The 72089-nt window shown below is 43.1% G+C and overlaps 1 protein-coding gene across 1 annotated transcript; it reads left to right on the forward strand.

The window, feature by feature from the left end:
- The first annotated feature begins 29446 nt into the window (after positions 1 to 29446).
- On the forward strand, positions 29447 to 59357 carry LOC146347086 (uncharacterized). Its single transcript, XM_084851465.1, has 5 exons — positions 29447 to 30442; positions 34737 to 34873; positions 38249 to 38406; positions 46744 to 46856; positions 58797 to 59357. Exons 1-5 carry the CDS (start codon positions 29447 to 29449, stop codon positions 59355 to 59357), a joined length of 1965 nt encoding a protein of 654 aa, XP_084707591.1.
- Positions 59358 to 72089: the final 12732 nt, after the last annotated feature.

Genomic DNA, 72089 nt, shown 5'->3' on the forward strand with positions numbered 1-72089 from the left:
GCAGCAGGCACCACCCCCTGACAGAGTGAAGCTTTTACCACCCCCTAGGGCCAGAAACAAGGGCAGCCCTTATATAAAGCAAAATAATGTTGGAGATAAAGTGCTATGCTAGTACCTCTAGAATAAAAGGATTAATTATAAATAAGTATAATAAATAGATGTATGACATTTCTGGAATACCAGCTGATAAGGTCTTTTGCCAAGACCTTATTACAAATTTGAAAAAAGCCTAGATTGTACTTAGGCTCTGATCAACCAAATAAATGATGTGCACTCCAGTTTTCAACCATAAGTGGTGGTATTGCAGGATCAATAGAGCTACTCAACAACCGAATCTTTCTCAACATTTTATTCCCTTATTCTAACAATTACAATGTTAAAGGATGTGGAAAGTAGTCAGAGAAAATGAAGACTTCACTACGAGAAGTCTAATTCAGATTATGCCTCTATAAAACCTACCACAGCAAATAAAATGTGTATTTCAGTTAAAGGATTCTACAGATCTAAGAATGTATTTGTTTACTTATGTGATTTGTACCCTGCCTTTCTATTTTAAAAAATGCACTCAAGAATTGATGGCTTATACCATTAGGCTAGATGGGTCCAAGGAATAGTTAATGTGTGTTTATGAGATGGAGTGGTTCTTGCCACCTGCAAGGAGGTGGTGGTGTGTCCACTCCTGAAGTGGTTTTCCCTGGAGCTAGAGGTTTATGAAAACTATTGCACCATCACTAATGCCTCTTTGAGGGCAAGGTGCTTGAGAGGGTGGTAGAGGTTCAGCTGCAGACACTCTTGGAGGAAACAGATAAAGTTGACCCATTTCAATCTGGGTTCAGGCCCAGGTTTGGGACTGAATCAGCTTCAGTTGCCCTGATGAATGACCTTCTTAGGGAGAGGACAGGGGGATGTGACCTTGTTGCTCTTGCTTGATCTCTCAGAAGCTTTTGATACTGTTGAGCACATGGTATCCTCCTAGACCATCCCTGTGAGTTGGGTGGACCGCATTACAATAGTTCCACTCTTACTTACAGGGCCAGTTCCAGAAAGTGACTATATCTTGGCACCCTGGCAGTTATGCTATGGAATGCAACAGATACCATCTTGTTGCCAATGCTATTTACATCTATATGAAGCTGTTGGTAACAGTCATTGGGAGATCTGGGGCAAGGTGTCAGCAGTAAGCTGATGACATCCAGCTCTATTTCTTTTACACTTTAATCAGGAGAGGCTGTACATGGCCTAAACCAGTGCCTGGATGCAGTAATGAGTTGGATAGGGCCAATACACTGAGATTCAATCTTGGTAAGGCAGAGATTCTATGGGTAGGTGGTTCCCGGATCCAAGATTTGTTTTTGTTTTCCTTTAAAAGAAAAGACTTTACTTAGAACATGGGATCAAAGCCAGAAAGGTAACTGAGAAAAAGGTATTTTAATGTACAACATCTCAGCAAAGACAAAAATTAAAGGTGATTTCATTGCATCCATTCTGCATGATCTACCATGCTCTCTATGAAGTTAAATAGAGCAGGCCCTATTACCTTATGAAGTTTGTTGTGTTCTTTAGACCATCTCCATAGATTGAGTTTTGGGGTGTGTAGGGAACCTTTGGTCAAGATCAGAAGAGCAATCCTAACACCCACTGAAGGCCAGTTGAGGGGGATTAGTATGGGGTGGAGGGAACCCTCTGTTGGCAGAGAGGAGCTGAAAGGCCTCCCTCATGAAGGTTCCTCTTGCCTCAGTTGCTATCACCAGCAGCTATTACAGCTGGCTGAGCTGAGAGAGATGAGAGGGAGAGCAGGACCATTTCACCAGCCCTGCTGAAGGTTTCCCTCATGAAGGCTCCTCCTCCCTCAGCTGCCATCACCAGCAGCCATTCCAGCAAGCTGTATTTGTGAGAGATGACAGGGGGAAGCAGGGCCATTTCACCAGCCCTGCTGAAGGAATTAATCCCACCTCCTTCCCTCCCCGTTCCTTTTTCCTTGTGGGTCATGTCTTTTTAGATCAGTGGTTCTCAACCTGTGGGTCGCGACCCCTTTGGGGGTTGAACGACCCTTTCACAGGGGTCACCTAAGACCATCGGAAAACACATATTTCCGATGGTCTTAGGAACCGAGACACCGCTCCTCTATCCATCTCCAGGCGGGTCCGCCCACATGCAGATACGCCCACATACGAGTACCTGGTGTGATGACATCATCGCGCCAACCCCATCACATACACCCCGTACAAATACAGGTGTATGTGACAGGGTTGGCGCCATAATGTACTTATGCGGACCAGTCACACATGTGTAGAGAGCAGCTACTGTATAGAGAGCAGCTACTGTGTAGAAAGCAGCTGCTGTGTAGAAAGCAGCTACTCTGTTAAAAGCAGCTACTGAGTTGAAAGCAGCAGTATTGGAGGTAAAACGACACTTCATGAATTATAATTACTGGGTAAATGTAAAATCATGTACTGTAAAATCATCAACTACTGCAAAAAAAAAAAATCTGTACCACGGGAACTTAATCTGGGTGCTGATCGGTCTTTTTATATTCAGCTGTGGTTGATGTGAATACTGCTCCCTTGTGATAGTAACAGGTATGTAAAAACAACAACACAGAATGGTAAATCATAGAAAACTTTAATGAACTGTATACAGAAGTAGACTTGTTGTGGAAGATGATGTTCGTTGTGCTCTTGCAAAGACTGCCCCGAGAATTTCTGATCTGGTGAGAAAGAAGCAATCTCAACCTTCGCACTGACGTTGGCTTTTTATGCATACTGTCGCAAAATGTAGCAATGTAGATTACTGTTGTTATATTAAGACTGTTACCCATGCTACACCATGCTTCAAGACAAAATTTCATTTATTTGTAATTAGAAATAAATATTTCACAATATATAATTACATATTGTTTTTGTGATTAATCACTGTGCTTTAATTATGTTCAATTTGTAACAATGAAAATACATCCTGCATATCAGATATTTACATTACGATTCATAACAGTAGCAAAATTACACTTATGAAGTAGCAACGAAAATAATTTTATGGTTGGGGGTCACCACAATATGAGGAACTGTATTAAAGGGTTGCAGCATTAGGAAGGTTGAGAACCACTGTTTTAGATTGTAAACCTACAGGCAAAGTCTGTCTTGTTTTAATTGATTATATGTAAGCTGCTCTGAGAGCCTTTTTGGTTGAAGAGTGGCATAAAAAGAATTCAAATAAATAAATAATGATGCAGTCTGATAGGCCCCAGATGATAATGCATTCCAATGGCACAGGGCCATGGCAGAAAAGGCCCTCTTTGGGAACCTCTACACCAGCCTAAAATCCTGCATTTAAAACAGGGCTTTCTGCTTCTGCTTTAAATGCAGGATCACACAACTCCCTCTTTCACTGGCTTCCTTTCCACCCTCCCCTTCCCTCCCCCCCCCCCGCCTTCTCCCCTTATCTGAATCTTCTGTTATCTTTCATTTATCTCACTCCTCTTCTTGCGCTTTTCCTCTTTTCATGGAGAAAACAGAAGCGGAACACAACAGGGTAATTTGATAGCTCATTATCTGTGTTCTATTTAAAAATGGAACAAAGGGCATTTAGTGCAGGATTTGCCTTGGATGATCATGGCATCATGTAAAGAGCCTGCAAACTTCTGTGAAGAGCAATCTCAGTCGCAGGATAAAAGCTCCGTGTGAAGAAAGCCTTTGTATTGGAACTCACAGTACTCCAAACACGTCATTCCTTCAGCACAATTTGACTGATCTCTCTGTGAGAGGCCAAAGCCTTAAAATTAAACAGTAGCATCTGGTGCATTTGGTACTTATAGCCCATTCTGCCATGGGACCAAATATATACATATAAATGTAAAAAAGACAGAAAGGTTACTCACTATTTTCTCCATTATGTCTGAGGGTGCTTGCAGACGGACAACTTCTAGTGCTACCTATCAAAAGGCAGGGTGCAGCTGTTTTCTCCTTTCTCTATTTTTTCCTCCTTTACAGATTTTCTGTGCAGGGGAAAAAAAGATGGAAAAAATGGTGGGAAAACATGGGAGGGTTACAAATGGAAGACAACAACATCTGGACCAATTCCATGAATGACGTAGGGCAATTGCACAATAAAAGCCTCGTCTGGAAGCACCCAGATTTTCAGGCATGCCTAGAAATATTTCAAAAGACTACAGGAAGAAAAAAAAATATTGTCTGGAAGGCAATTAACTTGAAAAGTTTAATCTTTTTCATTCTTTTTCATTCCTGCACAAGGGGAGGGGGAGAGAAAGGAAAGGGGGGGGGAGATAAAGAACGCAATGCTTGCTTACAAGCGTAGGTGCCTGATCTATAATTTGCAATGAAATATCATGAACTCTGTCATGCTACATAAGCGTTTAATTAGGGTAATTTAACACATTGTAACTTACCAATGGATTTGCATTCAGTGTGCTTCAAACAGCTGAGTTTTGAAATAATGCAGTGATTTCCTCACCACTGAAACTTCAATGGGCTTCTGCAGCTGTGGAATCTCATGAATCTGACTTGCGCACAGGCAGACAAACAATTTTCCAGGAACTTGAGAGCCACAAAAATAACAACTGCAAAACTATTCAGTCCCCGCCATACCCGCTCCCCACCAAAAATGGATTAACCATTTGGGCTCCTGCTTTACCCTGAGATGGTTTTACCAAGAACAGAGAGAGAGAGAGAGAGAGAGAGGCAAAGTGCTCCCCACACCACTTGTTTGGAAGCAAAATTGCAGCTTTTGCTCCCCCCTCCCCTGAATTTCACTGGTATGGGGGCAGGAGGTGGGAGCTCAGCCTGGGGGAGGGGAATGTGGCTCTGTAGGTTGCCCTCCCCTGTTGTAAACCCATAGAAATCTTTATGATCAGGTGAGACAGAAACGAGTTTTAAACATTCTATAAAACGAGGATAAACAGTGAGCAAGTTTATTATTATTTTTTACATGTGCAACTTTTTTCACCTCTGCATGGCAATCAACACCTGCCAACATTTTTCCTTCAATGCAGTTATTAAAAAGCTACAGGGCATGAGCTTGACCCCCCTTTGCATCTAGTTGCCTTAAAACATGAGACAATTTGTCTCCTGTGATTTATGTATGTCCAGATTCCCACTTACTCTGGTTTCAGGGGCTCAAAAGCCTCTGCTGACTTCCTGAAACTTGTCAAAAATTGATCCCTATTTAAGTCTCTTGGAGCCTGCCTGCCTGACCAACTGAGTAGAGTCTAAGGGTACAATCCTATGGCTGCTAGTTAGCGGCTAGACGTCCATAGGACTGGTTGGTTCTTGGAGAACTGACCTGCACCCCCTCCTGCGCTGCCTTATAGGCAGTGCAGATCAGCCCTGCACTCCATGCTCAGAAGAGCAGCACAGAGCAGGGGAAACAGGGCGTTCCTGGGGGCGGGGCAGGGCAGTCAGAAGTGCCGGCATGACACTTCCTATGTTTCATTCGGCCTCCCTACCCCGCGCTCTGAGGTCCTGTGGTTAGGCAGATGAAATCGGCTATCTAGCCATGAAAGCAGGGCTGTGGTTATGTGGAGGAGATGTGCTCCTCACCACTCCTCCCACCCTGCAGTGGATAGGTGGTCACCCCCAGGTTCAGAGGTGACCGTTGATCCCCATAGGATTGCTCTCTAAGAGCCTTTCTACCCGAGGCTTTTATTGTGCACTTGTGATTGCTCACTCACAGTCATTTGTGAGTCCTTTATACAGAGGTCATCATCTTCCAGGGCCTCTCCCACTCTTTGCAACCATTATGCGGGGGGGGGGGGGAGGTGTTCTATCAGGGATAGTTTATTTAGAAAACATGTTATAAAGCCCTGCGTAATTGCACAATTCTGCTGTACCACAGTTCCATCACAGTGGTTGTATAATGAAACATATAGAAAAGCAGAGAAAGAAAACCCCTGGAAAAAGCACATGTAAAGGAGCCGACCTTAAGTCCGTACAGAATCTGGAAGCAGAAGCCCTGGTAAAGGTGTAACATAAAAGCCTCACATAGAGATGCCCTAAGAGAGCCTGATGAGATATTGCAATTCTACCATTTTAAAAGAAAAGGATGTTTCACAACTCTGTATTGCCTGGTAGCACTCTCCCTGTACTATTTTTTGTTGGTAAAAGCTGCTGGACATGCTCATTAATTCTGAGGAGACCATGGGATGTGAAAGTGCAACCCTCTCCAACCTGATGCCCTCCAAATGTGTTGGAGTACAACATGCAGCCTACCCTAATCCAGACTAGTGCAATGTTCCACAAGCACAAAACGAGAACTAGAAATATGTGCAGAGACACTAACTAAAATACATGATCTCATCAACTATACATCGATTAACAAAACATATAATGTGCATGCATGTAGCATACTGCAAGGAATTAAACATTTGTAAAATGCGTATTTTTTTCTAGCCTGTCACAGGATCGGAAAAAAATACCCATTTGACAGATGGGGTACACTACTAAGACTAAGATTAGATCGAAGGACAGTAGGTAGAAACAGTACTGCCTAATCACAGTTGCAGTAAAATCCTGGATTTCTGTATTCTTTTCTATGGAGCACCAACCGTTTCACCACCAGGGAAGACCAAATAAAAAGGGCTTTAAAATGAACCATGAAGTTTGTTTTCCAGACAGTGGGTGTGTCAACCACTGCCTATATAACTCCATTCATGAGCCAAAAGCACTGAAAGGCGGCAACAGGCTCCTTTCTCACAAAATGATTGGGCAGAATACAGCCTACAATTTTGCATTGCATCTTGAGTTCTGCAAGAGCTAGAGACCTGAAAATCTGGGGATAATGGCTCCCCTGAAGACACACATAGGAAGATGTCATGAAATATAATCTTAAAAGTTGGCTCAGTCATGGTAATATTGTCAATGTCCTACAAAAATTACTGCTAAACTTATGTGCAATGATTCTTGCCAACAGGCTGGGTGATTGTGATCACCCTATGGAGTAACACAAAGATGGACACCTCTTATTCCATCAGTACATTGCAGGGATACACACTCTGATAGCTATCTTCTATCTTTAGAAGATGCAGTTTGTCATGTAGGGGTGAGAAAAGCCGCAGTTGCTGTCATTCTTCTACTCAAGTTACAGGATCTCTGTCCCGCTTTTGCATCAGTGGTCATCCAGTTAAAGTATGTGGTCACATGGTCAGAATATTCCTGAATATCAGTGATTCAGATGTTGTATGGTAATTAAGAACCTTGAGTTAGGCATCCCTGGTTTTAATTTCAGTTTAGCCATATACTCAGGGGTAGATTTAGAAATGCCCTCAGCTCTCCAGCTCTTCCTCACCCCTCTCCAACCACTTTAATATGGGCATAGCATACATAGTAGTAAGAACTCTTGTAAGAATTACAGAGATAAATTACTGAAATAAAGCATATTTTGCTTTTGTGTATTTTGAACACATTAGAGTGATACATAAATGTTATTATTACTGTGGGGATATGGATGATGCAGATCCAGATTCCTGCTCAGTCATAACCTGATCATGTCATGGGTTTGCCTTAGGCTGCAATCTTATACATGCGTATCTGGGAGTAAGTCCCATGGAACTCAACAGCACATATTTCTGAGTAGACGTGCACAGGATTGCATTGGAAGTCCAGTCCCTACTGCTGCACCTTGTGTGTTTCTAAATTCTGGTTGCCTAGATGGCTGCTTTGTTTATTATGAAGATAAAATGAAGACAGCATTCTTCATGATGAACAATTAAGTGTGTGTGTGTGTGTGTGTGTTTGCGTAACCTAGCCTGGATATCTGGGATAAAAGAGATCTAAATCAATAAGGAAGTAAGTCTAAACCAACTTATTTGGAGGTAAACTATATTTAAATCAGTGAGGCTGACAGTGCAATCGTATGCAGCTTTACTCAGATGTAAGTCCCATTGTGTTCAGTGGGGCTTACTTATGGGTAAGTATGTATAAGACTGCAATTTTACTTGCAAATAATGGTGGCTAGATGTGACCCATTGTCACCAGCTGCAGTTGCTCCTCATCCTCTTCCTCATCATTGCTCCCACTTGCTTGCTCAACAGGCAGAAAGCCAGGGAGCAAGTAGGCAGGGGCATCTACTGCTCCTCCTTCTCACCACCTCCGTTGTCTGGGAGGCAGGTGAACGAGGAGGTTGCAGTAGTGAAGAGAAGGAAAAACTCCAGGGGGCTCGTGTCAGTGGGCCTCTGCTGAGGTGTGGGACCTTGGCAGATGCCCAACTATACCTTACATTTGACGCTGGCCCAGTAATTTCTATGTAATGTTGGATGGAAAAGTGCTGATGAGGAACACTGCATCTTTCTCTGGCATTGCCCACTATTATAGGCAAGCATATTAGTGACTAAGAGTTGGATCTAGACTTAGTCATACTTAGAGTAGACCAACTGATGTCATTATGAACTTAAGTCCCATTGATTTCAATGGGTCTGCTTTAAGTATAACTAAGCCTGGATCTAACCCAATAAATACAGACAATTAATCCATCAGGAAAGTCACAGTAATTAAGTATTTTGTATTTTACAGACTAACTACATAGCAGTGATCAATAATATCACTAATTGAGACACACCCATTCTGTAAAACATTATAGGAAAACCTCAGAACAGACACATTTTCCTCTTCATTTTGCTGCAGTGTATTTCCCCCCCACGTCTCAGTTTGACTTCACATCCCAAACCTGATAAGACAAACTGAATAGGGCCAATCTCCTCCCATCCCACTAGCATTAGGACTAACTTTTGTTGGAAGATTAAAAAAAAGAAAGCAGATTTTTTAAAATCCCCAGCCCAAATGATTAGCTGACCACATTCATAGCTGTTAAAAAGCTACCGCAAAATATGAAAGATTTTGCATTGTTGGAAACATTATATGTGAACAAATGCAGGTTGTGCTTACAAAAACATTGAACTGGGCTAAAATAGATGAGATGTAATTCCATGATTGGATCTCCAAGCCCTTTAAAGTTTTGGGGAAAGCATGGAGAGTGGGGAATAATGAACACTGGGAACATGGCACTTTGGGAAGAAGAATATCAAACATTTCCCTTACACTATTTTTTTACAATGATGTAAGGGAAATATCCTACCCCGTGTTTCTATTTGACCTGTTAGACAAAACTTGCCAACAGTCATGTGTGGAGAAGGGGAAGAAAATTGTTGCTATACCCCCTCCCCACACTCTTTTATTAGCTGATTGATGCAGTCAGTCAACTAATTACCTGTTAGTCTGCTTGGCTTATTGGCTATTCAGGTAAAAAGGAAATAATTGTGTGGTTGGGTGTGGACTGGATATTAAAACCTACACTAAGGAGCTATTTTAGTCTAATATGAGAAAGCAGGCTTAATGATCAACTAACTATATGGCATATTAAGATTTCTGCTTAGGGAATCTGACCCAGATGGTAAAGTCATTGGCATAACAGTGAAATCTTAGCACTGCTAGCATCAGGTGGGTGATTAAGAAAATATTTACCTAGTTGAATATCCCTGTTTTTAAAAGTTCTGTAAGGCATTACACAAGTATCTATTATGCACAAAGATGTAGGCCTCCATCAGAAATATTTCAGAGTATACTTGGGAGTAAAATCCATTGTACTCAGTTGGTGCTAGTTTGGAGTAAATAAGATTGGAGTATCTGCCGTTAGTAAAAGACTTGGCTTTCTTGGCTGTGTTGGGAAACTTTGAAATCATGAATCTCTACTAGTGACATCTCAAACTAAAGGAAGCCTTGGGTAGGGCTTTGATGCCCTTTATAGATTCTTCTAGGTCTCAAGTCTTTATTTTGAATTCAGGGTGTAGATCCAGAGTTTGTTTTCAAAGCCAGAGTTCAAACCTGGGATAGGTCAATAAATAAAAAGAGAGCCTTGGACCAGTTGCAGAGTTTCATTTTCTCCCTGTCGAACAAGCAAACATCTGGGATTAGAAGGCATAGCTAGGTCAGAGGCCAGGACTTTCAGGCAGGGGAGAGTCTTGGTGTTTCTTTAAAATTAGCCACTGTCCCTTATCATTGCCCTACTGTCTAGGGCCCACTCCCCCTGTAGCCAGTATCCAGGCCTGTGACTGTTCTCTACCAGCATCACTATTTTCTTTCTCTTCAGATCCATTTTCAAGCTGTTTCCTACAATGAGGCCAGAAGTTGCTTACAGACTAGTAAGTAGCACATAACTGAACATAACTCAAGACTTGTCTGAATTTTGATTTGTCTGTGGGAGAATTGAACTGGCATTTCTTTCTGGACTTGCTTTCGGTCGAAAACACTTCTGTAATGTGAAGCACAATAGGCTAGCCTTCCCCAACCTGATGCCCTCCAGATGTGTTGGACTGCAATTCCCAAACTTCCCAGCTAGCATGTACAATGGTCACTCTGCCTGGGAATCATGGAAGTTGTAGTCCAACACATCTGGAGGACACCAGATTGAATATTGTATTACAGGGATTCCCTGGAATTACTGTCTGGGGACTCAAGCAACTTTTATGTGGTACTGCAAATAACAGTTCAAAAAAGCATTTTGTTTTTATTGTTCTGCACTTTTGATAGCATTGGCAACAGATCAGATCTGACTTGCTGTTGTTCCTTTAACAGCAGCTTGAGGTGTAGAATCCAGTCAGTGAAGGTTTTCACCACATGGACTCAAATGTTATTGCCTGCTAATGAATCTCTGTCAAGCCCCTGTGAATCGCATAGCTAGTGAGGCCAGCTGAAAAGCTGGAACCCCTGCATTGGGTCTAGACCGTCTAGACAACTGAGGCCAATTGAAAAGTTTGTGTTGGGTCTATTCAAGCAGCAGAATTAGGTAGCAGATAGACTTTACTGCTTCAGACTACAGGTGAGGGGGATGCATCCTTTGAATGCTTCCTCGTGTAAAAAATCCTCTGAATGTAGAGAACTGTCACACTGGGGAGAATGTTCTAGCCTAGCACCTTTGCCTGCTGTGGTGTTTTTCTATTTACAATGGGTTTTTAGGGGAGCATTAAAAAGTGATCGCCAACCTGTATCCATCGCTTTGTTTTTCTGGATGTCTAGATTAGACTGTAGATTCTGGATTCATGAAGTCTTTCTGTTGGATTGATAACAGATATTCAGGGATGCCGAAACATTATGTTGAAATACTCGGAGGCAGACAAAGGCCACAGAAAACTCATCCATCTTCTTAATTTGCTAGGTTTATATTCCTAGAGTAGTTTTCCATGCCTCCAAATCCCATTGCGTGTGTGAGGCATTCAGCTCTGTTTGATGGATGCTTCTGCCATGGAGGTTTCTCTGGCTTTCATAAAATCTGCATCTCCTTCATGGAGGCAAAACAGCGGGATACTATCCATTTCTGTTTTGAGAGAGTGTGACTATCTTGGACCCATAAATTGGGTCCAGTCTTGCTACAGTTTCATAAGAAATCAATAGATATTCATTTGCAGGAGAGATCTAATGCATGCTGCGATGTTGATAGTAAAATTGTGCCTTCTCATCTCTTTAATAAACGTAATTGTCAGGCATTGGGGGAAAAAACAAAAGGTGATAGAAAAGAGCCTCTTGTTTTGACTAGTGACATGTGTTATTACATAATTGGTAGTCAGCATAGCTTTAAATGACTTCTTTTTGCTATTTGCTTGAGTAACTGTCAGTACTCAATTATGCTAGTTTGTACAAAACTGTCTACTTTATTGCAATCCACAATTTTTGCTGTTATCCTGCTGTGACATGCCACCTTGTTAAGCATCACCCGAAATGTTTCAAGTCCACCAAACCTTGGAAACATTATTTCTTTAAAAATGTATCATATTTGTATACTAATCAAATTGTTCTGCAAAAATAGAGACCACATCATAGAGATGGTTTGCGGAGACCCACTGAGACTCTGCCAGCACTGTGGATCAGTTTTTACTTCTCTGACAAATTAAGTAAAATATTTGGGCTACAATTCCCTAAACTTCTGTCTGAGAGTAAATCCCATTGAGATCAGTGATAAGCAGAGCTGGCCCTGTCATTAGACAGAGGGAGGCAGCTGCCTCAGGCAGCTAGTTTGGGTGTTATGTAATGGGAGCAAACAGTTATATATAGTGCAGTACTATGGATTCCACTCCCAATGGATGGAAGACTCTGGGTTCAGAGCCCTCCATCTATCCTATGCCCTGTTGGCAAGAGCTAAGCAGGGTGGGAGGAAGAAGGAGGCAATTTCACCTCCTGTTCCTCTTCCTCTCCTCAAAAAAAAAAAAAAAAAAAATATATATATATATATATATATATATATATATATATATTTAAATGTCAGCTCATCAAGGTCACTTACCAGTGGTGGTCAGAGACTGGTGACAGAGAGGCTGTAGGAACCTGGCCTCTCCTCCCTGCCCACCAGAATGCCCCCTTTCCTCTTGAGGGCTTCCAAGGTTGCTGTTTCAACTGCACAAGAGCAGCCACCATGGTGCTTTCTGTGGCAGCTGCAGAGGGGGCAGGGGAATGATCTGATGTTGGATTCCCCCTCCCGAGGTCATAGGAGTGACTACGGCCTTGGGAGGGGGAATCCGACGTATCCTATGGTCCCTGGGACACTCTCCTAGAGACCGTAGGATTGCTCTGTTAATGTATTCTTGTATTTTTACTCCCAAGCAAACATGCCTGTGGAATTTTCTGTCTGAGGTGCAAAATTGACTTGGGTACTATGCACCTTGGCTTGGGGAGCGGGGGGAGCCGTTTGCTATTCCATCCCAGGCAGTAAAATGCCTTTGGCCAGCCCTGGTGGTGAACTACTGAGATTCAGTATGGAATTGTGGTTAGGAGTGTCAGATTAGGACTGGGGAGACCTGGGTTCAAATTCCCATTCAGCCACAAAACTCATTGGGTGGCCTTGGGCCAGTCACACTCTCTTAGCTAGAATCATCTCACAGAGTTGTTGCAAGGATAAAAGGGATGGACTATATGTGCTGCTCTGAGCTTCTTGGAGGAACGGTGGGATAGAAATGAAATAATAGAAATTAATACTATTCCAAAGCGTATGTGAGGAGGGCAGTAGGCGTGGGGCAAAATCCAGTTTTCTTGTACCTGCTCTACTGAAATGAATGAGAACCACCCAATTACTAAGCTGTTTTCAATAAGGATTATGTACAAGAACTTCCCACTCGAGTTCGCCCATAGTGTTTGATTTTGGATGTAGAAAGTGGGGCATTTTTCTTCCTCTTTGATTTGTCAGGATTTACAGTCAGGATTTCATCACCAGAAATCTTTCCCCTCTGATTGTGCTTGAAGCATGATACAGCAGTTATATTTAAGCATTACTTGGAACATTGAACTGTTCCTTTAAAATAAAAAAATGGCCAAAGTGGTAGTTACAAAGGCCAGTATCTATTACAGTTCATCCAATTAAATAGGTACTTTATTTGTATATGGATAAGAAGTTTCAGTTCCATTAAAAAAAAAGAAAGACAAAACAATAATATGTATGTTCTCTATGGACAAAAAGTTTGATTTATTCATGGTGAATTGCAGCAGGAATGTAATTAGGAGCGGGCTACTTACTGCGTGAAATATGCTTCATGTTGGGTTCCCACGAAAGGTACTTACCTTTCGGGGATTATGCTGATGGTTGGGGGGGGAGGTGTTCCGTCCCTCCCCCCGGAATCCTCGCCGGGGGGGAGGCACTCCGTACCTCCCCCCCCCGGAATCCTGGCTGGCCGGCTGTGCTCCGCAGCAATTCTGCGGAGCCGCCAGCTGGCTCCACCAGCAGCCGGACATCAGGCCGCTGGCTAGCAGGGATGCAAATGGTGGCGGCCGTAGCTGCCGCCGTTTGCGTCCCTGCAGTCAGCCGTGATTGGCTATGTAAATGTTTACGTAGCCTATCACGGCTGAGTAAAACAAAACCAAAAAACGTGCGGACGCAAATGGCGGCTACGCTATTTGCGTTCCCCTTATTTTCGCCGTCTTAGTCTACATAAATGTTTACGTAGACTAAGATGTGCCAAAATAAGGAATGCAAATGGAGGCGCCCATGGGCGCCGCCATTTGTGTACACGCATTTTTTGTTTTACTCAGCCGTGATAGGCTACATAAACATTTACGTAGCCTATCACGGTGTTTTTTAAAAATCTAGCCGTGATAGGCTACGTAAATCTTTACATAGCCTATCACGTTTTTTTGTTTGTTTGTTTTAACTGGAAATGTTGGCGGTGGCAGCCGGTCGGAAGACTGGCCGCCACTGCGCCGCCGCCAGGAAGATCCGCCCCAGGTAAGTCTCGTCTCGGGGGGTGGCGGGGGGGTGGCAGACCGTTCCGCCACTGATTTCGGGGGGCCAAATGCGCTGGCATTCGGCCTCCCCGAGATCCGTGGTGGAATTCTCTGACATCCCTAGCAGCGAAACCAGAAATCTCTTCAACCATGCATTTCCCAGTGTGGCGCATACTTGAGCTACTTTTATATTCACATGCAGGTTACTGCCAAACCTAACACTAACCATTTTGCTAGCTGAGCAAAGTTTACAATACCCTGGAAAGCATGCGGAGGATATTTTTTTTTTCTATCAGTGTTAGAGTGGTAATTTTAGACTATGGTTTTAATGGTCTTACAGAGACCCCCTCTTTGGATGGTAATACAAAACTACTTCAGATGGTCTTATCCCCCCACCCTTTAAATGGTAAGGTGTCTTCCACTGCTTACTTCAAAGTGTGGAAAGCCAGCCCTCCTGCTCATTCTGCTAAGTGGGCTCCTGAACTTCTGCCCTGCATACACCATTGCAGTTTTAGGAAATTCCAGAGGCAGATATGCATAAAGTGGGGAATGGTGGTATTTAAATTCTGGAATGGAAGCTGCTGTTGCCCATGCTTGTCTGGAAACTACTTCTTGTTGTGTCTGTCTTAATTTTTCAGCAACAGTATATTATAAAATATTTTTATCCTGCTCCTCAGCCAAAAAGTATGTCAGAGCAGCTTACATACAATCAGTAAAATAAGACAGACCTTGCCTGCAGGCTCGCAATCTAAAATGGTATGACACACAAGGAAAAAGGGCTGAGGGGGGGGAAGAAGAAAAATTAAGCAGTCTTTTAGCAGGGCTGGTGGAATAGCTCCACTTCTCATCAGCTCTGTACAGCCTTCTGGAATGGCTGTTTATGGTGACAGTTGAGGGAAATGGCAGTAACCAACTAGTTACTGCCTGAAAGCAGTGTGTATATGACTGAAATCAAAGTGCTGCAGAAGTGCAGTAAAACAATTTGAATACAGTAGTGCTGACATTAAGAAATGTAAGCACTACTGTATTCCAGCTGTTTTACTGCAGTTCTGCAGCACTTCGATTTCAATCACGTACATGCGGTTTTCAGACAGTAACCAGTTGGTTGCTACATCATCCTCTCAAGGATTTTTTTAGGAGTGCACTAGGCCCAAGACTTGTTTTGTATTGCTCCAGTCTTATGTTGCTTACTTGGATCTTCTAGACAGTTTTGTAGCAAATAAATAGTTGTTGTTTAAGCATTGGAATGTCTTAGATTGAGTCTGGTGTTCCTTCAACACAAATGTTTCCTAGGACTTGAAAGCTGTTCCTCCTAATGACAGATGCAAAGAGGGGTGGCTGGGTTGATTGGATAGTGAAGGAAAATGTATTAATGGAAATGGGAGAGATTTAGCATATGCTGAACTCTCTCACTGAAGTAAATGGGAGATAAAAGTACTGCATTTGTTGGATTATGCTGTGAATATTCTTATTTACCACATTTCTATACAGCCCCATAGCCGAAGCTCTCTGGGCAGTTTACAAAAGTTAAAACATTAAAATACAATATACCAAGTTTTAAAACCACTTACACAAAAGCATATGAACAATACACACACACACAACATATAACTAAAAAAAACTTTAAACTAAAACATTTTTTTAAAATCCAACAATAAAACACAACTTAAAACAACACAGCTTAACAACGGCATACAGAAGTTAGCAAAGGAACGAGAGTTCTAAAAAGGGAAGGCCTGCCGGAATAATAGAGTATTTAATGCCTGCCTAAAAACCTTCAACGAGGTCAGCAGGCGCATTTCAACTGGCAGGTCATTCCACAACTGAGGGGTGGCAAAGGAAAAAGTCCTCTTGTGTGTGGCTGATAGTCTCACGTCAGGTAGCTGCAGCAGGTAGCCCTCAGAGGACCTTAGGTGGCAGACTGGGACGTAGGAGAGAAGGCACTCCCTGAGGTACCTTGGACCTAGACCATGTAAGGCTTTAAAGGTAAGAACCAGCACTTCATATTTTGCTCAGAAACAAATTGGCAGCCAGTGCAAAGATTTTAAAACGGATGTAATATGGTCTCCCCGGGATGTCCCAGAGGCCAACCTGGCTGCCATATTTTGTACCAGTTGGAGTTTCTGAACGAAATATAAAGGCAGCCCCAAGTACAGCACATCCCAGAAATCAAGCCTAGAGGTTATGAGTGTGGGCACCACCATTACCAGGTCCACATGTTTGAGGAATGGCTGTAGCTGGCAAATCAGCCGAAGTTGATAACAGGAACTTCTCACTGTTGCCTCCACCTGGGGTGCCAGGAGCAGGGCTGGGTCAAGAAGCACCCCCAAGCTACAAATTTGCTCCTTCAGGGGGAGTGCAACCCCATCCAGAACTGGTTGACATACCTCAATACCTGAATTAGGACCCTTCACAATGAGCACCCCTGTCTTGCCTGGATTCAACGTCAGCTTGTTCTCCTTCATCCAGCCCATTACTGACTCAGGCAGTCATTCAGAGGAGTCATACCTTCCTTGGATAAAGATGTTAAAGAGAAATAGATTTGGGTGTCATCAGCATACTGATAACACCCAGCCCCAAACCTCCTGATGATCTCTCCCAGCGGTTTCATGTAGATATTGAACAGCGTCAGGGATAGAATGGAGCCCTGAGGTTCTCCACATAATAGTTCCTTTTTTGAGGAACAACTATTCCCAAGCGACACCATCTGGAACCTTCCAGAGAGAAAGGAGCAGAACCAGTGCAGTGCCCCCAACCCCCTCAGGTGATCCATAAGGATACCATAGTCAATGGTATCAAATACCACTGAGAGATCCAAAAGAATCAACAGGGATGCACTCGCCCTATCAATTCCCAGGTGAAGATCATCCACCAAGGAGACCATGGCAGTCTCAACTCTGTATCCCGTTCGAAGCTGGTTTGAAATGGGTCCAGGTAATCAGTTTCATACAAGTCTGCTTGGAGTTGAATGGACACTGCCTTCTCAATAACCTTGCCCCCAAATGGTAAATTACTTACTGGCCTATAATTATTGAAGTCTAGGGGATCAAGGGAAGGCTTCTTCAGAAGCAGTCTAACAATTGCTTCTTTCAGACATAATGGAAAATTACCTTCCTTTAGGGAGGCATTAATAGTATCCAGCAAAAGTTGCTTTACCATCTCCCCTCCCTGGACTAGAAGCCAGGATGGGCAGGGATCGAGAGGGTGAGTTGTCTTTTTGACCAAACAAAGCAGCTTGTCCACATCATCAAGAGTCACAAGCTGAATGATCCAGTTTAATCATAAAAGTTCCCCTTTTGATTGGGGAACCAGGATACTGTGACGTTCCCGCCCGAGGTTCCACCTTTTCCCCAGCCTCCACCTCTGAAACTGAGAACCAAATCCCTCAGGAATGCCTGCTTTCACTTTGGGATAGCTGTACCCACTGTTCCACAAGCTTCAGACCTTTTACTGTCTCTGGGTTCCAGAGAAACTCAATATGCTTAATTGGTTCTCTCAACCCACTACAGGAGAATTAACCAGGAAATATATATAATAAAGGTAGCATGAAATCAAATAACACATGGGGATTGGGATTTTTAAAAACAAAGGATAACAATTTGTTAAACATGGAAAGCTATATGTTATTATTATTCATTAATACTTGGTCCTAACTTCCCTTCCTACTCTACCCCTTCTAAAATCCTATACACAAATGCCATAAACAAGATGTTGCTTCCACGATCCCTAAGGCCCTATCTGACATGGGGCCGATCTACACTTACGGGGATTTTTGCTTCCAATGAGGTTTCACTGCCTGTCTTTCACACTATGCAGTAGCCGCATCGAATTGGAACCAGAATTTCCCACTTCCGTGCTCCCACTTTCAATACCCTGATATCCCGGTATTTCCCCTTAATGTGTTCTGATTTTCCACCTTTGCTACAATATCTGGTCATAGTCCTCTCCCCTGCCTGTCCATATATGGCAATGTTTGTATTTCCCTCCTGTCCAATCACAGCTCTCAATGGCCCCATGTTGTCTTCCGGCTACTGATCGCATAGCTTCCTCAGCATGCAATGTTTCCTCAGCAACAAGCAAAGGGCCGGATGTGCGCATGTTTGTCTGATCTCGGAAGCTAAGCAGGGTCGGCCCCGGTCAGTAGTTGGATGGGCAACCACCTGGGAATCAGGCTTCCTGCACTGAACAGGGGGGGGGGGGTTCTATTCCTTCAAATGAGACTACGTCTTACCACCTCCTATCCCCCGCTTTGGATTTTTTTAAAAAAATTAAGGCGTTATTTTTGAAGAATCATGGCTTCTCTGCCATTTTTTTTTCTAATTCAGAGAAGATTCAAAGATTTGAAGCTTCAAATCTTCGAAGATCCAAAAATTCAAAGATTTGAGGCTTCAAATCTTCGCATCTTCGAAGATCATGCCTGAATAAGAAAAAAAAAATCCTGGAGAAGCCACGATTCTTCGAAGATAATGCCTTAATTAAAAAAAAAAAAATCCAAAGCGGGGGATAGGAGGGGGTAAAACGTAGTCTCATTTGAAGGGATAGAATAACCCCCTGCTCAATGCAGGAAGCCTGATTCCCAGGCCGCCAGGCGGTCATCCATCCAACTACTGACTGGGGCCGACCCTGCTTAGCTTCCGAGATCAGACAAGTGCACGCACATCCAGCCCTTTGCTTGTTGCTGAGGAAACATTGTGTGCTGAGGATGCTATGCGATCAGTAGCCAGAAGATGACATGGGGCCATCGAGAGCTGTGGGCGTGGAATCAGCAGAAACAGGAAGAGTTTCTGATCTTCCAATGAGAGCTTCCATCTTTAAGAGCAGGAAAACAGCACAGCGCTCGAGTGTGAACCAAGCTCGTGCATTTGGTGAAGCACTGCAATGGGGAAAATGGGTGAGTGTGGATAATCACGTTTTAATGTGAGAGCGTTTAACCCGACAGGACACTGAAGTCATTGAGATGGCAGGCACAATGTATCTCAGCCCTAACTGTCAGCTCATCCTTTATATAACCTTACAATCCTCACACACACTCATAGGCCCCTCCCACCTTTCACTCACTCTCTGGCATACTATTAACTCTATCTTACCTGGGCTAAATTTAACAATATAAACACAAACTTTAATATAATAGGCATACATTACAGATATCAGCCCCGTTCTAGGAGGTAGACCTTATATTTCAGGAGAGGCAAGCTTATACCAAGTCATCACAGAGGCTGGGGCAGGGAAGGGGAATATAACCCCTGATCAAGGGTCATGTTGTCTGGGTCTGATGGGAATTGGAGTGCTTGATCTGATGTGAGGAAAGGATGGGAGTTGATGGGTGTGTATCTCTGGCTTTCACAGGTCCAGTCCAAGTGAGCAAGATAGCCAGGGAGATTTTGATGATGGTCTTAAGCAAAGGTGACAAAAGAGTCATGTAGGCATGCTTGCTCACACAATATTAGGTTTCTTACAGCTTTAAAAGGCATTGAATTCTTTATTTTTGTTTCTGTTTGGCTTAAACAGGAAGGTTAGAAATCAGCATAAAATATTTTAATGGTGGGGGCTTCTGTAGTTGTTGTCCTGAGGCATGATCTGAAATTTGCAAGTGTTACTGTTAACTGAGGAATTAAGGCAATCAGAGCACAGTGGGTGGCCAAAAAGTTTATGCAAGAAGTCTGCATCTCCTCTTGGGTTGTGCAAGGCCTTAACATCCTATGGGACCTGTTTTTCTGCCCTTCTCCAAGACCGAATAACCTCATCCAGATACAGGCTACATTTTCCCAGATCAGCAGAATTTGGGGGTACTTCGTAACACTGAGTCAGACCTTTGGTCCATCAAGCCCAGTATTGTTGACGCTGACTGGCGGTGGCTCTCCGGGGTTTCAGGCAGGAATTTTCCCACCCCTGCCTGGAGATGCTGGGGAATGACCTTCTGCCTGGAAGGCATTTGCTCTACCACTGAGCCATGGCCCCTCCCCACCCAGTACATGGACTTGGTGGAGCCCTGGGCTCCCCCTTGAAATTGGCACCCTTCACTTTGCACACTCTGCAGGAGCTACCTCCACCTTGTTTATTCCCCTCTCATTTAACTGTTTATATATATATATATATATATATATATGTGTGTGTGTGTGTGTGTGTGTGTGTTGTTGTATAAAAAATGATAGTCCGCTTTTCAGCAAATGCCCTCTAAATGGTGCACAATAGAATAATTAAAATACAAAATAAAAATAAAAACAGTCAAAGCAGCACCCCTAGACACAATCTCCTCAGCAGTCACTCCTGGTTGGGGTGGAGGATATCAGTTTTTCCAAAGTGAAGGCCTGCCAGAAGAGAGTAGTTTTGTCTAATTTCTGAAGAAGAGAAAGGAATTGTACTTGAGTCAGAGGTAGAATGAAAAGCAGGATCTTTCCACCAGCTCCCAACTGCTGAGTTGGATCATGTGGAAGCTGGCAGACCTTCCAGTATCCTGAGTCCTTTATATACCCATCAGAAGTACAGAGTTACTTTGTCACACGTTTCCCCATAATATTGTGACTTCACAATACTTTTAAAAAGGTTTTTCGGGGGTGGTGCCAGGGTCTTGAACTCCCTTCCTTTCCCTTCTTCAGAAGTTAGGCAAGACTACTTATTAATCCTTTACTCATAGGAAAACAATTGATAGTTAGAAGTTATATTGCTAAACCTTGCTACTTTTAGATATTCCCTGGAATGTGTTTGACTATAGGACCCAGGGCCACCGACAACAGTTGGCATGTTTGGGCATCTGCTGAGGGCCCACACCCATTGGGGCCCACTGTCAAGAGATCCCTGAAGTTATTCCTCCTCTTCACCATCCTGCAACCTGCTTGTTCACCTACCTCTCACTCTGGCCAAGACAACAGTGATGGTGAGAAGGAGAAGCAGTAGATGCTACTGCCTGCTTGCTCTCTGGCTCTCTGCCTAGCAAGCAAACAAGGGGTAGCAATAATGATAAAGAGGATGAGGAGCGACCGCAGCTGTGACAATGGTGGTAGTGAGGTAGACCCACCAAGGGAGGGGCCACCTGAAGATGTCTTACCCAAGGGCCCTCAAAAATCTGGAGGCGGCACTGACAGGACTGAAAATTCGCTTCGCTTTTTTCCTTCATGTCTTGTCTGTAGTACTGTAGGTCCTGTCAAATGCAGGGTAGTGGAAGCTGCATTTTATTTGGGATTATGTACTTTCTTCCTAACATGAATATTTAATGTATTCTTTATTACACAGTAAATGACATATATAATCCATAATAGCAATTCTAACTGATGTGATTTATGTTAAAAGATTATATGGTTAGGAGTGAAGCTTAAGCATCTTGCTAAATTAATTTTATAAAATAATGGGGAAAGTGTTGAAATAGAACTGTAGTAATCAATAAAATTCAATAGTGTGAATAATCATTTGCCTGGCTATGGAGCTTGAGCTTTCTTTTGACTGATACTACCCCATTTCTGTTTTTCCTGGCACCCCCTTCTATCATATGCAGAAAGGGAATATAATAGCGGGGGGGGGGGGGCTGTGTGTATGTGTGTGTGCACAGCAGAATGTCCTTAAGGAACGATGGTGCTCCACTTCTGTCCAGAAGTTAAGTATGTGAGTGCTGGACAGATGTGTGCAGGTATGTGGATACACCTTGTGCCACAGGCAAAGTGGCAAACTTGCACATTACTCCCGGAAATCTCAGAAATTGATGAGGCACAGAGAATGTTCCATTTCTCCCCCAGTCTAAAGACTTATGGGATACTACAGTCACATCTGTGCTGCCACAAATCTCTGCCATCAAATGCAGTTTGCTTATTTATAACAAGGATGGGGAACGTCACGCGTGGTCCTCCAGATGTTGTTGAACTGCAGCTCCCATCATCCATCACCATTGGCTATGCTGGCTAGGGCTGATGGAAGTTGTAGTCCAATGACATCTGGAGGGCCACACATTCCTCACCCTAATTTATAATCAACATCATTGATTCTAAAAACATTCAAAGTAGTAAGAAAAATAAAACCACAGAGTTGCTTGATGCAGATAGAATTGAGAATTTATTAAACTCAAAGTACCACTGTTTATATTCCCAAAGTATCTAACACCTAAGGCTATATGGGCACCCTTGGGGATCAGGGCTTTCCACCTGTTTCCCTCTCCACTGAGGCATGCCCCTGACACTAATAAGGACAGAGATAAAGAAGTTACCCAAGGCTCATGTAATATTTCTGCAGTTAAAGCTATTTAAAATTATATAACATTTTCAAATGGGAATTATTATTAGGCATGTTTTCAGAGTGGAAGATGGAACAACTAGATATCAGCTTGCAAGGAGGCTTAATGAGGGCAGAAAGCCAGGAAGAGTGGGGCAACCATGCACCTTTTCATTGGCTTTGTGCCTGCAGCTTAATACAATGAAGTACTTTCAGGCTGTAATCCTATACCCACTTACCAGGGAGTTAGCCCCACTCAGTTCAAATAATTACTGTTATTCTGTAAATAACAGAAGAATTTAGTTTCTTCTGGCTAAACGTGTATAGGATTTGTGCTGTCAGTCACTGAATGGTGGTGGCAACTGGGGGAGGAAAGAACTGGAGACATGCAAGTCTAGCTAACTACAGTTGATAGACAGCAAGAGTTAGCAGGGTCTTTTTTTTAATTGCACCACAGCTTCTGAACTGACATACTCTAGCAAACAGCAGAAGCAGACTAACTGTGCTTTAAGAGCTTAACATTTCAGCAGCAGTATGCTTAAAGATACACAAATGTTCTTGATTTGTCTCTGATTTTACCAAGTACTCTGTGCAGAGGTGGTAAGGCCTGTATATACTTTTAGTTTTAGCTATGGACTATATATAATCATCACTTAAAAGAAAGCAGCACCCTTTAAATACAGTATGTTTAGTGCTAGGATCTGGGAAAGGAGGAAAAATTGGGAGCCTACCCTGGGTGTAAAAGTTACTAATGATGGTACTATGGTCCTGCATGCAGAAACAATAGGGCTGGTCTTACCATTATGCAGAGTGAAGCAAACTGCTCAGGCGGTGGAGGGTGGGACAGTGGTAGTAGCTTTTTGCTGATCCCCCTGCACCCCCAAAGCTAGCCTGCTGTCCTCTGGTATGGTGGAAGGTACTGTCCTATTGAAGTAACATTCAACTGCCAGTCGTGGTCAGATTTTGTATGTTGCGTGTGTGCAAACAACCAACATTCCATGGTTTATTCGCAAGGTGGCTTAGCGTGATGTGCGAACCCGCCCTGTTTGTGTGTGTGTGTGGGGGGGGGGAGGTTGGCACTGTCTTGTTCTTCACCTCACACAACAACATGTCTCGAGCTGGCTCTGAGAAACAAGCAGTTTGCTTTGTGTTTCTGAGTGCTTTCTTGAGTTGCAGCTAAACTAATTTGTGTTAAGATAGTTTATTTCAACGTAGGCCCTGACAAAGTGTGTAATCTTTGCAGAATATGTGGTGAAGGCACTCATTGGTAGTTTCCTGTGGAGATGGCTTATTATAGCTGCTGATTTTATTTCTTTAAGAATATGGGCAGAAACAGCGTAATCATTTTGTTTTGTGATACACTTAAAATGCTGGCTAACCTAAATTAAGACATTATATAGTTTCTGTAACTCTAGCTTTATTGAACAGATATTCCTAAGAGTCCTACTTTAAGAAAAGAACTGTTTTTATCCATCAATACATTCTAAATATTGCATGCTCTTGCTGTGACCACATTAGAGCTACTGTAAACACACACACACACACACACACACACACACACGAATGGCTTAAAGCATGAATCTGAGATATTGACCTGGTTCAGATGATCAATGTAGGCTAAAAAAGCCATGGTGGCTTGTTTAAGCTGGAGCGCATGCCGGGCACAATTTGCATAATTGGCATACCCAGGCACGATTTGCATAATCTCCTGCCCGGCTGCAGCTTGTCATGTCATCCAAACCCATTGTTGGCTTATTTGAGGGTTGTTTCACCCTCAAACAAGCCATTCTGCCTGGGTTCAGACGACATGACAAACACAGCGGGTGATTATGCAAATTGTGCCTGGCACATGCTGTGGCTTAAACTAGCCACTGTGGCTTGTTTAGCCAACGATGATCGTGTGAACCAGCCCACTGAAACATTGTAATATGACTAAGCCTAACAACTGCAGTGCTAAATATTAGTTAAACTTTATGCCTCTTCTAAGGTAGACATGGAACAAGACAAGAGGCGCCAGTGGAACAGATTTTTTTAAAGCATGGCAATTAATAGGAGATGTGTTGACCGTTATTAACAGGGGAGAGTTGGAACAGAAGGTGGAGATAGATGAATCTATGTATGCTGTAGTTTTATATATCCAGTAATCTGGCCACCCCCAGAGAGATGAGACAATATTCGGTTGGGCAAAGCATTGGCCCACAACACTGGAAAAACACTTGGCTTAATTTTGTCCCAGATCAAGCTCTTGCTTTAGATTTCTTTGTTAGTTATCAGTTTGTCTTCACCAGCTTTCCTATGCCTCCTTTTATACCCCACCTTGACCACTGAAATGCTGGCAATACAGTAAAAAAAAAAATGGTAAAGGACTAGAGAGGATTGCCATCAGCCTTGCTAATTGTACATTTCTGTAGTCTAGCGTATAGCTGGGTAGCTTATTTTGAATCACAGATTTCTCCTCTACCATCTTGCATTATTAAATCAGATGACTCCTTGCCATTCTCAGGGGCTAATAAACCAGTTCAAATTAAAAGCTCTACTCCTGTAAATTCTGTCTTCAGATCTGCTGACATACCCGAGTATCTAGTTTTAATTGGAAATAAAATGGAATATGTTTTGTGACCTATGGCACTGATTTACACAAGACTATTCAACTTAGTAGTGGAAACATGCAATTTAAAACACCATTAACAGCTGGTTCTCTGACCCCCACCCCCTTCAACTCTCTTGGCAAGGGAAAAAGCGGCTCTCAAAATGATGGTATTCTGACAAGTCTGTTATGCGTTCTGTGTGCCCACCAGACTTCTATTAAATTCAAAACCACTTAAGCATTCTTCCTGGGGCGATGGGAGGGAAATGAAGCCTTCCTCCACACAAATAGTTTCAGGTTTATCCACTAGAAGAGACTTCACAGCTTTAGTTGTGTAAAGCAGGGAAGACACATTCTAGGAGTGTAATTTTGGAATATTATTTAGGCAAAGTTGACGCCCATGTGGTAGGAAAGACATTAATCTCTTCTTAGAAGTTACATTCAAAATCTCTGTGGTATGACATGCAAACTTTCCCTAAGCATAGTAAGGTATCAAAGCTCTCATTTGTTTGGATTTTTGCGGTCTACATGTTAGGTTAACACACAACACTAAGCCACAGGTAGGTAACATTTTTGGTCCTGTGGGTTCTGCTCTTTTTCTCTACCCCCTCCTCTGCCATTTCCCCTCTTTTTCTCTCCCGCGCTAGATCACCACCCATAGATTCTCTCTCTCTCTCACACACACACACACACGCTCACTGACTCACATACACGCGTGCGCACACATACACACACGCTCCCATTCATATTCTCATGGACCCCACCATGTATCCCAGAAGCATTCATGGGAAATGGAGATGGCAATGGCTGAAGGCCCTCTCTTTGCTTTGAAGTGAGCCTAGCTGCTGGTAAGAAAATGTGTGTTTTATGTGGAAGGTTTAGGGGACCTTGGTGGACACTAAGGAAGGTGTTCGGGGGTACATTGGTGGCCATGGGTTCCATGTTTCCTACTCCTGCACTAAGCCATGGTATGGTTTATTGAAATCTCGCTTGTTGTTGTTTCTGAACCCATTCCTGTAAACAAACCATGGTTTGTTAACCAGCTACAAACCACAAATAGAAGCCATAGTTTGTTGTTGGCTTACAAAGCCTGGGTTGTTTAAACCATGGCTTGCAGTAATGTCTGAACCCAGAACTGTGACTTATCCCTGGCTTGTTTGCACTGCTGTCTGTCTGAAACAGAGGGACCCAGCAAGAGCAGCCTGAAAATGAAAATTCAAAGGCTGGCAAAATGGAGTGGGAGGGAAACTAACCAAAAATAGGGAAGGAAAACAAGCTGCAGTTTGTGTGTCTGTGAAATAATTCTGGCAAAGGAACAAACCATGGCTTACATAAACCATGGCTTAGTGTTACATGTGCAGCCGATGTTTAAACAGGTGATAAAGGCCAGGAGATATTTCCTGCCCTAAAAATTCCATGTATCTGTATGTCTTCCCTTGTTATTTGGAACAAAGACGTTTCTTATCTTGTATTTATAGTCTGAAAAACCTTCCTCTATACCTTGAGAGATGCTGGTTTCACCCATGGTAGTAGGCCACTTCAAGGCTATTTCAGTGACTGTAGGATTCTGGTAGACTGGAGTTCAACTGCTATTTGTCTCATTACAAAATTAGATTGTGAATGTAGAGGGGAGGAAGCACAGGAGGAGGGGTGCCAAATGGTCATTTAGCATACTAGGGACCTATGTGGCACTTATGAGTTTTTAGGAAAGATTCCTCTGGGAGATTCATTTGGACTCCTAGGTACAGACTGATGGCTCCCAGCACTAATAAATCACTGTTCTTCCTTTATAAGTGACAAGCGGAATTGCAGTTGAAGTTCCACACTATTGTGGATATGGCACTTTCTCCTGTATGCTCATCCCTCTATGTTTTAGCCACACCAGTGAGCATGACATAGCTGCTGTGAATGGGGCAAAAGCAATTTTGGGGGAAAAATCTGAATTATTCTTAAAAGAAATATAAATCAGTTATTTATTTAGCACTAAGTACTTACTGAAGTGTGGTTGCCCATGACTAGTCATTAAATCTCAAAATCCAAAGTGTTTTAATGTTTGTTTTGGATCTAAAGTGTAGTTAAGAAGTGTCTAATTAGGAAAAATTACATTGCTAAAATGGCGTTGACCTCAACATTTCTCTCTCTCTCTTTTTTAAAGTAACACTATAGTGTATGGTATTGTAACACTATTTCATGTAAGCAATATTTTGCTAATATTTAAATTATATATACCAGAAAAGCATTTTAGTGGTACTTAAAATACCAATTAACAAAATCAATGATGCTATAAAATGTTTCTCTCCACAAAGCGTATAGTGAGCCCATTGATATGTCAATGCCCATTCAAAACCATGCCTCTTTAAAAGGACAGAAGAATAATCCTACCCTCCGCACCCCAAACCTCATACTTCCTGTGGTTAAAAAAGAAAAATCACTGGGAAACACAGGAAGATTACATATGGATGATGATGTCATGTGCCCACTCCCGAAATGTGAGTAAATGAAGAATGGTGTTTTCACACTAAACACTAGTGCAGAAGCAGCCACAGTCAGATCCACTTATTATTGATAGATGTCTAGAGGAAATGCCCAACTTTTGTTGGGAAAAGTTGCAGTCCAGAGAAACACTGGGCTGTTCACATGATTAAATGACCATGAGCCACAGTGTCTGCGGGCACCATCCTGAATATTCAGCCCCAACTGTGAGTTGTTGCGTCATGCGAACCTGGCCAGCTGGGGTTATCCAATGGTTGTTTAACAGGCCATGGGTTATGTGAGGGCTGTTTAACCCTCGCATAACCCCCACTGGCTGGGTTCACATGACATGACAACGCACAGTCAGAGGCTGAATATTCAGGATGGCATCCGTGGGCACCACAGCTTGTCATCAGTTAAATAAGCCAAGATGAGCCACAGTGTGCCATGCAAACCCAGTCACTATGTTATGGGAGATGCAGGGCTGCCACTGAAAAAAAGTACTTCTATATAGTATCCTTCTCCTCCTCTACTGGTAACATTGCAAAATACAAGACATGTAAAGTGATTTCATTTCATTTATTATATTCCTATACCACCCTATAGCCAAAGCTCTCTGGGCAATTCACAAAAATTAAAAAAATTAAAATACATTATATAAAGTATAAAACCTTTTACATAATAACATAGACCAAAACAATATAAAACAATCAGCCAAAGACAATCAAAGATACTCCTTATATGCTGCCAAGTGCCTGGGAGAGGAGAGCAGTTTTAACCTGGAGCCAACAGATGGGGGGCCACCACCGAGAAGGTGCTCTCCCTTGTTGCCACCCTCCCAGTGATGTAATAACTTTGTGAATTATTGTGCCCCTGGGAATAGCAGCCCATGAAGTAGTGTAGGATGGGAAAACTTGCAGTGTGGTGTTATCTTAGTGTTATTATGCATAGTATAAGTTATCCAGGAAAGATGGGAGGAGGAGGAGATGATGACAACACAGAGCTGCTGTTTTCAGCAGTAGCTACAATAATCTTGTAGTGACTTGCTCCAGCTTAAGAGTGTTTATTTGGAGGACTTTGGCCCTTCATCAGGTCAAGACATGTGACTTCTTCAGGCCAGAGATTCTGGGATGGAGTCCACTTGAAAGAGCTTATTCTAAAATTGTATGTTTCAAAAGTGTACATACAGTGCAGTGTACATACAGTATATACAGTGTACATACATAACAACATATTTAGCAAGTTTAATGGAATTGTTAATTTGTTTGATTTGCTAGTTTTCCTGAAATAGTGTACCTCTTTCAGTTTATGGCTGAAGAGTGAAAAGAACACAGACTTGGCACAGCTTCCCTTTCTTGAAGCTGACATCAGAAAGATATTTGAAAGTAAGTGTCATGCTAAATTACATGTTTTCCTTTCTCCAACAGGAGCTTTCTAGCATCATTGATAACTTTTTCTTACACTTGGTCACCATTTCAGGTGCAGGATAGAGGAATTCATGCCTGACTAATATACTTTGTGGTGATAATAATGACACATTGATCGTGCATCTAAACAGCTATCTTGCCTACTTGACTCTGGAAACTCCTTCCTGTTCTTTCCACCCAATTCTCAATGCCCCAAATGCTTGTGATGTTTGGACAACCTTTGGATATTGGACCAGTATGATCCTACTGGCCTACCTAATGCTATATTTTCTTGAATTTAGCCCTTTTGCAGTATGTGCTACAAATACTTAATCAGATGGATCTATTATTTATCTCTTCCTTACATTTTTTGCTTTTGGTGTTAGTAACTGTCCTCTTAATCTCTTCCAGTTCCTTAGAAAACAGTTAAAGAAAGAAGAGAGTTTTGGAGGAGGAACCAGTTTTGGAAGAAGAAGTGCTGGTGTTGTAGGCCAAAGGTGATGGATCAACAGCAGGTGCTCCTGTGTGAAAAAAATGACGGGAAGCTGCCAAAGCAGCCAACTGAAGGTCAAGAAGCAATGGAGGGGAATACACAACAGCCCAAAGTAAGACCTACCTCTCATGTGGCAGTGCAAACCCAGATGGAACAGGCCAGAGGGAAGGTGCCATGTGTGATAGTTCATGTACAACAGGGGAAAAGAAATAAGACACAGTGTGTGACCGTGACTATTCAGCAGCAGCGGGATAGAGGAGAGGATCCAGAAGTGACTGTACAGGTACAACAGCAAGGACAAAATATACCATCTGTAACTGTTGAAGTGCAACAGGAGTGGAACAAACCTGGACAGGTGTCGTGTGTGTCTGCAAAGGTTCAACAGGAGACTACTGGAAGGGAGATGCCAGGCTCATGTGTCGCTTTGCAGGTGCAGCCAAAGAGTCAAGGAGGAGAAATTGCACATGTGACTGTCCATTGGCATCCCACCAACAGGTATGAGGATGCACCTCATGTAATGCAAGATCATCAGCAGGCCCGATGCAAGGAAGGGATAATAGCTGCTGAAATGGAGCAACAAGATCAGGAACAGACAAATGTGATAGATTCAGCACATCTTCAGCAACGTGTAAATGTTTCAATGGTGAAAAACAGTTTGCTGCAGCAGGATAGGTGGTCCCAAAGCACAGAGCATCCGAAGCTGGTGCAGTTCCTACAAACAGACCAAAGTGAAAATAGATTAGATGAAGTAGTAAATGAGAAGAAACATCATGATGACTGCCAAGACGCAGAACCAACAAAAACATTAAATATTCATCCACTGAGTGTAAGTGAGGAACGCACCAAAGAAATAACCACCAAGCTGCAGCAAGAGCAGGCAAAGGAAGATGGGAACACCTCTCATCAGCAGGCAAAGGAAGATGGGAACACCTCTCATCAGCAGCAACTTAGTTCAGATGAAGGAGTGCAAAAGGTGACAGCACAAGAGAAGGAAGATGGACATGAAGAACAAACAGTATCAAAGAAACACAGAAGGGATAGGCCTAATTATTTTGTTGCAATCCCGATAACAAATGACCAGGTAGGTGGAAAGTCAGTATAATAATGGAAGACTGTGATAGGAGTTTAAAGGGAAAAGAGAGCCTCCCTTCCTGATGAATACTTGGTTTGTAGCTAAGAAGGTTAATGTCATTTATAATCAATGGTGCATGAAGCCCCAACCCTCATAAGTGACATGGCCCACAACACAGGAAGAAAGCTGAGGTGTAGCCTGTGTTTTAAAAAAATGTGTAACTTTGCCCACTTTCCCTGTGATATACAAGCAGTTAGAGTATTTTTTCGTCTATCACATTTTTATGTCACCTTTCTTCCAATGAGCCCAGGGTGGTGTGCATGCAGATTATCTTGCTTTATTGTCACAAACTTATCAAATCAACTGGGAGGACGACTGGCCCAAGGTCACCCCTGTAGGTTCATGGGAGAGTGAAGCCCAGCCCTCCCTAGTCCAAGTGTGACTCTCCATACACAATACCACATTGATTATTTCAAATGAAATGTTTTTAGGGGGATGTGGGAAAGGAATCTTGTGAATTTTTCAGGAACATTTTAGAATTCCGTGTGAGAGCATGGGTTTCTGTTGACATTCTCACTAAGGGCTAAGTTGGGCGACTCCCTCTAAGATGGTGACAGCTGCGGATGCTCCCCATGGGTCTAGGTAAAGAGCAGGGGGCTCGTGCAGCTGGGTGGGCAGTTGCCGAGATAGGGCCAAAGTGGCCCAAAGTGCTTTGAGAGCAGTCCAACACACTTCAGGCTGCTTTGGGTCACTCCCAACCCACTCCTGAACCAGACCGCTTCAGCCTGAATCACTCTGATCTGTTTTGGGATTTGGGGGTTTGGGCCAAAGCAGTACACAGCCCTAATTTTAAATGTCTCAATAAACGATTTCTATAGGAACATAAGAAGCTGCCTCATACTGAATCAGATCATTGGTCCTTCTAGCTTAGCATTGTTGACACCAACTGGCAGCGGCTCTCCAGGGTTTCAGGCAGGAATTTTACCAGCCCTTCCTAGAGATGCCGGGGATCGAACCTGGGACCTTCTGCATTCAAAGCAGGTACTTTCCCACTGAGCCACAGACCATTGACATTTTCCTATTGGGGCCTAGTTGCCATATAGATCCCAATAGGTATTAGCTTGCAGCATAAGGGGACCAAGTGGACCTTAACAGAACAATCCTGTGGGGAGAAACTGAGGTGGCAGAGCTGCTTTTTTCCTATGCCCTGTTCAGTTGCACCAGCAGGGTGGAAGATGGTCCAGCCTTTCCTCATTTGGGGGGCCTTTTACATCCATTTTCTTTTTTAAAAACCCAACCTCTTTCATCCATTGGATGGGGGTGGGGAAGAGAGATTCTATGCACTATCTATTTCTTCATGTAACTTCAATGCTTTTCTCACATGCATCCAAAGTTGTATGCATTGTAGCCACAATCTATCCATTTCCACTTATCCCTGTGTAATTTTACAAAATAGTTAGTTTTTAACCAAGGCTGGATCGACACTTACCGCCTTTTTTCATTTCCAATGAGGTTTCACCACCCGCCTTTCACACCACGCAGTAGCTGCCTCGAATTGGAACCAGAATTTCTCACTTCCGTGCTCCTGCTTTCAATACCCTAATATCCCAGTATTTCCCCTTAATGTGCTCTGATTTTCCGCCTTCGCTACCATATCCAGTTGTAGTCCCCTCCCCCGCCTGTCCATATGCGGTGGTATTTGTATTTCCCTCCTGTCCAATCACAGCTCTCGATGGCTCCATGTCTTCTTCAGGCTACCGATCACATAGCTTCCTCAGCAGCCTCCATTTCCTCAGCAACAAGCAAAGGGCTGGATGTGCACACACTTGTCTGATCTCGGAAGCTAAGCGGGGTCGGCCCCGGTCAGTGCTTGGATGGGCGACCGCCTGGGAATCAGGCTTCCTGCACTGAGCAGGGGGTTGTTGTATCCCTTCAAATGGGACTAAGTTTTACCCCCTCCTATGCCCAGCTCTGGATGGTTTTTTTTTTTAAATTAAGGCGTTATCCTCACAGAATTGGGGCTTCTCTGTGATGCTTTTTTTTCTAATTGAGGCATGATCTTCGAAGTTCTGAAGCTTCACAACTTTGAAGCTTTGGAGATCATGCCTCAATTACAAAAAAAACATCGCAGAGAAGCCCTGATTCTGCGAGGACAACGCCTTAATTTTTTAAAAAAACATCCAGAGCAGGGGATAGGAGGGGGTAAAACTTAGTCTCATTTAAAGGGATACAACAACCTCCTGCTATGTGCAGGAAGCCTGATTCCCAGGTGGTCGCCCTTCCAAGCACTGACTGGAGCTGACCCTGCTTAGCTTCCGAGATCAGATAAGCGCGCGCAGGAAAACAGCACAGTGCTCGAGTGTGAACCAAGCTTGTGCATTCGATGAAGCACTGCAATGGGGAAAATGGGTGAGTGTGAATAATCACATTTTAATGCGAGAGCGTTTAACCTAACGGGACACCGAATTCATTGCGATGGCGGGTGCAATATCGATCGTCCCCAAGTTGGGCATCACTTTGCTATTTGTCTCAGCTGTAAAAATGCCTAAGACCCTCACTGACATAAGATGTTATGAACTTATTGAGGGTCTTATTATTACATAATTTGAGGGTCTTATTATTACATAATTTTAGTTAACTAATAATCTGCCTTTAACCAGTTGATCAATTAACTGATTACATTTAATACTTATACATATTACCAAATGGATGCCTTTTTGAGATACTTGACAAATATAAGAAAACTTACCATTTAACCAACAAAGTTGCCACTTGCTTTTCAAAGCAAAAGCCAACTATAATATTTTCCTTTTCATTCCATATTACAGAAATGCACCAGAAACAAAATTGGCTCAAAAATAAAGATGGTTGCCCTTAACTTGCTGCTTCATTAATTAAAATTTGTCGTCATTGATTAATCTAATAAAACTGCACTTGGTTGATCCATTATTTAAAGCCATTGAAGCCTGCAGCCTTTATTTAAAATGTATACATTTAGGTACATAATGGTATACTAGGGTACGCTGAGTACCCTTGAATGGCAGATTTTTTTTTTTAAAGTATGAAAAATAATGTAAGGACTATTTTTTATTTTCCAGAAACATAATAGTTCTTGGCTGTGTTAGTGAATAAAACTGAATTACGCCAATTGGAATTATAAGTTATCTCCACTGTGTGTTAAGACCCCTGTCTATTGGGGCTTACTTTCTCCTGGTTAAATTAATTCACCTCAGTCCTAAATGCACTACTGAAGATTCTTTCAAAAGGCACTTTTTCCTATGCAGCTTATGCAGATGAAATAGACTCCAAAAAGCTAAAAATGGTCCATACAGCTCAGTAAAAACAATGTCTTTAAGAATGGCAAATTTAGTCATCTGAATGGATTTATTTGCCATTACAGTTTCCCACTTGGGAAAAGGCATCACTTTCTTCTTGTAATCAGAAAGTAGCACATGATTAATTATGGAAATACTATTACATTTTCACAGTCTATTAACAATTGACAACTGCATAAAGATCGCATTAATACTTTCTCACTTCTCTTGGTTTTATACCCACAGTGAAATTGAGATTCCGAACCAGCACAATCAGTTGCTAGTTCTTCAGAATATAGATGACATATTAAAATTTAAGGAAGCAACTTACTGTAAAAATGGGCTTCAGGCAAAGTTGGAGATGCTTTGTCTGTTCTGAGAAGTTTATAAAACTCAACTGGAAATTCTGAAGTTGCACATAAGATTTTTAATTCCATTCTAAGGGCAGAATCCTATGCATGTTTAGACAGCAAGAAGTACTTCAAGTCCCAGCATGCCCCAACCAGTATGGCTGGCTGAAGGGATGCTTGGGAGTTGTAGGACTTTTTTCTGTATAAACATCCATAGGATTGCACCCTAAATCTACCAATGTGTTCCTTAGATGGGGATGATCAATTTCTTTTCCCCTGAAATTTTTTACAATACCGAAAACTTAAATAAGTTCCCCAGTTTAGCCTGTTTCCAAATTAATACAATTTGGTGTTAGAAACATAAGACGGATAACTTTACATTATTGTCATTGTTATTCTCTCTCTCTCTCTGTGGAATAGACCGAACACATTTGGGGCACCATTTGAAGAGTCTTAGGCTGCAATCCTATGCACATTTACTTGGGAGTAAGCCCCACTAAAGTCAGGTGGACTTGCTTCTGAGTAAATATGTATAGGATTGTACTGTGAAGAAGCCAAATAAGTAGTCTGAGTCTAGGCTTAATACTTTAACACAAATGGGTGCAAATGTTAACTTTGAAAAACTCCCATTAATTTTAGATTTTGGATAAAATTGAAGATGTCCAAGAGCTGATATTCACCATAGAGCCTGATCTGTTCAGAGCCCTAATTCCAGTTCAGACTATGCATATTACCATTACTGTAGCTTATCTGAGAACAGAAGATGATGTGAAAAGGTAAGAGAACTTAAAGAAATGATCTAGGAGTAATGTTACTTTATTTCACAATGTTAGCAATGAATAGTTGTCGTTGTTTTTGGCCTTAACACCTTTTGTATTTAGATGTTCTGTTTGTGTACGTGTGTGTGTGTGTGTGTGTGGGGGGGGGAGTATCTCTCTTGGCCACGACAACAAACAAATACTGTACAACAGCTTGCAGCAACTTTTATATGAATCCTGGCTGGGGGGAAAATAAACCTTTGGAATTTGCTTTGACTTAAAGATGGCCTGCCATCTGGTTGGGAATGGGAGCAACTTGGCTATAAATAGTCCATCTGACCCCTGTACTTTGCCTCAAGCACAATGGCTGTAAATGAGCTGCCTTGATTTAACTGATCCATACAAATAAACATTTCTGTGTTGTAGTGCTATCACAGTCATTTTTTAGATATCAAAGAGATCACATTTCCCAGAATATTAATGGGATCCAACTCAAAAGAGATCCAAGAGAAATTACTTGGAGGAAGACCTGACCCTAAAAAAGGCATTAAAACAGCAAGAGCGTATGAAATGTCCTGAGCGCAAATGAAAATATTGCAGCGCAAATGCCGAGAAGCAATAGAAGAGAAGCAAGTCACAAACATGTAGCTAAGCAGACTGCTATGTGTCACCAGAAGACTACTACTGGCAAAGAGGGACAAAAAACTAAACAGTGTGGAAAAGAAACACAGCAATTTGGAGGAATGCCCAACATAGGGAAGGATTTCCCACAAGTGCAAAAAGAAAAATCAATTTGCACAAGTATGCACTGCAGAGAATAAAAGTGTAAGACAAGTGAATGAGATACAGGAGAGAGTGGAATATCCAGAAGCAAGAGGCAGCACAAGTTCACTGTTTCTAGCATCAGTAAAAAGAACAAACAAGGAACAAAAAGAAGCCAATGTGAATATAAAAGCAGAGATAAAAAAATATTCAGTTCAAACTAGACATAGGAGCTGATGTCTACTGCGTACCAGCACAAGTGTACCATAGAATGCTAGCAGAAGAAATAGCTGCTTGATAAACCAACAGGATATGGAAGATATTCATTAAATGTGATGGGCAGATATACGTTGAGGTACAAGTTCAATAAAATAGTGCATTCTTTAGAAGTTTGCCTACTGGAAACTCCCATAAGAGCAGTTTTGGGATACTGTGCATGTCAGCTACTGAATGTGATAAAAGTTGTGAGGGTGGTGAACCCAGAACATACTAAACTAACAAAGGAAAAAGTGAAAGAATGCTTTCTATATGTGCTTACAGGTTTGGCTGTGTACCTGGCCAGTGTGTCAAATAAAGCTGAAATCAGATGCTAAACCAGTTGTTCATGCAACAAGAAAGGTTCCTATTGCTCTTAAAGAAGAAAATGAAGAGAAAACTCAAGTGTGTAAAACCAGGGCCAGTGTCAGCATCAAGGGTAGGCTTGGTTAGGTTACTGCCCACTAACAACAGCCGCCTGGGGTTGCTCCTCCTCTTCACCACTGCAATCTGCTTGTCCACCTGCGACCTGCCTCTCCCTCTGTTTCAAGCAACAATGGTTGTGAGAAGGAGGAGCAGTAGATGCCATTGCCTACTTGCTCACTGTCTGTCTGTCTGTCTGTCTGTACAGCAAGCAGGTGGCAGCAATGATGAGAGGATGAGGGGCAATATTAACATGACAATGGTGATGAAAAGGTAGGCTCACTAAAGGGAGGGGCATTGAGGGTGTCTTGCCCATGGACCCTCAAAACCCTGGGGCTGGCACTGCATGGAAGACATGAGACTGCTAGTTAAATTAGAGAAACCAACGGAATGGGTAAGTTCTATAGTAGCCACAGAGAATAAAAATTCAGAACAGTTACAATTTTTTTTAATCCAAGAGACTTAAATCAGGTAATCATGCGAGAACACTGTGAAGTGCCTACACTAGAGGTTGTAACATACAAGTTGACTAAAGCCAAATATTTTAGTGTACTGGATACACAATCAGGTTACTGGCAAGAGGAAATTTGATGAGGAAAGCAGCAATTTGACAACTTCCAGTTTGCCATCTGGTTGCTGGCACTTCACCAGAGTATCTTTTGGAATTTCCTCAGCCCAGGATCCCTCCCTCCAAAGACCATGACACATTGGAAGGGTTACAGCAGGGGTGGGGAACATGTGACCTGCCGCAGCCATTTCTGTGCCCCCGCCCATCTCCCCACCACTATTGGCACCGCCATCAAAATCCTAGGGATGCTGCCGGGAAGCCAGGCATGTGGGCAGCATGCATCTTGTTTCCCAACAGAATTAGGCTCCCAATAGCTTGCCATACAGCTGTTTAGTGGGCTCTTGTGCATGTTATCTTGATACGGGACAGGAAGAGCTTTCCCCACGTGCCTTGTTTCCCAACAGAATCACTGATTCTGCAGAGGAACAAGGTGCATGTGGATGGCTCTGTAAAATTGGATTCTGCAGGTTGGTACCTCACCAGGAGAAAGGTGGGGGGAAACAGCCCCTAGGCTTCACACTAGGGTCCCAATCTCAATCAGACCCCCCACATTTTAGAGTAAGAAAAAAGGAAGCAGCTGGCTAGCAACATCTTCAAAGTAACGTGTAGTTTCAGTCTGACTTGGAAGTGAAGGATATATAGGACTTGAGCGCAATGCTAAGTATATTAACTGGGTGTAAGCCCCATTGAACTCAGTGGCATTTACCTCTGAGTAGACATGCATATGATTGTACTGTTGGCATGATCAGTGTACTGAAATTTATTTTATTTACTTTGTTTGTTTGTTTATTTCCCCTTACAGAAATCTAATGGCTAAAAATAAAACACCATTGTAGGGCTAGCAATTTAACAGATAACAATCAATGAAACTTAATTGGGTAATGGATTTGTTCTAGTGTAATAGTAAATAAAACAATGTAAGACAAAGTAGTGGAACAATTACAATCTAATATTATACTGGAAGAAGCCCAATTTATTTTTCTATGGATTTATAAGGACCTTGGAAGCTCAACACAAGCACACGTTTTGATATAGCGAACATCTTATTACCTTTGCAACGTTAGATGTGATATTAGGTGGTTTTGATGATTTGGAGGCTGAAATTCCAAGTACACCTATTTGAAAGAAAGCAAAAACCAAACTTGGTGATACTGACTTTGAAGTAAACATAGGATAAGGCTGCAAGATTATCAAGGATAATGCAATAGGTATATGAGACTCCTAGGTGTGTTCTTTCATGCTTAGTTCCACACTTCATGTTGCTGCACTAAACCAGAAGTATCGTTCTTCTTCTGAAGTAGATGTTTTAAAAATCCATCACAACCCCAGTATAACTGCTTGACTAGTGATTTCCTATTTTATAAGTGTCTTTTATTCATTTTAAGGGCTGTTTCTGCTCTAGAGCACAGCAAGGCCAAAGTGCAAGCTTTCTTGCAGGGGAAACTCTTTAGCATGACATTTCGTGGGATTGGCCAGTTTAACAACCAAGTGATCTATGTTAAAATGTCAGAGGATGAACAGCAAGTGCTAAGCAAAATTGCAGGTTAGTATTCAAACATTTACTATTTGCATCAGATCACTGTTGATGTAAACATTGAAATGGTACCTAACTGTTGCATACAATTACACATTCTATTTTAATCTGTGTTTAAAAGTAGATTTCTCCGGCTTAATTACATTTCTATGTATTCATATTATTGAAATATCTATATCCTGCCTTTCTTGGGCATCCAGGACTCCAGCCCTTATTGCTTGTTGCTCCTTATCCCAGGGTGCAATCCTATTGAGATAGATGGTCTGGCTGCCCTGAAGTTTGCCTTAGATGCCAGGTGTCAGGTGTCTAAGCGCAGCTTCAGGGACGGGGTGGGAACAGGGCTGGAGACTGCACAGGAAGCAGTCTAAAACAGCTTCCACGGTCTCCTCCCCTCCCCACCCCAGAGAACGCCTCCTTTTTACCCTGTCCGTGCTCCGTGTTACGAGCACAGACAGGCACAGAGGGGCAGCTGCTGTGGTTCTCTCCAACTGGGCTATGAGGCGGGAAGGGAGCATGATTCCCCCATTTTGACCTCGTAGCACTGTCTATGAGCTTGGAGCTGACTGAAAAAACAAAAAATCCTATCTCGCCCAGACGCTGTCCAGGGGACATAGGATTGTTCTCTTGGACACCTACTTTGATCACCCTTATGGGAGTTTCCTCTCCTCACTACTGCCACTGCCTATGGGGTCATGGCCCTTTAACTGGGCAGACCCATCTATGAGGTTTATTATTGATAGCAAACGCTTATATTTCTGGGCCTAAGGGACTTTCTGCCAGTGTAACTCAGAGCTCCACAAGCCGACCCTTTCCTGCTTGTCCCCAATTCTGTAGAATGCTTTAAAACCTCCTAGTACCTGGTATAAGAGGCTTAGGCGTGAGATGGGCACCAAACACTAGAGACAAATTAAACAATTAAATGAGTAATTTAATTTAATACAAGTGATATTTTGTATATAAGGGATGACTAATATTTACTTTGGGATTTTCAAAAGATTGCTTAGTGACAATTCTTTAGGAATTGTCCTTTAGGAGTGTCAAGAGACACTCTTGCTATTACACGCCTCTAAGGACTTCTTTTGCCTCAGGCCAAATTTCTTAAACCTCCACCCCAGCCATATACCTTTGCAAACAGGTCCAGCCTCCTCCTGTTGTATTACTGGCTGCTGGACAGTTTATCTGGGTTTTTCCTGCCTGCTATAACCTTGCTCTGGCAAGATCCTAGGGCAGCCTCTTGGCATAGCACATCCACCTGCTCCCTGCTCCTGATCGTCACCAGTCACTTAAGGTTATCCCACAGAGAAAGAATAGGTATTCCCTTTCTCCTCAGCTGTCTCTTAGTCCTTCTCAAAAACCAGCCAGCAGATCTTCACCCCCCTCTCTCACAAACTCAGTCCAACTCAACGCTTAAATGTCAACTGTCAAATCTCAACTGTCATTTCCCAACCACTCTTTTCCATCTAGCTGAACTGTATTTACCTGATCCAGGCCCCATCTAACAACATTCAAAGTGATTGTCTTGCTCCCTGTTCAGAATGTTGCTAAGCAACTACTACACAGGCTTTTGACAATAACAAAATAAGGTCTTAGGCCTACTTATATATGTTATGGCTTCACATAGGCCACACAAAGTAAACCTTGTTGTTGTTGTTGTTGTTGTTCAGTCGTTAAGTCGTGTCCGACTCTTCGTGACCCCATGTACCATAGCACACCAGGCCTTCCTGTCCTGCGCTCTCTCCCGGAGTGTGCTCAAGTCCATATTCATTGCACTGGTGATGCTATCTAGCCATCTCATCCTCTGCCGTCCCCTTCTCCTTTTGCCTTCAATCTTTCCCAGCATCAGGGTCTTTTCCAGTGAGTTTTCTCTTCTCATTAGGTGGCCAAAATATTTGAGCTTCAGCTTCAGTATCTGTCCTTCCAATGAGCACTCAGGGTTGATTTCCTTTAGGATTGACCGATTTGACCTCCTTGCAGTCCAGGGGACTTGTAAGAGTCTTCTCTAGCACCACAGTTCGAAAGCATCAATTCTTCGGCACTCAGCCTTCCTTATAGTCCACCTCTCACAGCCATACGTTACTACTGGGAAAACCATAGCTTTGATTATATGAACCTTTGTCGGCAAGGTGATGTCTCTGCTTCTTACTATGCTATCTAGGTTTGCCATAGCTTTCCTCCCAAGGAGCAAGCATCTTTTAATTTCATGGCTACAGTCATCATCTATGGTGATCTTGGAGCCCAAGAAAATAAAATCTGTCACTGCTTCCATTTCTTCCCCTTCTATATGCCAGGAAGTGATGGGGCCAGATGCCATGATCTTCGTTTTGTTAATGTTGAGTTTCAAACCAGCTTTTGCACTCTCCACTTTCACCCTCAACAAGAGGCTCTTTAGATCCTCTTCGCTTTCTCCCATTAGGGTGGTATCATCTGCGTATCTGAGGTTGTTGATAATTCTCCCGGAAATCTTAATTCCGACCTGTGATTCATCCAACCTGGCGTTTCTCATGATGTACTCTGCATATAAGTTAAATAAGCAGGGTGGCAATATGCAGCCTTGTCATACTCTTTTCCCAATTTTGAACCAATTGGTTGTTCCATGTCTGGTTCTTACTGTTGCTTCTTGACCCTCGTACAGGTTTCTCAGGAGACAGGTAAGGTGGTCTGGTACTCCCATCTCTTTCAGAATTTGCCACAGTTGGTTGTGATCCACACAATCAAAGGGCATTAGCGTAGTCAATGAAGCAGAAATAGAAGTTTTTCTGGAATTCTCTTGCTTTCTCCATGATCCAGCGAATGTTGGTGATTTGATCTCTAGTTCCTCTGCCTCTTCGAAACGCAGCTTGTACTTCCGGTAGTTCTCAGTTCACATACTGCTGAAGCCTAGCTCGTAGGATTTTGAGCATAACCTTGCTGGCATGTGAAATGAGCGCAATTGTACGGTAGTTTGAACACTCTTTGGCATTGCCCTTCTTTGGATTTAGAATGTAAACTGACCTTTTCCAGTCTTGTGGCCACTACTGAATGTTCCAAATTTGTTGGCATATTGAGTGCAGCACTTGAACAGCATCATCTTTTAGGATTTTAAATAGCTCAGCTGGAATACAGTCATCTCTGCTAGCTTTGTTGTAGTAATGCTTCCTAAGGCCCACTTGACTTCACTCTCTAGGATGTCTGGCTCAAGTTCATTGACCACACTATCATGGCTACCAGGAACATTCAGATCTTTCCTGTATAGTTCTTCTGTGTATTCTTTCCACCTCTTCTTAATCTCATCTGCTTCTGTTAGGTCCCTGCCTTCTTTGTCCTTTATCATGCCTGTCTTTGCACAAAACGTTCCCTTGAGATCTCCAATTTTCTTGAAAAGATCTCTAGTCTTTCTCATTCTATTGTTTTCCTCGATTTCTTTGCATTGTTCATTTAAGAAGGCCTTCTTGTCTCTCCTTGCTATTCTCTGGAAATCTGCATTCAGTTGGATATATCTTCCCCTTTCTCCCTTGCTTTTCGCTTCCCTTCTCTCCTCAGCTACTTGTAAAGTCTCATCAGACATCCACTTTGCTTTCTTGCATTTCTTTTTCTTTGAGATGGACTGAGTTGCTGCCTCCTGAACAATGTTATGGACCTCCATCCATAGTTCCTCCGGCACTCTATCAGGTCTAATCCCTTAAATCTGTTCCTCACCTCCACTGTATATTCATAAGGAATATGATTTAGGTCATACCTGAATGGTTTAGTGGTTTTCCCTACGTTCTTCAATTTAAGCCGAAATTTTGCAATAAGAAGCTCATGATCTGAGCCACAGTCAGCTCCAGGTCTTGTTTTGACTGACTGTAGAGCTTCTGCATCTTTGGCTGCAAAGTACATAATCTGATTTCGATATTGTCCATCTGGTGATGTCTATGTGTAGAGTCGCCTCTTGTGCTGTTCGAAAAGAGTGTTTGCTATGATCAGCGTGTTCTTTTGGCCAAACTCTATTAGCCTTTGTCCTGCTTCATTTTGTACACCAAGGCCATGCTTGCTTGTTATCCTGGTTATTTCTTGACTTCCTGCTTTAGCATTCCAATCCCCTATGATGAAAAGGACATTTTTGGGGGGGGGGGGTTAGTTCTAGAAGGTGTTGTAGGTCTTCATAAAACTGATCAACCTCATCTTCTTCGGCCTCAGTGGTTGGGGAATAGAATCATAGAATCATAGAATAGTAGGGTTGGAAGGGGCCTACAAGGTCATTGAGTCCAACCCCCTGCTCAATGCAGGAATCCAAGTCAGAGCATCCCTGACAGATGGCTGTCCAGCCTCGTCTTGAAGGCCTCCAGTGTGGGAAAGCCCACCACCTCCCTAGGTAATTGGTTCCATTGTCGTATTGCTCTAACAGTCAGGAAGTTTTTCCTGATGTTCAGCCGGAATTTGGCTTCCTGTAACTTGAGCCCATTATTCAGTGTCCTGTACTCTGAGATGATCGAGAAGAGATCCTGGCCTACCTGTCTGTGACAACCTTTCAAGTACTTGAAGAGTGCTATCATATATCGCCTCAGTCTTCTCTTCTCAAGGCTAAACAGGCCCAGTTCTTTCAGTCTCCCTTCATAGGGCTTTGTTTCCAGTCCCCTTATCATCTTTGTTGCCCTCCTCTGAACCCTCTCCAGTTTGTCTGCATCCTTCTTAAAGTGTGGTGCCCAGAACTGAACACAGTACTCCAGATGAGGCCTAACCAGTGCTGAGTAGAGGGGAACTAGTACTTCCTGGGATTTGGAAGCTATGCTTCTATTAATGCAGCCCAAAATAGCATTTGCCTTTTTTGCAGCCACATCACATTGTTGGCTCATATTCAGCTTGTGATCGACAACAATTCCAAGATCCTTCTCGCTTGTAGTGTGGTTGAGCCACGTATCCCCCATCTTGTAACTGTGCATTTGGTTTCTTTTTACCAACCAACCAAAACTTGGTTTCAAGTTTTTAGACTTGAATTACTGTGATGTTGAATGGTTTACCTTGGATTTGTACTGAGATCATTCTGTCATTTTTGAGATTGTACCCCAGTACTGCTTTTCCCATCCTTTTGTTGATTATGAGAGCTACTCCATTTCTTCTAAGGGATGCTTGCCCACAGTAGTAGATATAATGGTCACCTGAATTAAATTCACCCATGCTTGTCCATTTTAGTTCGCTGATTCCCAAGATGTCGATGTTCAATCTTGCCATCTCATGTTTGACCACCTCCAGCTTACCTTGATTCATTGATCTTACATTCCAGGTTCCTAACCAATATTGTTCTTTACAGCATCGGATTTTCTTTTCACCACCAGACACATCCACAGCTGAGTGTCCTTTCGGCTTTGGCTCAGCTGCTTCACTCTTTCTGGCGCTACTTGAAAATTCCCTCTGCTCTTCCCCAGTAGTATATTGGACACCTTCCGACCTGAGCGGCTCATCTTCCGGCATCATATCTTTTAGCCTTGTGATACGTTCCATGGGGTTTTCTTGGCAAGAATACTGAAGTGGGTTGCCATTTCCTTCTCCAGGGGACCACATTTTGTCAGAACTCTCCGCCATGACCTGTCCATCTTGGGTGGCCCTGCACGGCATAGCTTATGGCTTCACTGAGTTACGCAAGCCCCTTTGCCACAACAAGGCAGTGATCCATGAAGGGGAAAGTAAACCTTACAGAGCAACAAATTATATATAAGTATTTCTTCACACATGAACTTGAGCACACTCCGGGAGAGAGCGGAGGACAGGAAGGCCTGGCGTGCTATGGTCTATGGGGTCATGAAGAGTCGGACATGACTTAACGACTGAACAACAACAAAATTTCTTCACACCCTCATTGTCTTTCTTTCCCATATTTTCAGTGAAGCCTTCAGCTTAACCTCCAAGTGCTCATCTCCACTGAAATAAAACCTAAATATGTGTGTAAATGCACTTACTTACATTCATCTCTTGTGTTACAATTTGGATTGTACACTTCTTGGGACAGTCACCTATATCTTTTGCTTATGTTACTCTGTAAAGCACCATATAGGCGTACATTTGAGCTTTCAGAAGGGTTATTGAATAATATATTTATATTTGACTAGTGGCTTAGGATCCCCATTAGTTTAGAGATGTCTTTGTCTTGTCTGAAGTACATAGGAGGATAATACACCAGAGTATGCATGCAAGAGAGACATGTCCAGAGGTTGGAGGTGTTGGCAGAGAGCCATCTGGATATTTTTGGTCTGGCTCAGAGATTAGTTGATCTGCGTGAATAAATATAGTGTCCTGCATCTTTAAAATATAATAAGAAGTGGTCAAATAAACAAGTAGAGTTCTCTAAAGCAGGGGTGGGAAACTTGTGGCCCTCCAGGTGTTTGGCCTACAATTCCCATGAGCCCTAGCCAACATAGGCAATGCTAAGGGATCATGGGACTTGTAGGCCAAAATGTCTGGAGGGCCACATGTTGCTCACCCCTGCTCTAAAGGGATGATTCACTGAGTACTTACATTATTCTGATGTCATTGAGGTCAGTAAAATTATATCTATGTAAATGGTGAGTGAAATGTTCCTGTAATTCAGGGGTGGCAAACCTCAGGCCTAGGGGCCAAAATCAACCTTTCAGAGTTCCCTGAATCTTTTCCCCCAGTCACCAATCATTTGATGGTTTCCTGGCTTTTGTGAAGTTTTTTCCCCCATTCTAAAAGGCTGAAATGCCTCTTCTAAGTTTTAAGCTTCAATATACAGTATTTTGGGACCCACTTTTTTGCTTTCAGTACCACCCACTTTTTTGCTTTCACCACCACTGGAATGCAGCCCCTGAGAGCTTTTCCACAATGGAGTTTGGCCCTCGGGGCAAAAGAGGTTACCCATCCCTGCTCTAAGTCAGGGTGGGCAACTTATGACATTCCAGATGTTTTGGTCTACAACTCCTTTCATCCCTCACCATTGGTTATGCTGGCTAGGACTGAGGTTGCAAGTTGCTCACCCTTGCTCTGTGTATACAGGTATCTCGTTTTCCTGACTGCTTAAGGCTTGGATATCTCCTTATCTTCCCAAGGAACCTGGATGGAGTAAACCTTATGCAGTACAAGAAAATGAACCCTTCTACACAGACAGAACCATGGATATTTCCCTCCATGCTACATCCTAACCTTTATACTAGGAAAAATGAGCCAATACGAAGCTCAATATCTTAATAGCTCAGTAGCAATAAATAAATACATAAATTAAATAAATGTGGAGATGAGTTAGTTATAGTTGTCTACCAGTTTCATACTTGTTCTTAAAATCAGCCTTTGCCCATAATGCACAGAACTGTGTATTCATGGCTTCTCCATAAACACCTATTGGAAAGGTTAACTGCTACACTTGGACCTTAGGCTTAGCAGAACTATGTCCAGAACATACCTTCTCTCCTGGCAGTTGTGTTGGGTCTGGACTCCACTTCTAGGCTGATTGTGGCATTCAGCTGTAGTGTGACTGCTGGGAAGAATGGAGAACCTAACATTGTTTGTTGAGCATAATGCTTATCATTTCACCACCACTTCAGCCTACATGCAATACCATGCAGTGAAGAAGTAAAAGGCACTGTAACATGCCTTGAGGCAACTGTGTCTGGAGGAAATGAGACCATTTACATATTAGTAGGTGCCACTGTTCATTGTCAGTGACATTGCTAGTAGAGGACAAAGAAATACTACAAGACCAGGCTACTTGTTACATGAGGACCACTGCAGATGCAAACTGATCATATCATTGACACTGCTGATCGCTGTTGGCCATTACCTAGGCATCACATTGTAATATCTGTACCATAAGAGCATCAGCATTCCATTAATCTACCGTTTGGGTACATTCTGCAGCCTCAGCCCTGCTTACTGTATACTTTGCCGGATGGGCAAATAGAAGCTTTGGGGGTGGGATGATTTTCATTGGGAAAATGTTGTGGGGAATAGTTGGCTCTCATCCTCCAGGGTCCTGATCAGACTGTCTCTCTCTCTCTCTGCCCCCCCCCCCCCCGGCTGTAATTACACTTTAAAAAACTGGAGATCTGATCATGGACTTTCCGTCTATTTGTACCCTTAACATCTAAGTTTTCCTTACATGTTTAAAGTAACATTTAGGGTATACTGCAAAGTTTGTAGATATGGCTGATCATATGTTCCTCTTCAAATATTGTGCATGCTAGCCCTTTGAATTCTGCACTCTAAGGTTCCTTTAAAATAGATGCTACTGTGTCTATCAAGTGATATTGCCACTTTACACCAATAAATGAAGAAAGTATTTGGTCTAACTCTCTGTCTTGTTTGGAACTACTACAGATCATCTGTATCTGAATGTCCTGTAAACAAATGTCTTTGTTTTCATCACTTGTCTGCTAGAAGCTGTGAAGAGCTCTTTTAAGGAAATGAATGTAGACATCACAGGCAGCAAATATTTCAAACCACACCTGACGCTTCTGAAGCTGTCCAAATTATCTGCATTGAGACGGAAGGTAATTAAGCAGATCATGAAAATTCTCTCCTCTGTGCTTTGTTTCCTTGCTCCTTGCAAATATTTAAAAATGTTTTGGATTGCCAGGCTCCATTCAAATCAATAATTTATCAAATTGGGAAATTTTAGGAAATGTTTTAACTGCTTCAGTGCATCTGATATCTCCAATGTGTTTCTCTTTTTCAGCCTGGTTTGATCCCCACCCACTGCACTGCAAAATAATGGAAGGAAGGAAGTAACAGTTCATGGGCTGACTATAGATAGGGGAAAGAGGCATGTTGGATAGAAAATCACACATTATACTGCACACTCTCCTGTTCTCCCCCCCGCCCTCCATAGTACTTCTTCCTACAATTTCCGTTTAGTTAAAAAATGCTAATTTGGAGGTGCTCCAGTCTGAGTTCCTTTACCACTACACAGTAACTTTCCATACCTTAGGTACAGCTTTTTTTGGTGTGCTTATGTCCCACTAAGCTCTGTCCACCCTAGTAGCCATAACATAACCTTGTGGGTGGGGAAGGGACAATGCATCTGGGCATGACATTTTAAAATCTTTTTTTTACTTGTTCTAAATTTTTGTTTAAGTGCTATTGCAAAAATGTCTAATCATTTTTAAAAGGTAGGCAAAAAGTGCTTTAGCTCAAATTAAGAACTTCTATTGGGGTGGGATCCAATGGTGCAGTTCTGTTTGAAGAACAGCTTTTGATCCAATGGATGCCTCCAGTAAAAGAAAGTGGTTTTTTTGGGTGGGGCAATCCCCCCTTTTCCTTGCAGCCTCCTCTTCCACCTTCCATGCTGCTCTGGAGGCCCCTCCCCTCCCCAGGAATAGATTTTGGGTGTGTGTGCAGGGGACTGCCCCAGGAAGGGGGAATCAGCAAAAATTACTCCCTTCACAACTTCTGCTGGAGAATGTATCCTTTGGATCAAATCCCATCCTAGGAGTGGACCAGCCCAATTGCATTCCACCCTTAAAAAATAAACATGCTGCTCAAATGGCACTGCTTAGAAAGGTAATAATGCAAGTATGCTGAAGTAAACAGGTGTGAGAAGACTCAGCTGCCCAAAACATCACTTCCTGTGTCAAAACCATTCCCCTTCAAAAAGGTGGGAGACTATACGCCTGCTGACATTGCATTGCTATTCTGTTCTCCCCCACCTTACCCCCCAACACACAAAGTGTCAGGAGCGCCCTAGCTGCCTCTTGCAGGCCCCACCAATAGCCAGCTCAGGACACAGATGACGAGGAATTCTTTCCGAGACTTTATTCCTTTATGACTCTTTCAGATACTAATCACTAGCGCCAAAGCAAGGAACAGCACTGGGGAAAGATAGCAGAGTAGCCTAAGCTCCAGGTAAGGCAGTTGGTCCCCGTTTGAAGGAGAACCACAGGAAGACCCTGAACTTATGGGCTAGGGAGAGATCCTCCCTCTTTCCCTTGGGTCCTTGGGACACGACCGTTGTTTGCGCGCCAAGCGAGCGCTACGCCTCCTTTCTGCGTCCTCCATCTGTCGTCGCTCCCTGTGTCTGCGCCGAGCGTCCAGCAAGGCCCCCTGCAGCGCTCTCTCACTGCCAGGGTCACTGTCTATCCCAGGAATGCTGGCAGGAGGAATCTCTGCCAGCTGCTGTGCCTGTGAGGGATGAGCGCGCTCCTCTCCCACAGATTGCTGTTCCTCCTCAGAATCAGAACTGCTCTGGGGCTATATTGGCTCAGTTTCCACCCTGACATCATCCCTGCTCCCATGAGGCCCCCCCTCGTGCTCCTCCCCTGGGGCCCCGGGTTTGTGGGGGTATAGCTGGTGGAAGCGCCTCAGCAGCAACAGAGCATGCACATTTTCCACGGGTCCCAGGATCACTCATTTGGCTCGTACCCCTTCCAGTCCACCAGATATTGCAGGCAGCCGCGAGAAAGGCGGGAGTCCAGAATCTCCGTGACCTCAAACTCCTCCTCCCCCTCCTGTGAGGGATGAGCGCGCTCCTCTCCCACAGATTGCTGTTCCTCCTCAGAATCAGAACTGCTCTGGGGCTCTATTGGCTCAGTTTCCACCCTGACACAAAGGTTGGGTTTTGTGAACTCCCAAAATAAACAGAAGAAGCACAAGGAAAACAGAGAAGAACAATGATTTAAAGGTGATGAAACAATGATTTAGATACTCTCTGGGGCCCCGTCTACATGGCACCACTTTCATCCTTCATCCCATCACAACTACGCAGCATTTCAGCTTCGAATTAGCTTCTTCTGGGATACACTCACGATTTATTGTGGGCTTCCCTAAGTAAATCATGATGGTTCGCGTGAGCAGCACATGCCTACCCATTGCTCCGAAGTGGTGGCCGGAGCGAAGCTGGTCCTCCCACAAGAACCCCCACAGCCCGTGGGCACTGAGTCCAAAAGCAACCATTGCAAAGAAACAAAGCTGCAAAAATATGCGGAAGTGTGATTAAATAAATGAAAACGCCTCTCTGTGCCTCTGTAACTGTGCAGCTGCAAAGGGACAGGGGGAGTAAAGGGGCACGGGCATCACAGAGTGATGCAAGCACTATGCATGCCTACAACACGCCCACTGCAAAATGTGAAGTCGGTCTGGGGAGGGGACAGATGGCTCGCAACCATGGGGAAACCTGCAGAAAATGAAAAAGATCACAGTAAAATGCCTCCTTGGAAATCCAGATTTTTCAGGACAAAACCACGGATGGCTGCGAAGTGGCAACTACATCATATGTCCTGAAGGACCTCAACTCACAGCCGCCCCAAAGTAAAAGACTCATGTAGATGGGGCCTAAATGTGAGTGAACAAAGAGTGGCCAATCCAGAGTAAACATGAAGTAGTATGGAAGGACTCTGGTAGGGAAGGAGGCTTCTGTGCATATGTGCCCCCGAGCAAAGTGGCGTGATAAGAAGAAAAAAATCCCCAAATTAAGAAAAGCAGGCACTGGACTGTCTATAGGCTTCAAGGGAATGGCTTCTAGCCATAAGCTGAAGTCCTCAGACCACTTACCCCCAAAGAAGTCAATAGAGTTACTCTGCAGCAAAGTGATTTGAGGTTCAAAACCACCGTGTTGCTTTCACTGTCATGCTTTTGGCGAAATGGAAATGCAGCACGGAGCACTTTCCACCATCTGAGCAGGATGGCTTTCAGGCAATGTTTAGCTGCCTGCAAGATTTATGCTAGGCTGTATTCAAGGCTACTAGGACTTTGTAATATAAATGTATGATATGCTGATCTAACCTTTAGCTGCAGATGGATATAGGATTTGGTGAGATTTTATCACTTTACAATTAAAGTAAAAACATTGATCTGATTAGATTATGTTTTCCCTGGTAGAATGCTGTCCTGCTTGTTTCCTGGAATAGTTGTGTATTTTTATGAGGTCAATATAATAACCAAGAGCAAACAATAATGTAGACTCCCAGGACATTAAGAGAGTGCTATAATAGTGGAAGAAAGTGTTCTCTGACCTTGCACTTCTGCTTGGCAGGTATTTCTTCAGATATTTGGTGTCTTCTTTTTGGCATATTGAAAAATTTCAGCGAAAGCTAGAAAATATCAGAGGTTATTTCCAGAGATAAATATTCATTCCAAGGCTGAGGATGGTGACATTTCTATTGTCTAAGGAGCAATATAGAAATGCAGGAATGAATTATGTTTAATTTTAAAATAAAATAAATGTTATTGAGTAGATAATGTTGGTCAGAACACTGAAATGTGCTCAGTGACAAGGTTAATGGTAAGATAAGAAATTCAAACTATAGGAGGTGTTCCTTCATCATAGCTAATGAGTCTGCAAAAATTTGATTCTGCAAGAAGTACTGTTCTGTGGGATTGAGATAACTAGAGCTTCTAAGGGAGCAATCCAATGGCCACTAGTCAGTGGCTAGACAGCCATAGGATATCTGGTTTTCTGGAAACTGATCTCGGAGCCCACACTCTGAGGTCTGTTCCCAGTAGGGATGTCAGAGAATTCTGCGATGGATCTCAGTGAGGCCGAATGCCAGTGTATTTGGCCCCCCGAAATCCGTCGCAGAACGAAGCCCCCGCCCCCCAACCCATGAAAGGCACGTGGGACGACGTCCCCGCCGCCCCCAACCCACAAAAGGCGTGTGAAACGGAGCAGTTACCTGCTCCCGTCTGTGCTGCTTTGCGAAGACATTCTCTTCGTCTTCATAGCCGTGATAGGCTACGTAAATACTTACGTAGCCTATCACGGCTAATGCAGGGATGCCATTTGCGTCCCTGCGGAGGCCATGATAGGCTACATAAGTATTTACGTAGCCTATCACGGCAGGGGGAAAAAAACCCAGTGTATGCCAATGGCGGCGGCTACCGCCATTTGCATTTGCTGGGTTTTTTTTCCCCTGCCGTGATAGGCTACGTAAGTATTTACATAGCCTATCACAGCTAAATACAGGGACGCAAATGGCGGCAGCTACGACAGCCGCCATTTGCGCCCTGCAGGTCTGCCCAGAGGCCAGATATCTGGCTGCGGGTGGCCGGAGCCAGCCGGCGGCTCTGCGGCTTGGCTGCGGAGCGGAGCTGGCCAAGCAGGATTCCAAGGGGGAGGACTGGATCGCCTCCCCCCCGTCGAGGATTCCAGGGGGAGGGATGGAGCGCCTCCCCCCCCAGCGGAAACAGAATGGAATGGAAGGTAAGTGTTCTGTCCATCCCTAGTTCCTGGAAAACTGAACTTCCCCCACTTCTGTGTTGCCTTGCAGGCAGCACGGAACAGCCCCGTGCTCTGTGCTCGCAAGAGGAGTGCGGAGTGGCGTTTTGGGGGGCATTCCAGGGCAGAAATGCTGGTAGGACACATCCTATGTGTCATCCAGCAGCCTCCTCTCCTGTACCACCCTCCTGCGGCTAGACAGCCGCTAGCCGCAAATGCAGGGCAGGAGAAGCACGGAGGGAATGATCTGCTCCGTGCTTTTCCTGCCCTGCATTGGATAGGTGGTCACCTCCGAGTTCAGAGGCAGCTGCCTATCTGCGTAGGATTGCGCCCTAAAAATGTGTTATGACTCTCTAATTCTTTCCTGTACTCATAAATGGAATATAAGTAAAGGCTGGACCTAGTGCCAATCCACTGTCTCAGCTGGCTCTCAGAGAACATCAAAAATATTCCTGGTATATATGTTGGGAATGCACAGTGGAAAGGGCCTCTCCTTTTACTCATGGCTTGCTAAGGGCTGTGAGTTGGCCTTGCTTCTTTTCTGCCTCCCCAAAGCTCCTCATGTCACATTTCTGGGGGGATGCCCCCTAGTGTTGCCGTGGTAGTGCTGCGGGCTGCTGCTGCCCCTACCTCAGCTCTGAGCACCAGACCAAGTACATAAGTGAGTGGCTCACTCTGCTGCTGGGAGCCATACACTCAGTCCTATGCTCGGTGTATGTTTGAGTTCTTTGGTCAGTCCCTCTGTGACAGAACAAAAGTGGCATAGTTTTGTGTCAAGGGGCTATTGCTCCCCCTGCACACAAATGGACATGTCCCCTCCTCAGCCTCGTGGGTGCCTATGACCAAATGGGAAAATGCTAGCGTGAACCAAGCAAGCTATATGCACATTCACCTATTCCCACAATTGCGGTAGCTCCCAAATGAACAACTACGCTTGCACAAATATGTGATGCAGTTTCCATTAATATTTTCCCATGTGATTATGGCAACACAGCTGCTCAAATATCAGGGAATCTAACTGTGTGAACTAGTTCTTAGTAGCTGGCTAGCCTTTATAAAATCAGTGTTTTTCGAATCAACTTATCATTATAATATAATTATATGTAAAACAGATCCTCTTGTAATGATTAGGCTGAATCTGTACAGTTGCTTCCCACAGTAACTATTGCTAACCAGGAAGCACGCCTCAGGTTCCTGGAACCTCATACCAAGTCCCATGTACCAAGTACAACTGGCCTTTAGTGTATCAGTCCCTGATTCAGGCTGTGTCATCCATGTCAATATTCTCCTAGTCATCTGATGGCGTCATTCAGACGTAATGATAAGCCAGGGTCCCAGCGGAACATTGGCTTATTGTTTAAGAGCAGTGTTCTTGTGAACGCTGCCCAATTGTTCCTATCCCTCTGCAAGCGGGAGCAGCTAAACAAATCATGGACTTTCCAAGTGTGCTTTGTTTATCGTTGAGTGCAAACTGGGAACTCTGGCTTGTCACTCCCCCTTGGTTTGTTTAACCTATCTGGCAGCATGCACCAGGGTGCCTGTAACATATGGATGTTATATCAATGTATGTGTTTGCATTGTTAAAGGTGACCCAGGTAAGATAGGGTTAATAGAGTGTTAGGCAGTGAGTGAAAGGTGGGAGGGGCTTGTGTATGTGTGAGGATTCTGAGGTTATAAAAGGAATGAAGTCAGATAGGGCCTTAGGGATTGAGGAAGCTACATCTAGTGAGTGGGGTTTGGGGAATGGGATTTAGAAGGGGTAGAGTAGGTAGGTAGGTTAGAACCAAGCATAGATTGATTAATAATAATAATACATAACTCTTCTTGTGTTAAATACATTTTTATTTGTTTTCAACTACAAAATCCCACGTGCTGGTTTATCGTATTGTGCTACCATTAAAAAAAACATATTTCCTTGTTATTTTTCCTGTAATGGGTCAAGGGAACCAGTTAGGCATATTGGGTGTCTCTTTAACCCAGAGAGTAGAAGGGGCTGAAGCTTGGTGTGTCAGTGAGGACCACCAGATGTCCTGAGGGGGGTTTCTTCTCAGTTTCAACAGGTCAAAGCTGGAGAACATAGAACCCAGGACAGGAATGTCACAGTGTTCATCAATATGTCCAAACACCAGCTCATCAATATGTCCAAACTGGGCCTTTGTCTTGGCTCATGGATATTTTGATTGAGGAAGTGGCTATGGAGGCGATATAGGGGCTTATTTCATTACTGTGCAGTTTTCCCAGTCTAAATCCCCTTGCCCAATGCTGCTATTTGCCCAGGAAAGAAATGCAGTTGCAAATAATAGCTTTGAAGAGGGAGCAGTTTAAATGGGGAAAACAACATTGGAGGAAAGCACTAAACCCTCATACTCGGAAGTGCTGCCAGGTTTGAGGGGGGCCTGAGCAAGGTGCTTTCTGGGGAGAGTTTCTACTCCTCTGCCAGCCCTGCTTTTATTTTTTACCTAAGTGAGTGGTGGTAGAGCTGGTGACATGGCAGTGCAGTGGCCTCTTTTCCCTGCTGCTGCCGGTGGTCTGCTCACAAAGGAAAGTGTAGCTGTCAGCCTGTCAAGGATGCAGCCCCATGCCATTTTAAATCGAAGTAAGTGTGAGTAGCGATTGTCTTAAGTGTGACTAGTCATGACCGTTGGGGGGCATAGCCAATAAGGGCACGAGGGGGTGAGAAGACCCCCCCCCCGCTGCTCTGATTCCCTCATTGGCCACACTACTCACGCTTAGGAAAATACTTCAACTGGAAGTGGTGCAGGGCTCTCCAGCCTTGATTGCTGCCATGTTGCTTTCTTTTATGCAGCCCAGTAGTGAGCTCATTGTTGCCTCCTGTCAGGGTTGTTTTGGGGCTCCCTGGACGACGGGGCATCAGACTTATGCCCCGTCGTCCAGCCCTGGCGGTGCCACTGCCAAATTAGCAGCCCAATGTATTTTATGCTTTGAAGTTTAAAAACAACAACAACATCTGATCTGGGAGATCATGGATGCTGATCCCACATATCACATATAGTTGAGCCCTATGATGTTGGAACTGTAGATTTTGAAGGGTCAGCCAGCTGTTCCAAGATGCTGTTCTGATATAAAGGACATTGGCCATATGTGGAATTCTGTAGCAACCATAATCCAGACATGCCAATGTGTATCTGTCCTTGATTCCCTTATCGTGGCCTGATTCATGTGGAGTCCTGCTGAGTTTAACAGACACAACAAGAAGATGGTGTGTCTTCCTGCCCATGCTAAGGCCACTTTAGATTGCAGTTTTCCTATATAGAAAAATTGTACACTTTGATGTACAAAAACGGAGTAAAGCAGCATGTAGATTTTTGATGTACTAAAATGAATTAAAGCAACATCTTTGTGAAGAATGCTAACATCCTGTGAATTGCACAGTTATAGCACATGTATACTCAGGAGGAACTCCCACCCCCGATCCAGATTTACAGGTGGTTTTTCTCGCGTTTTTTAAAAAACAGGAATGCTTTCCACGTTTAAAAATTGTCATCTCTGAATCAGCTGTGTTGCAAGATTTGGAGCTACATTGTCAAAGGAACTTTGTCATATCAGCTGAAGAAGTATTACTTAATATACTTGAGGCAGATCTTTCTGCAATCTGTCAGTGCAGTATTATAACAGGCATGGCTGATCCAGTTCATTCTGGCTCAGCAAAAAGGGTTTCAACAGCTCTTGGGTAGTAGTTGTGTTAGGCTGGAGGCTGGGTGAGTTTGGTCAGAGATGTTGTAATGATGAGTCAAAGCACCATTTGCAGTAAATCCTTTTTTAATAAATGAAAAATGCCCAGAACAAGGGAAATAAAATGAAATATTTAGGCTACAATGCTATACACATTTACATCAGAAGAAGTTTCATTGAACTCAGTTGGGCTTACTTCTGAGTAGACATGCCTAGGATTGCACTGTTAGTTTCCTCTGCAAAGAATCTGCAGACTAGATAACAAAAGGGATGTGTAAAGGACAGGCAGGCTGCAGGACAGGCCCAGGCATAGCATTGTAGTAGCTATTCTGATGCCATCTACTGGCTATATTTTTTCATGCTATGCATTATGTTTTCTTTTCACTGGATATTTCTGAGCATCTACTACTTGTTTCAATTCAGTAATTATATTGAGGTCTAAAGTCTAGGATTTTCTCCCCTAAAAAAAAGTATATAGAAAAATATTCAATAGTAACAGTAGTATAACAGTTTCTAAGACTCAATTGTCATTTTAAAAAGATAGACTCGGTTGCCATATTTAAAAAAAGATTAACTATTGATCCTCTCTAGATTAGGCAGTCCTTTATGCACTAAGCTTGAGCTCTCTAAAATGTGATCATAGAATTAAAGGTTATAGAAAGCAGGCCAAGTGTGTTGGCTGTGTGTTATTGAAATACAATGAGCAATTGTCCAGTGAGAGTCGGATAGGCTTGGCTGAACACTTTTAGCATACGTATGTGTCAATTATGCTTAACAATTTGCCATGTTCTCACACACACACCGCATTGTCTAACAAAGTTAAATAATAGCAATAGCTTCCTATTATTCAGATTCATGTTCCTACAATTATATAAAAATATTACTGCGATTGGTCAGATAAATAAACCATCTAGTCCAATGTCTTGCCCAATGAACAGTTCCCATGAGAAATACTATACCAATGTGGTGATCCCAATATCTGTATTCAGGATGCTGCAAGAGATAGCTGGAGCAGCCATTTCGCTATCACAAAATACTCATGTTGTCCTCCTTCAGTGTTGGGCATATAAAATGTATAATATGGAATCTGCCCTGTCAAGGTGTGAATCTACATATTACAAGAGACATTAATAGTTCAGATAACAAACAGATTCCATTTCTGGATGTTTTGTCTACAAGGTTCTGCACAACTTTATTTTTGTACCTGTAAATTAACCCTGGGTGAACATAGGTTGAATTTTACACTTGCTATTTTTGATAATGGAGTGTTCTATAGATAAGCTGGATGTTTTGGAAAGTATAGTAATGTAGTTCTACATGGATTACACTTTGTGGTTTTAATTGAACCAGACTGGAGAAATCTGGGTTCAAATTCCAGATCAGTCATAATGTTGGAGTGATCAGTGTCTCATAGCCCCTTTAGTTTAGTTAAAAGGAAATTATTTAATGCAGGGTAGCCAGAGTGCGGAGAAGGAGATTCCTTCTGTGCTCCACCCACCCTGCATTGGATAGTCGGCTGCTTCCATGTTTGGAGGTGGCTGACTATCCCCATAGGATTGCACCCTTAGTTACTTATTCTCACTACAAGGATAAGGATACATGATTATTATGAGCACATACTCTAAAATATCTTTAAAGTATTTGGGCAGACATAGGTTTAAGTATTGTAAGCAGTTGCTTAAAGGATAAACTAATTCACCTTAGGACAAAAACAGGATTTATATAATATTTAGGAATAAAAGGAGAAATCGGCAATGGATTCAAATTTATCCAGGTCATGTGGAAACTTGCGGACCATTTTTGAACCTTTTGGGGCGATTTGTGCAAATGAGAATCAGTGTGTTGTAGTGGCTAGAGTGTTGGACTGGGAGCCAGGAGATCCGGGTTCTAGTCCCCACTCGGCCATGGAAGCTCACTGGATGACTTTGGGCCAGTCACAGACTTTCAGTCCAACCTACCTCACAGGGTGGTTGTTGTGAGGATAAAATGGAGAAGAGGAGGATAACGTATGCCACCTTGTGTTCCTTAAGGAGGAAAAAAGGGTGGGATATAAATGTAATTTAAAAATAAATAAATAAATTGCTCTTGCACTAATGAGCATTAGTACAAGTGGAACAAAATTCTTGCACATCCCTATAAAGAAGCCTGATTCAGTCAATGAGCAGATCACAGAACAAAAGTTGCCCAACAGTCTGCGAAACACAGATGAAACAGTTTTAACAAAATCTGTGCATCCCTAGTTGGAAGCAGTGCTGGCCATCCGCCAGTGGAATGGAAAGTGTTGGTGGAATGGATTTTCCTTCCCCCCTGCATGCCCCCCTATCTGCTCTGGAGGGTTGGGGTACCTTCCAGAGCAGATTTGGGGCATATATCGGGACTGTAGGAGGAAGGACAGCAGGCAAGTCTACTTGCACAATGTTGGATTTCACCCAGTGTCTCAGGTCCTTATGATTGTTTTCTTTCACCTTCTTTCTCTCAGTGAACCCCAGGCCCTGACAGCTTCAAGCTCTGAGCCTGTTGTTCATTCATCCTGGTTTGCCAATTAGTACCCTAGAAAGCACCCAAGGTGTAACTTGTAACAGGCCATTCTTGCCAGGATTTCAAAAGCTAGCAGGCTCATGTGGACAGGTATATGTTTAGACAAAGTTGGGGTGTGTATAACTATAACACAGCTCCATTAGAAATATGTTAAATATAGCTGGGGTGGGCAGAAGATAGATTGGAATCTATCAGTAGATCTATGGGTGATTTTCAGTAGATTGGCAAGGATTGTTGACTCCCAGTTGTTTAACAATAGCAACAACAAAATGACTTACCACCACCACCCTAAATTATGCTGCTGAAATTAAGAGAGCTTGCTAGGAGTGGATTTTTGTGTAGAAGGACAGTGCACTCAATTCAGTTCTAATACTTTAAACCAATTCCTGGGCTCGGAATACTTTAATTCTACATGTATGCCTTTTGCAGAGGGCCCTGCTTGTGGATCTTGGGATAAAAGCAAAGTAGATCCCACAAGTCTGAAGTCTGCCCACCCTTGAGCTATAGAACATTTCAAATAAGTCTCCCAGAAAATAGTTGCTTCATAAAGTCCCAAGGAGTTTAGGATGGGGACAAAATAAAATGTTCTGAAGTAGGTCTGAGGACCAAAGGGACCAAATTACTGGTGATCATCTGGCTGAAGTTGGGAAAAGATAAAGTAGACTTGCTAGTTGTGGGGTTCAGGGTTGTGTCATTGCCCCCCTGAGCATGAATAGATGGATTTCTTACTGGACCCAAAACTATTGTCTGCATTTGAGCCTAGTGGCATCTAGTCTAGGACAGGAAAAGTGGCTAATCTATTTATGATTCTGTACCTTAACCTTGGGCAGAGAAGATTGGCCATTTCTTGCTATTTTCCCACAGAAAACAGTAAGCCAGTAGAATAAAACAGTTACAATGTCCATGCACAGTATTGTACCCAAAACAGCCATTTATGCTTTAATTAATAAATATTTCTGTTTCTATTCCTGTATTTTGCGAACAACGTTTAGAAAACATTTGCTCATTACACACAATGTCTTTGATGCACGATGTCTTTTTTTATGCTTAGGGCTTCCGAAAAATTCATGAAGACCTATATAGGGAGTATGAAGATAGCCCTTTTGGTACAGAGATTGTAAGTCAACTTGATCTTTGTGCCATGCATAAAAAGAAGCAGGATTCTGGTTACTATCACTGTGCATGTTCAATCAATGTATGCCACACCAGTTCAGAAGATAATAAGAATGAAAAACAGCAGGCTGATAATACAAAAGAGAATATTCTTGCTGTTCCTTTAAATGATGGCATGTTCACCAGTACTTCAGAAATGCCTGGAGACAATGATCTTGCTGCTCAAAGTAATTGCCAAGTAGCTGGAAATCTTGATAGAGATTCACTCATAACAGTAAGTGAAGAAAATGGCATGAATACGACAGATACAGAAACTGGAGCCAAGGATGAAACTTCTACTGCAGATGGAGAGGTCTGTTCCAAGTCAGTACCTGAACTCTTGCCAGCAAACTCAGAAGCATTAAAGAGAAAAGATGAGAAACAAGAAATAACAAAGATGACAGATGATGACTTGGGAAAAGGTATAGCAAGAGAAGGCTCCTCAGTAGCTAGCCTTTAATGCATAAAGGTTTAAAGTGTTCCCCAGTTAGAAGCAGATGCACTGCTGTTGGTGATGTCAATCAATGCAAAAACGTTGTGGGGTATTCTACAGTATCGCAATCAGATAAAAGCACAAATGCTAGAGAACTGTCACTTGCCATTGTGACAGTCTTTCATTTAGAAAAAAGTAGAAAGGAATTGTCATAGTCTAAACACATGAGTAATGGGTGCATGTTTGCCACTTGGGTTCATAAAAACCTGAAACCTCTTCACCTTTTATTAAAGCATTTTGTTAAAGCATAATTGTTCCTAGATGTTATTTTGGGACTGAATTAGTGACTGGCTTTTTTCCCTTAAGGAAGTGGTTACTTAATAAAGAAACAGCTTCATAAAGTTATAAAGGCAGAGACTAAAATAATTGCTGAAAGCGGTGGATTCTTAAAATAATCTGTTCAAACAGCCTTCACCTACTTTCCTAGAGTGTTCAGTAGTAAAGAATACAATATAAGTATACCAATGCATTCCTTTCATTTTTAGTGCTGAAACTGTTTGGATAATGTGTGTGTTTTGAGAGAGAGAGAGAGAGAGAGAGAGAGAGAGAGATGCACCAGATCATTGTACTATCATACAATAAATTCCACTGACATAATTCTGTATCTTATTTTTGCCAAATTATATATCTCAACTTTTGAAAATGACTTGTACAATTACTATGTAACATAACGTGAATTTAAAAAGCAGAGCTTTAGTAGCAGTCTTTGACCAGTAGATGGCACAAATGGAAAAACCTGGTAAAACAGAGTGGAAGGAAATGAAAGGGTTCTACAATGTCCCTGAAAGGTTAGGAATGCCTTTTCCTTTAGTCCTAGCAATGTAGAAATACACAGGAAAGAATACCTTTTAAATGTATACAATAAATAAATCACTTACTGTCATCATTATACATACATACATACATACATACCACCTTTGAATGCTGGTAGTAGCATATAGTCATGAATAAACAACATTATAGACCAGTGGTTCCCGAACTTTCTATTTCAGGGAGTTCTTTGTACATGAACATGTCTGTTGTAGAATAGCCACATCTGCTGTTGAGCCTCTGAATACGGCAGGAGATTCAGGGACATTTCCAGGGTATGCAGTCAGTATTTTAAGCAGAACCCGGATGGCCACTTACTAGGCAAGCTGGAGCAGTGGATTTCTCACAGCAAGGGATTGGACTAGATGGCAGTTGAGCTCTCTTCCAACTTCGTTCCTATAATTCTGTTATTCTGTCAGAACACTGACTATACCTATTGGGTCATCTCATTGCCTCATCTGAACTGAAAGTGCATATGATGAGAATACATCCAACACTTCCTGAAGGCTGTGCATTGCAGGTAGGATGCTGGAGAAATTCAAGACAGACTAAAATGAGGTCAGATATTGAAGAACCCGGCTGCTACGCCAGCTGCCATTTGCATCCCTGGCAAGCCGTGATAGGCTACATAAGTATCTATGTAGCCTATCACTGCTCAGGGCAGGGACGCAAATGGCGTAGCCACCGCCATTTGTGTCCGTGTCTTTAGCCGTGATAGGCTACGTATGTATTTAAGTAGCCTATCACGGCTAAAGCCACGGACGCAAATGGCGGTGGCTACGGCGGCCGCCATTTGCGTCCCTATGCAGCCCAGTGGCCGGATGTCCGGCTGTGGGCAGCCCCAGCTGGCGGCTCCGCAGAGTCGCTGGGGAATGGAGCTGGCCGGGGAGGATTCCAGGGGGAGGGATGGAACACCTCCCCCCCTCCAGCGGACGCCGCCACCAGAACAAGGTAAGGGATTCGTACATCCCTAGATTTTACACAGTCCGTACATCCCTAATTGCAGGGAAATATGGATAGTGATGGGTGGAGAAAGTTGTCCCCTGTTACTGACCATCTCTTTGGGAACCCTGGATAACGTTTGAAGGAATCCCCAGGTACCCGAAACACAATAAACAAAATCCCCTGCTCTGGACTGACTCTGAAACAGGTCATATGGGTTTTTAATGGAATTTACTCCCAAAGAAATGAAACAGGCTTCTTTTCTAGGTATTTATCTCATGGATTAAAAAAAGATCTGTTGGGAAAAAAATGAACGTTACTTTTCTAAACTGTTTGAAAGTTCAGTATACAATATGTTTTTTAAAAAATCTCTAAGAAATTAAATGGCTCATGTCCAGATACAACAGCACACAACAGTAGGTTATGGCCTCTGTTGTATAAGCATATCTGTGCATGGCTCTCTACCAAGTAGATAGATGGCACAGCCCATTTTGACAACAATGATCATCATTTTGCTGAGATCTTGGGGCCCATATTGAGATATTCCTAACAACTGATCATCGCAGTTGATCAACAATTGATCAATGCTGACAATAGCACCATCTGTTTGTTGGTGCTGTTGTTCCAATACAGTCCTGAGCACAACACACACAACTGCAGCTTCTACACGCAGATATGGGAACTCGACTCACAGTACCTTTTTATGCACATAGGGCAGAATCCAATGGGGTGCTTACGCCTCTCCCAGTTTTCTTATGTCCCACCAATTTGTTGCATAAAGGGCCTCCACCACTTGCACAGTAGTGATTCTGGGGCAACCTGAAATGAGTGGAAATGCTCATTTCTGGGAGGAAACAGGTCAGCAGAGCTCACGTAAGGAACTCCGCTGAACTGCTCCCTTCCCCGAAGGAACATTTCCGCTAGTTTTGGGGCTTCCTTTACGAAGCTTGTGCAACAGAATTGTCAGGACCCACCACTTGCAGAAGGGAATTGGCAGGGGTGTAAGCGCCCTGTTGGATTCTGTGAACTGTTCCCATCCTAGGTTTGGGAACCTTCGGTGCGCATGCTATCCTTGCAGGATCAGGGGAAACAGTACCAGTGAAGATGTCAATAATAATATTAGACTTATGTAAAGAGATGAGCTGACAGGTTCAGAGGCCAATAAAACTGTTTTTTTTTTTTTTGTAGATTCATATACATACATATTGCTGTATTAAATAGGGCACCTTTTGCCGAAGGGGCTCGTATTTATTACTACTGCAGTTCCACTGCAGCTGGTTGAGGTGTGCACTCATAAATCTATTCAGTTCATGTATTAGTGATCTACAAGTAGTACATTTCTGGATTTTTCAGTTGGGGATGTGGCTTTTTTCAGGAGCAACGTAACTGGAAGGGAAAACATCTGTAGTCACTAAGGGAGCAAAATATGTTTGCTTTTAAGTTCTGGATACCTGACTCAACCAGCTTTAAAATTCAACACAAAGTAACTTTCTCAGAAACTGCTCTTATCTAGTACAGTTCTTATCTTTGCCAGTATAAAAGCTGTCTAGTTTCTCTCTAGTTTCCAACTACCAAGGGATTTCTGTATTTTGCCTAAGGATGGAGCAATTTTGAGTAAAAAGCTGGATTTTATACTTTCAAAAATGGGGGAAATACCATTGTTTTGTTGGTTTGTTCCTTCCTAACAACCCTTGAGAGGATTCCAGGTGCGAGTTGAAATCATCTCAGTACCTGGTACAGCCTATTCTGGGACCAGAGTTTCTAAAGGAACATCTCCTCCCTTATATTCCAGCTTATACCCTTAGCTCATCTTTGGAGGCCCTTCTCCAGGTGTCCCTATCAAAGGAAGTTAGGTGGGTGGCCACAAGGGAGAGGGCCTTCTTGGTTGTGGTGCCCCATTCGTGGAATGCCCTCTCCAAGGAGGCTTGCCTGGTGCTGACATAGTTATTTTTTCGGTGCCAGGGAAAGACCTTTCTTTTCTCCCAGGCATTTTAGAGTTTAGTTTTTAATGCTGTTTTGTGTCATTTATATTTCTGTCCTGTGTTGTTTTGTTTTGTATTTTATTCTTTTACTTTTGTCCTCCACCCAGAGAACATTCATTGTTGGGCACATTGAAAATATAATAAATAATTTGAATGTTGACAACTGTAAAGAACCAGGACAACTCCATTTTATATGAGGTATCTATTTTCTGTAAGTCACTCTTTTGAGCTGATTAGCCTTGTGAGAGGCCCCAGGGGGAAGCACAGGCACGAAGGCATTTGACCACCTGAAGGGAGGATGGGATCTGGCTTATCTGTTGTAGCTCTGGCTGTCTCTGGCCTCAAGGTCACAAAATGCCCAGTTCCATGGGAGGGAGTGGAGACTGCTTTCAGCTGGGCTTGTGTGAAAAGTGTCACCTCTCGCTTTGATCTTTCCCTCAAAGAGGGAGGGGGGAGAACTGGAGAGTGGTATACAGTATATAAACTGGGGAAGGCCCATCGTGTCAGAAGCCTTTTGTTCTTGTCTTGCCTCAGGGAAAGGTGTTCATGTTTGGCATGGCATATGAGAAGGCCCATACTAAGATATGCATAGGTCAGCAGCATAGTGGTTTCTTTTTCCTTTTAAGTCTGTATGGGGTTTCTAACTGTCTTGTACTTGCATTAATCTGTTTGTACCAGTTTGGTTTTGTAATTCCAAGTTTGTACTAATGGGCACTGTAACTTCCAATTCCCCTTTCCCTCTTGTAAATAAACACCTATCTATTTCAACTGAGTGCCCTTTCCAGTTTGGGTTAGTACTAAGTCCAGTGTTTACCCTGTGGCTGGTGCAACTGACTTTACATTTTCCTTGGCTCTGAGGCTTGTGGGAACCATTCTTGTCCCTGATTTGGCAGAGCTAAGGAAGCTAAGCAAGCCAAGGGATTTCCCTGTCTTAGGCTGGTGGCAGCAGGGGTGGTGGCAGCTTTCTGTTAGAAGTGGTTCAGTTTTGAATCACACTTCTGTCCTCTGCCTTCCTTTACAGCACCCCCCATCCACTTTCCAACTTAAGACTATGACCAAATGCAGACTCCATGGCTTTAACATCAGTCACTTTCCATTCCCCCCACTCCAGTTTTTGCTTTGTTTACCATTTACCTGATGAAGAGTTCTGGTAGACTCAAGAGCTTGCACAGTATTTTGTTGGCCTAAGGAGTTGGCCTAATAAAGATTTAATAATAATATGCTAATATGCATAATATAATATAATTGTATTATTATAATTATAATATATATAATTATATGCTAATATGGATTTTAGCATTTTTCTTTTGGAATTTCTCAGAAAAGTCTTCTATTAGAATTTTGCTCCATTGAGGAGCAATATTTTTTATGGCTCCTCAACTGTTTAATTACACCACTTATTATGAATGTAAATGGTTACATGGCCTATTAACAAGGATTCTCCCAAGCAGCAATTGTTTCCTTAAAGCTCATTAATTAACTTTCTGTAGAAAGATGTTAGTAGAGCATAGAAAATATGTACTATGTGACACTCCTACAGTATGTCTTAGGAGGGGTTGTTCCTCTTGTGAAATTACAAGTTTTACATAATGTTTTTAATATTAAAGTTCAATGTATGCAAGGTAAGTGCTCAATTTGTACATGAATTTAGTATTCTAATTGGGAGTGACAATTATGTCTAAACAAGCTTGCATAAGGCTGTCCAAAATTTCTTTGCATTCTAAAACCTGTGGTGAAAGTGTTGTTTGAAATACCAAAGCTCATCGGTGCTCTCCAGTTCTAGCAGCGGGGGAGCCATGTTTTTGTTTTTATGAGTGCATTTTTTACAGAGATTAATTGGAAGGACTTTGTTCCATGCTTATGGTTTGAACAAGGCAAGTGGGAGACTGCTTGTAAAGTAATGATGTTCTGCTGAAGTTGATGAATTTTCTTCCTTTCTGTGAAGGTTTGATTGTGTTGAATATGAAGGTGCTATATGAGAGTATGATCAAAATCATCATGCAGCATAGAATAAAAACAATAAAACCACATCATAATAAAACCAAAAATACCACTCCCAAATGAGAAGCAAATACAATATCATATCAACCAATTAAAATAGCTGGCAAACAGAAAGGTTTTTAGCTGGCACTTGCATCAGCACACCTCCATGAGGATGGTCCTCTGCAATTAGGGTGCCACAAAAGAAAAAGTGTTCTCGACCTTGTAATGTGCCGAGGGGCTTGGAAAATAGCCTCTCGAGATGATATTAGGGCATGGACAGGCTGATAGAGAGCTGATACATAGATAAAAGAGGGCAATGAATCCACTCCATGCTTGCAAATATACAATCAAATGAGGTATTCCCATGAATGTGTTGGGTGTGTAGCTAGTGCTTTAGCAGAAATCATGGTGGTAAAGACTCCTATTCATGAAGCCAACCCATATGAGAATTAATAGAACCATTAATAGTGTAGCAGCCATATCGGGGGTCAGACTAAGTAGCCTCATGCAGTCTCATGCTTCATGTTCTTGCTGAGCTCTTTCTCCCTTGAATATATTGTTGTAAGCTGACGAGACACAGGAATTCCTTATCTTATCAAAGGTCATACAATTGTATATCTTGTTCTCTGCTGATCTCTTCTGTTCTCTCCTTATCATGGCTACCCTATAACCCAGTTCTTGTATTATAAACAATAGTGCTAGGAGAAGAAATGTTGAGGACTGCAACCCCACGTGGGAGGGAGAGGAGGAGCTGTTTCATATGTGTCACAATGTCTATAAAAACAATGTGCTAATGTAAATCGGGGCTTCTGGCTCTTTGGAAATGATTCCAGCCTTAAGCCCGCGCGTTAAATAATCTCTTTTTCCTTCACTCCGTGGTCTCTCTGACTCTGGGTTCTGCAACATAAATGGTGCCGTGACTCGGATGTGGCAGGCTCTGAGCCAGACAGGTGGCATTTGCCTGCTCTTGATCGCCGCACCGGGAAGACGAGCTCGGCGCATGCCTCCCTTTCTTGGCGCCACCGACCTTTTTGTCGAGTGAATGGGAGAAAGCCTGCACCGGGATCGCCCAAACGGCAGCAAGCAGCAAGAGAACCTTGGGAAGCGGAGGAAGGAACTTGAGCCCTGCCTGAGTTGAAACCCACATTGGAAGCCTTCAGGAGAAAGGCAAGTATATGGGAAAAAGAGGGCCCCGCCTTTAGGGAGAAAGGCCACTGGGGAGAAAAAAAGAGGGCCCCGCCTTATGAAGAAGGTCAGTGTTGGTGGTATACATATACAAAAGAACCTACTCCTTGCGGGTTGAAGGGGGGCCTGATCCCACCCCCGAGTGGGCGCCAGTACTCAGTAGGAAGCTGAGGAAGCTGGGGAAGCCGCTTTCCGCTCTGGTAAAAAGTGGGAAAAGTGGGTGGCAGGGACATATGGATGCAGTGGAGAGATTGATGATTGTGTGAGTGGCTACTGCGGTTTCTGACGGATACCGTTGACCGTCCGGGTGCCCAGGCCAGTAGCAAAGTGTGTGGTGTGTAAAATCCTCTTGTGTCGGCCAGTGAGACCCCTTACTCACTGACCAATTCCCATTCCCTAATTGTGTCTGTCTTCAATTTAGGAGGGAGGCTATGGGTGGTGGGGGAAGCAAACCTTGCACCCCCTTGGGATGTATGCTAGCAAATTTTAAGAAAGGTTTTAGTGGAGATTATGGGGACCCCCCCCCCCACGAATCCTCAACGGTTGCAGACTTTGTGTAAAATAGAGTGGCTGTCTTTTGGTGTAGGATGGCCTACTAAAGGCTCTTTAGAGCCCAGCAAAATCAGCCGTGTATATGCCATTGTGGTTGGGAGACCTGGGCACCCCGACCAATTTCCCTACATAAACTTGTGAGGTTCCATAGTCTGCGCTTCTCCTCCATGGCTAAAAAAATGCCTAGAATCCCAGGCAAATGTTTTGGTGCTCAGAAAAGAAAAATTGGCCAAAAAGAAATTACAACCAGTGTTAGAAGCCCCGTGTGAAGATCTGGCAGAGCTAACGGCGTTTCCACCTGCTTATGCCCTGCTTCCACCATGGGCCCATGTTACTGTAAGACCGCCCCGTTGAGATCCAGATCCTGTGGCTCCTGAGCCCCTGCCATCCCTCCTACAGAGGCATTGCCCCTCGCTTTGACTTAGAACTGTCGCCATCAGTTTCAAGCCCCACTGGGAGTAATTCGCCGATTTCAGCTACGGTCCTCAACTCCCAGATATCGTCTGCCGAGACTTTCATCTCTACGGGATCGGGAGGTTCCCCTCTTACACCTCAATCAGCATTAATAAAAGAAACTGAAGAATTGAAGTGTTGGGCAGAAGATTTAATAAAATCGGCAGTGACCCTTAAAAAGATGTGTTCTCACAAAAAAGAGGAGGCGAGCTCGTCTACTGCTCAAGACTTGCACCCCCTTGAGATGTATGTCAAACAAAGAAAGAAAAAGGTTTTTTTAGAAAAGATTCAGAATAGAGAGAGAGAACAGCAAAAAGCTCAAGGTCGAGCTGAGAGAAAAAAAGAGCAAGATCTGAGGCTGTTAATTAGAAAAATGTTGCAGGACAGTCTGGCTTTTAACAAAGCGTGGGAGCGTGAGAGTGTAAGGCCGAAGAAGTAGCTGTTAGCCTAGCGCGCCGAGAGAGGGGGGGCAGGAAAATTGCCCACAGCGTTCTGAGTTGTGCAACATCATCACCTCGCCTAATTGAGATGAAATCCCTAAAAAATGGAAACTAAAAATGAAGACCCAGAAGATGAAGGCAAAATAGAAAATAAAGGTGAAGAATCAGCCCCCAGAGCACAGGCTAGACCCCTCTTCGAGTGAAAAGTGTGCCATAAGACTGGCCCAAAGCAGAATGAAGCGGAAAGACCACGTTGAAGATCTCTGTCAAGGTAACCGTGTTTAGCTTTAAACTGTGTTAGAATTGCATAGAGCCTGTAGCTACTAACCATCGGCTATATGATTTCTGAAGAGCGTAACCATTAAGCTTTTGCCGTGGGATTCCCTGCAATGAAGAAATCTCACTGATTTGAGTGTCCAGTGTTACACTGCCTAAGTGTGTGTGCTGAAGAGACCGAGAAACCAGACAGCATGTTCCTGGCCAAGCCAAAATCACGCTACTACCATGCTCTTAAAAGCTGCAATAAACTGTGTAAGCTGGGAGACCCAACCTGATTGAGAAGAAGATATTGGAGCAACTGTCTTAAAAAACAATGAGATCTGTGTAGCTGGCTGGCTGACGCTGTCAGTGATGTTACAACTTTAAATTAAGACTGTTTTCCTGTTTGAGACCCCAGCGAAGAAAGCTGACCCGAGTTATTTGTTGCCCGTGCCAAAGCAAGAATTTGGCTGCCCTGTACCTCATCATGTCCTGTTTTAAGCTTGGGATTTACAAATACAAACAAACTAAAAAGCTTGCCTTTGAAGTCCTGCAAATCACCCCACCGCCTCCCCGAAGATTAATGGCTGCCTGAAAAATGCAAGTATAAAGTGATGCCCATCACCCCCCAGCGTCCTGAGTTTCGGCACTCAGTGTTTCAGTGCTTTCATGATCCAGGTTAGAAGAGAAAAAAAAAGAGTAAGTTTTTAAAATGTCTGTGAGAACCTGACGGAAGTAGAATAAAATTTACAGAGGAGTTGCCCAAGTTAAAGCGTCACGGCTAGAGAGCTGAGCTGTGCCGCTCTGTTTAGACAGAGGCCTTGCTAAAAAGTTAAAGGCCCTTGTCTGTCAGAAGGGGTGTAGGGCCACACTTTCCCTTTTTAAACTGATGCAAAAGTGGAGAGCCTTTGCTAGAAACATCGCATCTTCATTGCCCAGAGCCTTCTCTGTTTGCCTCCATCATCATCTGGGCTTTTTAGAGACACTCTGCACATGAACTAAAATTTTAAATTGTCAAAGACTTGCCATGGACAGTGCTGTGAAGTTTTTGATAAACTTGAACTTTCATCGCTGTAGACCGTGTGTCTGTGTTTGTAGTCAGCTCAGTGTACAGCAAGCTGAGTTTGATCTATGACTTTTAGATTTCCTTCTGCCAGAACTCATGCAGCATAGAGTTGCCGATGCAAAAATGGTGACCTAGAACTCTTTGCGTGTGTAAGTATGCCCATCCCTTGATTTTAATGGGCCCTGAGCTTTCAGCCAGAAGAGCAGTATGATTGCTGGATTTGCTCCATCATGCCTTACCATGCAAAAAGTGTTTTCCATTCATTGTATTAAATTGCAGAAAAAGTTTGTTGTATATATTTTATGATTTCTTAGATATCATAAAATATATGTGATATTTGCAGATTAGTGTTAGTTGCAACTCCAAATGATACTAAGTGTGGTTCCCGATGGATGACAAGGAGAAAAGACAAAGGCAAGTAGAAAAGAAGGAAATAGAGAAAGTAGCAGACAGATAGAGAAGGGAGAAAAAAAAGAAAAGGCAAGAGGCAAAGAAAAAAAACATTTGTAGAAAAGAAGCGTAGCCATAGTTACCCCCAGGGTAAATTAAAAGCAGCTGATTGTGCCTGGAGCTTATTACCTGGGGTAAAGTAGTCACAATAATGTAATAGTTCTTTAAAATGAAGAAAATGTAACTAGAAGGAGAAGAAGAGCCTATCCCAGATGTGTGTCATTGGGACTAGTGTAAGGCAGAAAGGTTTAAGTAAGTGAGTTTAACTTAAAAAAAGACAAATAAAGAGACAAGGCTGGTGCATGGATCAGAAAGTTATATGTAAAAAGTTTGAAACATGATCTGCAATACAGACAGATCAGCAAAGAAAAAGAAAGCAAAAGAAAGAGAAAAAATTTGTCTTCCCATGTTGTTGTTGTTCAGTCGTTCAGTCGTGTCCGACTCTTCGTGACCCCATGGACCATAGCACGCCAGGCCTTCCTGTCCTGCGCTCTCTCCCGGAGCGTGCTCAAGTTCATATTCATTGCATCCGTGATGCTATCTAGCCATCTCATCCTCTGCCGTCCCCTTCTCCTTTTGCCTTCAGTCTTTCCCAGCATCAGGGTCTTTTCCAGGGAGTTTTCTCTTCGCATTAGGTGGCCAAAATATTGGAGCTTCAGCTTCAGTATCTGTCCTTCCAATGAGCACTCAGGGTTGATTTCCTTTAGGATGGACTGATTTGACCTCCTTGCAGTCCAGGGGACTCGTAAGAGTCTTCTCCAGCACCACAGTTCGAAAGCATCGATTCTTCGGCGCTCAGCCTTCCTTATAGTCCAGCTCTCACAGCCATACATTACTACTGGGAAAACCATAGCTTTGATTAGACGGACCTTTGTCGGCAAGGTGATGTCTCTGCTTCTTACTATGCTGTCTAGGTTGGCCATAGCTTTCCTCCCAAGGAGCAAGCGTCTTTTAATTTCATGGCTACAGTCACCGTCTGCGGTGATCTTGGAGCCCAAGAAAGTAAAATCTGTCACTGCTTCCATTTCTTCCCCTTCTATATGCCAGGAAGTGATGGGGCCAGATGCCATGATCTTAGTTTTTTTAATGTTGAGTTTCAAACCAGCTTTTGCACTCTCCTCTTTCACCCTCAACAAGAGGCTCTTGAGATCCTCTTCGCTTTCTGCCATTAGGGTGGTATCGTCTGCGTATCGGAGGTTGTTGATCGTTCTCCCAGCAATCTTAATTCCGACCTCTGATTCATCCAACCCGGCATTTCTCATGATGTACTCTGCATATAAGTTAAATAAGCAGGGTGACAATATGCAGCCTTGTCGTACTCCTTTCCCAATTTTGAACCAATCGGTTGTTCCATGTCTGGTTCTGACTGTTGCTTCTTGACCCTCGTACAGGTTTCTCAGGAGACAGGTAAGGTGGTCTGGTACTCCCATCACTTTAAGAATTTGCCACAGTTTGTTGTGATCCACACAATCAAAGGCTTTAGCGTAGTCAATGAAGCAGAAATAGACGTTTTTCTGGAATTCTCTTGCTTTCTCCATGATCCAGCGAATGTTGGCGATTTGATCTCTAGTTCCTCTGCCTCTTCGAAACCCAGCTTGTACTTCCGGTAGTTCTCGGTTCGCATACTGCTGAAGCCTAGCTTGTAGGATTTTGAGCATCACCTTGAATAAAAGTGTTATCAAGCACTTTGAGAAGCGAAGTTGTTTACAGGAAGTTGTGCCTGAGAACCAAACACTTCTAGCCTATGCTGAAAATGCTTGCTAGTGTTGTGTTGCCTCATGGGTAACATGTATGGTATAAAACCCATTTAGCCCAATAGCTCGTGGTTCAGAGAAGCTGTCTGATCCAACCATTAAGTATGCCTGTGTGCTGTAAGTTACCCAATAAAGTCTCCTTGTAAGTAAACCCCCCCGCTGGAATCCCAAAACACAAGTGGGGCTAGAGCGCCTCACCCAGTATCAAACCCTGCTGTTAAAAGCCATAAAGGCAGGTATGAAGAAGTCAGTTAATATGACCAAAGTGTCTAAAGTGCTGCAAGGTGCCACCAAGGCCCCAGAGCGTACTTGGAGCGTCTTTTAAATGCCTATCGCCAGTATACCCCCCTCCCTCAACCCAGAGGCCCAAGAAGACATGGGCGAAATAAAAAAAGAAGACCCGGCAGAGGCAGAAGATTCTTTAAAAAGAACCAGTGTGCCCAGTGTGGACAAGATGGACATTAGTGGCATGAATGCCCAAATAAAATAAATCAAATACAAAAGAGAAAACCAAAGGGGCCAGAATGGGCGAAGAGGGAGACAGCTTGAAAGGGGCCGTGACATTGACTGTGAGGGGCCGTGACATTGACTTCATGATTGACACTGGAGCGGCATCAAGAGCAACCAAACATTAGCCTTAGACAAGAAGTCCAAACACTGAGCAAAGTTCTTCAAGCCCAGCATCGCTTTGTCTTAAAAAATAAGCCATTCCTATCACAGAAGTTCATCCTTTCCAACCAAGAGTTAAAGTATGAGTTAAAGAGGGAAAAATAACCCTTTGACTCCCAGATGGAGAGGACTGAAAACTGTCATACTTTCCACCC

Source organism: Heloderma suspectum, chromosome 4 (assembly GCF_057233095.1).
Source record: "Heloderma suspectum isolate Gila_16-S chromosome 4, 16-S_ref, whole genome shotgun sequence".
NCBI classification, from domain to species: Eukaryota; Metazoa; Chordata; class Lepidosauria; order Squamata; family Helodermatidae; genus Heloderma; species Heloderma suspectum.

What these genes read in the sequence shown, in the direction of transcription:
- LOC146347086 (XM_084851465.1), top strand. Translation starts at nt 29,447, where the DNA reads ATGGAGGGGAATACACAACAGCCCAAAGTAAGACCTACCTCTCATGTG. An exon ending in TCCCGATAACAAATGACCAG is followed by an intron (nt 30,443 to 34,736) that starts GTAGGTGGAAAG and finishes CATTAATTTTAG; the next exon opens with ATTTTGGATAAAATTGAAGA. An exon ending in ACAGAAGATGATGTGAAAAG is followed by an intron (nt 34,874 to 38,248) that starts GTAAGAGAACTT and finishes ATTCATTTTAAG; the next exon opens with GGCTGTTTCTGCTCTAGAGC.